The 58,782-nt window shown below is 42.5% G+C and overlaps 2 protein-coding genes across 2 annotated transcripts; both read left to right on the top strand.

Annotated features, from left to right (window-relative positions):
* The first annotated feature begins 37,180 nt into the window (after positions 1–37,180).
* Positions 37,181–38,158, top strand: LOC133246933 (olfactory receptor 10AC1-like). Its single transcript, XM_061415477.1, has one exon. It carries the CDS (start codon positions 37,181–37,183, stop codon positions 38,156–38,158), a length of 978 nt encoding a protein of 325 aa, XP_061271461.1.
* Positions 38,159–57,318: 19,160 nt separating this feature from the next.
* Positions 57,319–58,555, top strand: LOC133246858 (olfactory receptor 2F1-like). The gene has a single exon (XM_061415434.1). The coding sequence runs from the start codon at positions 57,512–57,514 to the stop codon at positions 58,451–58,453; it is 942 nt and encodes a 313-aa protein (XP_061271418.1). The 5' UTR covers positions 57,319–57,511; the 3' UTR covers positions 58,454–58,555.
* Positions 58,556–58,782: the final 227 nt, after the last annotated feature.

Raw genomic sequence — 58,782 nt, 5'->3', positions numbered from 1 at the left:
AGGAAAGAAATTAGATAGAACATCATTCATAGGTCAGTCAGAGTGATTTTCTTTTTTTATTTTCAACTAAATATGGAGATCCAACCAATCCATCCTAAAGGAAATCAGTCCTGAATATTCATTGGAAGGACTGATGCTGAAGCTGAAGCTCCAATACCTTGGCCATCTGATGTGAAGAACTGACTCATTTGAAAAGACCCTGATGCTGGGAAAGATTGAAGGCAGGAGGAGAAGGGGACAACAGAGGATGAGATGGTTGGATGGCATCACTGACTCAATGGACATGAGTTTGAGTAAGCTCTGGGAGTTGGTGATGGACAGGGAGGCCTGGGGTGCTGCAGTCCATGGGGTTGCAAAAAGTCGGACGTGACTGAGCGACTGAACTGAACTGAACTGAAATTTTTATTGAGACGATCATAGATTCACCTGCAATTTGAATAAAACATATATAGAGACAATGCTATGTATACATTACCCACTTTCCTCCAATGATCAACATTTTGCAAAACTGTATATTATCTTAAGATACTGAACAGTTTTGTCACTGCAAGGGTCTCTTCTATACCCACGATCACCTCCCTCTCACCTGTAACCCTATTTCTAAAACCCTAGCAACCACTCATCTTCTCCCCATTTCTAAAATGTTGTCATTTCATATGTACACTACCACGTGTAAAACAGCTAGCTAGTGGGCAGCTGCTGCATCGCACAGGGAGCTCAGCTCGGCGCTGTCTGATGACCTGGCGGGGTGGGATAGGGGATGAAGGGAGGGAGACTCAAGGGGGAGGGGATATATGCATAGATATAGCTGATTTGCACTGTTGAACAGCAGAAACTAACACCGCATTGTAAAGCAATTACACTTCAATTAAAATATAAATTCAAAAAGTTTTTCCATTACAAAATGTCATGTAAAAGGAATCCTAGACTATGAAACTGTTAGGATTGGCTTTTTTCACTCAGCATAATTCCCTGCAGATTTATTAGGTTGATATGTGCCAATAGTTGACTCCTGTCCAATGCTGAGTAGTCTTCCAGGCTATGAATGTAGCACAGATTGTTTAACCAGTCACCTAGTCGGGGTACTGTGGGTGGAGCTGCTATAAACATTCATGTACAGGTATTCATGTGAACAGAAAGTCTTCGTTTCTCTGGGATAAATACCCAAGAACACACTTGCTGGATGGTATGGTAATTGCATGTTTAGTTTAAAAGGCACTGCCAGATTGATTTCCTTTTTAGGTAAAAAAAAAAAAAAAAAAAATTTCATTTATTCTTGTTTATTTATTTTTCACAAGCCCTTGTTGGTTATTATATTTTAAATATGGCTGTGTGTACATGTCCACCCCAAACTCCTATTAATACAGTTGGATTTCAAATTTATTATATGCTTGATATTTAAGAGACTAATGTGTAAAAAGGTGTTTTTCTTTTAAACATGTCTAATTAGCTCAGGGATTATTTTCATAATAGTAAAATATCTGGGAGTACTCCTAATAATACCACCTTATTTCACAATATAGCTTTGGGTATGGAAGATAAACCAATATTAACAAAAGACTTATTAGCTCATACCTAAAAACCTTTTATGGATGAAAAAATGGATATCTGACTAAGTTTATCCAGATTGTCTTTGGACAATCTTTATCCAGATTGTTTTTCTTCAGTCTCTTAGTCATGTCTGACTCCTTGAGACCCCACAGACTACAGCCAGGCTTCCCTGTGCTTCACTATCTCCCAAAGTTTGTTCAAATTCATGTCTGTTGAGTCAGTGATGCCATCCAACCCTCTCATCCTCTGTTGCTCCCTTCTTTTCCTGCTCTCAATCTTTCCCAGCATCAAGGTCTTTTCCAATGAATTGGCTCTTTGCATCAGGTGGCCTAAGTACTGGAGTTTCAGCTTCAGCATCAGTCCTTCCAATGAATATTCAGGATTGATTGCCTTTAGGATTGACTGGTGTGATCTCTTTACTGTCCAAGGGTCTCTCAAGAGTCTTCTCCAACACCACCATTCAGAAGCATCAATTCTTCAGCCCTCAGTCTTCATTATGATCTAACTCTTACATCCATACATGACCACTGGAAAAACCATGGCTTTGACTATACAGACCTTTGCTGCCAAAGTGATGTCTCTGCTTTTTAATACATTGTCTAAGTTTTTCTTACCAGGAGCAAATATTTTAAATCTCATGACTGCAGTCACCATCCGCAGTGACTGTCCAGATTGTCTATTTGCTCTCAACTCAATTATATTGACTTTTAAACAGGCATGGGGGGTTTTCTAGTGTTTTCCCCCCTTTTCTAGCTGCTTAGCTTTTGGATCCTCATTCTACTTGGGGTCTTTATCAAGTAGTCCAGTCTCCATGGAAGACAAGGTCCTTCCTCACAGCACATGAGCTAAAAGGCCAAGTCTGTATATTTTCCCCTCAACCCTGTAGCTAGAGTAGTCAGTTGTGTCCGCTGGGACACTGAATAGCAAGCAGATGACACCAGGGGAGGGTGAAGTATGCAATTAACTCTGTTGCTGGCATCCAGTGACCAGTGTCTGCAGCTGCTCCCAACCAAATTCTTTTTGTGGCATAATTTTTGCCACACTTCCGAACATCTAGATGCTGGTTCCTAGTGTATTCAGGCCCAGTTCTCCATACATGCCATCAGTTAAAAGAATTACCCAAATTACTTCCAGTAAATTCCTTTCTTGCAGAAGGTAGTCAAGGCTTTTTTTTTTTCTTTCCTGTTCTTTTCCAGCCAAGATCCCTGAGTGCTACACTAGATATACCCACAACTAGGTATATCTTGTCCTTCCTCATAGCACATGAGCTAAAAGGGTCAAACGCATATATTTTCCCCTCAACCCTGTAGCTAGTCAGTTATGTCCACTGGGACACTGACCAACCTCACAGCCTCTTCCTCCAAGAATTCCACCCAACCTTAGAATCTTTGGAAGCCTAGATAGTTATCTACACTTTCTCTTTTGCATCGGGTCCTATTTGGCTCCTGATGATCTAAATCGTGGGCGCCTGAATTTGGTATTAGAGGCAGGCAGAGGGAAGAGAGAGAGAATGAGTGTGAGAGCATGTACATCCAGAGAATACATCTCTAGAAAATAGAATAAATTCCCATTTTATCTTTCCCCAATGCTAAACAGTTCATTGCACCTAAGTTTTCAGTAAATATTTGTTGAATAAGTAAATACATTTAAAAAAATAAAAGAGTACAGAATCATGAAGTGAAGGCTGAAAGAAGGGTCAGAAAACAAAACATTCTCTTCATTCCTCTACTTTCTTGAGATAGTCACTGGACATCAGCTTCCTTATTTATAAAATGAAGAGGCAAAATAGCTCAGATTACCTTTCATCTCAGAAATTCTTTAATTTGGGAATAAATATACTGAAGATCGAATACTGAGACTCAGAACTCTGTTGTGCAGAGGTTTTTTTTTGTTTGTTTTGTTTTTTACTTTTTTTTAGAGTTTTTTTTTAAAGGATTCTTTCTTCAGTGAGAAAAAGTGGACATGAGAAAATAAATACATTTTGTTTCTTTCCCCCAGCACTCAGCAATCAGAATAAATGTAGGCTTCATTAATTAGTAAAAGTGTACCTGCCAGGGTGTCATGTCTGAGCATACAAGCTTGAGTTCCCACAGAGAGACCCCAAGTTCCGGCCATGAGTGGTTACTGCAAGGTTTATGGGCTTATGGGAAGTGTTACCTCGGAGAGGCCAAGCAAGCCCATATTCCCATAGCATTTCCAAAGACTACCTTCTCCTTCTCAGGGTTAAAGTCACTCGTGCAAATTGCCCAGCTGGGTTTTAATTAAAGATCGGCCCCCACTTTCCCTCGGGTTTTCCCTTCATGTGCATTTCTCCTTCCTCCCTTAGTTACTTCTCTCCTTCCCCCAAGTCCCTCTGCACAGGCCCGTGGCAAAGACAGCTGACAATAATGAGGCTCCAAGAACTGGTTCAAAGCCTGCTGCAAAACTTTTAAAATTAAACCCTCGAGATTTTAAGAGTGGTAATTAGAATGCATGATTTGAAGTGAACTAACGTCACCCTGCCATCTAGCTGGCATGGTCCTCTGCCTACATGTCCATGGCCTGGGCAGAGACAGCTATTTCCTGCCATCCACTGTCTTGTCCTGCAAGTGGGGAAGTCTTCCTGGAATCTTTGGGAAGTGCCCCAAATTTTCCTCTTGTTGAACAATTAGAATGTGATTGATTTTTCACTATTAGAATCAGTAATATCTATAGGGATGAGTATGAGTATCTGATGAGTATCTATAGGGATAAGCTTTTATATTGTGAAGGTTTCCTCAAAATCGATTCCTAGATGTGAAATTAGAAAGTGAAAAAGCAAAAAACGTATTAAAGACTAAATACTGGTGTCAAATTTCCTTTCTTTCATTTATTCATACAAGCAAATATGTAATGAGCGTCTTTAACAATAGGCACTCAGATGGCTCAAGTGGCAAAGAATCTGCCTGCCAAGGCAGGAGACTCAGGTTTTATCCCTGGATCAGAAAGAGCCCCTGGAGGAGGAAATGGCAACCCACTCCAGTATTCTTGCCTGGGAAATCTCACAGAGATAGGAGCTTGGGGGGCTACAGTCTGCGGGGCCACAAAAGAGTCAGACGCAACCTAGCACCACAATGAACAATAAGCCCTGCTCGCCACAACTAGAGAAGCCGGTGCAAAACAACGAAGACCCAGTGCAGCCAAAAAATAAAATAAGTAAATAAAAGCATTTAAAAAAAATATTTTTAAAATATATAGTGTAATTATAAATGGTAACTAAAGTTATAAATACACCTAAGATGGAACGATAGGGAGTAAAGGTTGGCTTCTTCCTTTCTTTTGGACACCCATACAATTTTTATCAGCAGATGTGAAGAGCATTACCTGCAGAATAGAAGTAGAATTCCTCAGCACCTGGAATCCCATCACTCCTCACCACCTTCATTGCTGTTGTCCTAATCCAAGTCACCACCACCAGGTGCCTGGACCTTTGTAGTGCCTTCCTTTGCCCCATCTTACCTCCCTGTTCTACTCTCCCCACAGCTGTCTGAGTCTTTCAGTGTGTAACTCTATAAAATCATCCCTGGTGTCTCAGATGGTAAAGGATAAACCTGCCAATGACCCGGGTTCAATCCCTGGGTCTAGAAGATCTCCTGGAGAAGGAAATAGCAACTCACTACAGTATTCTTGCTTGGAGAATTCCATGGACAAGCATGGTGGGTTACAGTCCATAGGGATGCAAGGAATCAAACACAACCAAACAACTAATACTGTACTATAGAGCTATAACACCATATAGCTCATCTACAAAAGCACTTCAATAGTGTCCCCTTTCTCAGAAAAATCCAGTCATTGCCAAGGCCTATAAGCAACCCATGGCCTGGGCTCTACGACCTCTCTGGCTCCCATCTCTACCACTCTCTTCCCTAGTGTTCTCCTCTCCAGTTGTAAACACGATCCTACCCCAGGGCCTTTTCACGTGCTCTTTTCTCTGCTTGGAATACTCATTTTTCTAGATACCTCTCATTTCTTCATTTCTCTTTTAAGAGAAACAATCACTGACCAAGCCAAATAAAATAGCATGGCACCCATGTCTCTCTCCTTTATCCTATTTTACTTTCCATCACAGCACTTGTTATGACTTGACATATATATACACTCTGTTTATTAACTACTTTACCCACTAAGATAGAAATGTTATCGATAAAGGACTGCTTTATTCACTGCTGTATCCACATTACCTAAATTGATACCTGGGTTCAGTGTTTGTTGAATGAACAGGTCAACCATCGCAGGCAAAGTATATTCATTAATGGCTCTGTTTCAACCTGGCAGTAGATTTCTAGGGCTATGCTGTAGCACTAAATAGTATGCCTTATCTTATCTATCAATGACACGGATTGATAACCAGTTCCACCAAGTGTTGTATATATGACCTATTATCAGAATTATTTTCAGCAAAGTTTCTCAAATTTATATCACTATCAGCGGTCAGTGAGTACGGTTAGCATGCTGTGAAATTTATATCACTATCAGCGGTCAGTGAGTATGGTTAGCATGCTGTGAACAGGTTTTTCTTAATAAAAGAGAATATAACTAGACTAGAACAGAATGGAATTAAATTAGAGGAAAAAGAAATTTATCACATGGGATACAAGAAGACATGTTTTAATTATATGTGTGTAGGCGATGGCACCCCACTCCAGTACTCTTGCCTGGAAAATCCCATGGACGGAGGAGCCTGGGAGGCTGCAGTCCATGGGGTCGCGAAGAGTCGGACACGACTGAGTGACTTCCCTTCACTTTTCACTCTCATGCATTGGAGAAGGAAATGGCAACCCACTGCAGTGTTCTTGCCTGGAGGATCCCAGGGACGGGGGAGCCTGGTGGGCTGCCATCTGTGGGGTCGCACAGAGTCGGACACGACTGAAGCCACTTAGCAGCAGCAGCAGGCTGTTTATACACATATCAAAATAAAATGTAAAGACTATTTCTTATGTCACAAATTTTTTTTAAGTTTTAAATACAACCTAGAGTATTGATTCCTGGAAATTTATCCAGAATTCCAAGGAAATGATACAAATAGCGGCCAAAAAAAAGGAAAAACACTAAGAGACTAAGAGAGACCAAGAGAAAGAATGAATCAATGAATCAGAGAGCTGGTCCTTTGGGGAAAAAAATTAAAAATTATTAAATGTCTAGCTGTATTGACCAAGGTTTTTAAAAAGAGAAAAGATATAAATTACCAATTAGAGGAACAAACAAGGGATTGCAGATCCTACAGACATTTATAACCATAAAGATGAAACAATAGTAAGAAGAAATATATAGATTCAATATCCTAACATATATTTAAAATTTTGAATATGTGGTTAAAAATCTTCCAAGAGGAGCTCTTCAGGTCAGATGGCTGTACCATCAAGTTTTTGCAAACATTTCAAAAAATAACAATAATCTACCCAAATTTTTTTTCTAGGAAATAAAAAAGAGGGAATGCTACCCAACTCATTTTATGAGGCTGGCATTACTTGATATTAAAAACATATTACTAGAAAACTACAGACCAAATACCCCTCATGAACATAGATCCAACAAAATGCTAGCAATTGCAAACCAACAATATGTTTAAAAAAAGACATCATGGTGAAGTGAGGTTTTTCTCACTTGCAAGGACAGTTGAATATTTCAAAGTTAACTGAATTAATTAACCACATCAATATACAAAAGAAGAAAAAAACCATATGCTCATCACAAGAGATGCAGAAAATCATGACAGAATTCAGCATCTATTCATTAAAAAAAAATCTTTTCAAGTAATTAATCATAGACGGGAAATTCTTAAAATTAAGTAAGAGCATCTACAAAATGGCCTGCTAACATCATAGTTAATGGTGAAACAACAAACGTTTTATCCCTAAGATCAGGAACAAAGCTAGGGAAGTCCACTTTCACCACTCTTATTTGACAGAATACTGGAAGTTCTATTCATTTCAATCAGAGATGAAATAGAAATAAAAGACATGGAGACAGATTGGAAGGGAAGACATAAACATGTTTCTCTTCATAGTCGATGCAGTTATATACTGAGAAAATCTCAAAGAACTTACAAGGAAGCTAATGACCCATGGAAAGCAAAAACTGCAAACAGTAGCCTTATAATAGGGCTTCCCAGGTGGCTCAGTGGTGAAGAATCCACCTGCCAATGCAGGAGATGGAGGAGATGAGGATTTGATCCCTGGGTTGAGAAGATCCCCTGGAGGAGGAAATGGCAACCCACTCCAGTATTCTTGCTTGGGAAATCCCATGGACAGAGGAGCATGGTGGGCTACAGTCAAGAGCTGAAACAATTTTGAAAAGGACAAACTCGGAGGACTGCCTCATATCAAGGATTGCTATAAAACAACATTAATCAAGACAGTGCAATGTTGATGAAAGTATACACACATAAATCAGTGTAAAATAATAGATGATTAATTTATATTTCATACAGTGTAAAAAAAAAGGGAATTCAATGAAGAATACATAATTTTGTCATATATCACTGAGATTTGTGGTTGGTTGTTACATGGCAATAGCTGACTGAAACAAACTGAAACACAGATGTGGGGTATTGCCATAACAAAAACTTGGAATATACATCATTAGCTTTAGGCTATTGGGAGGCTACTGGTGGATGCTGAAAAAATGTCGCTGTGTTTTATACGGAAGTAAGACATTTGGTATAAACCATGACTGTGATAACTTGTAAGACAAACGGTCACTAAGAAAACTATAGCATTAGGCAACGATGTTTTGTAGAAGAATGTTGAAAGATGAGCTGACTGATACTAGCTACATTAAGCTGCTATCTGAAAGAGCTGAACTAAGGAAAGAACTTCTCAGTTTGCAAGAACTCAAGAAAAATTTAGTGAGTTGAGAATGTGTAGCGTTGGGGAATGAAGCCGCTTCTTACCAAATCAAAGGTATGGTAATTATCACACAGCCTCAGAGTAAAGACAAAATCAAGGGTCAAACTATTAAAGTGCTATCAGAAGCTAGTTAAACTGACAGGAAGCCCATAGAACCAAATTTGAAATCAGTAGGAATAAAGGTCATTTCTGAAATCTAGAAAGCAAGAAAATAAGAACTTGTCTAATAGAAGAAGAAATCTAGTTAGGATGCCATGGATGGGATGGGTGGATGGCAAATGTCTTCAGACTTTTCTTACATCTTCTGATGATTGAAATCTCAAGAGGAAGAATCACTCTGGCTCAGCAGGAGCCAAATGCCCAGTCCCCTGAGTAGGAGAGAGCAGGACCAGTGGTCATGTGACTATGAAGGAGTTAAATCCTAAGATGATCTGGCTACTGTCAGAAAGGAAAATAAATGAAAAGGTGGCGGTGGTGGAGGGGGGGACCTATCTTCTACACTTGGTAACCACACATGACGATGGAGGGATTACAAAAGGTGCAAATCTTTAAGGATCAAGAAGACAGGAGTGAAAACACAAGCAACACGACATTAGTCTTGGCAAAACAGATGGTAACCAGCGTAGGAGACCAAGGGAAACTGAAGCTGAAAATATAGTAGCTCTAAAAGCTAGATTTATACTGCAGATTACTAGAAAGTCTCTGGAATTGGGAGAGAGTTGGGATTTGAAAGCTAAAGAACACAGTGAAAGTGAAGGTCGCTCAGTCGTGTCCGACTCTTTGCGACCCCATGGACTATACAGTCCATGGAATTCTCCAGGCCAGAATACCAGAATGGGTAGCCTATCCCTTCTCTAGGGGATCTTCCCAACCCAGGGATCAAACCTAGGTCTTCCTAGGTTTGATTCTTTACCAGCTGAGCCACAAGGGAAGGCCATAAGGTCTGGTTTAAAAGTCTGCAGTCAGATCCAAACAGTCAATGAACTGCTCCTACCCACATGGACTATGTAGTCCATGGAATTCTCCAGGCTGGAATACTGGAGTGGGTAGTCATTCCCTTCTCCAGGGGATTTTCCCAACCCAGGAATGGAACTGGGGTCTCCTGCCTTGCAGACGGATTCTTTACCAGCTGAACTACCAGGAAAGAACAGAGTTAGTCTGCTGAAAACAGGGACATTGAGTGAGGCTTTTTCCCCATCTCACCCTCAAATCCTTTTCACCAAGATGCTAGCAGCAAGACTGATACTATACCGACAAGAGATTAGTGAATTTCTTTCTGAGTATACCGACAAGTCAGTAGAAGAAATTTACAGAGCCTAATATTTATAGGTCCCCTGCTGGAGTAGCTGAGGCACAACTCAATTGTTGAAGCCCACCCATCAGCGAGATTTGTACATACCGTGCTTCTAAACAGTTTTATTGACTCATAAATATGACAAAAAGCTAGGAAGCACTAGTCATTTTAAAAACCTCTAATGTTAGAGAAGATATACACACAAAAGAATCTCAGGAGAAAGAAAAATATTACAAAATGTATATAATGCATCTCCCCAAAGAAATTACAATGATACTGCATCTACCAAATGAAACCAAATGGAACATCACACAAGAAAAAGAAGCATCCGAGAATAAATTGTTCTTTAATATCAGAGCTTTGACAGTAGAAATGAAAATTTCAATAAATGTGTAGGAAGATAGTCAAGAAAATCTCTCTTATGTAGTAAAGAAAAAGGCATAGAGGAAAAACTAGAGAAAAATCATACTTCTAAAAAAATGAAAGAGGAGTGGTCCAGAAGGTTCAATACCTGAGTAGAAGTTTCAAAAAAGAAAAAAGAAAGTGAAGGGAAGAATGTTGTCTAAAACATAAGAAATGAGTATTCCTGGAAATGAAAGCTTTATTGCAAGGTTGAGTGAACCCACCAAAGAGCTCATGATTCAATTTTAAAATGACTCACAATGGCACAGTGCCATGATTTGTCAGATTATTCTGAGTAAAGAGAAGATACCAAATGTTTTCAGAGAGAAAAAGGGAAATAGGTTATATGAAAAGGGTTGAGAATCAGAATAGGAATGGACGTCTCAAGAGCAACACTGGAAGCTAGCAACAATAGAATGATCCTTCGCAATTCTGAGAAATAATGATTTCAGCCCAGGATGTTCTATTTACCCGAAGTATGAATACACTTTGTGGACCAGTAGACATTATCAAGACATTAAGACATCAAGACATCAACAACTTTATTTTCTCATATTCCTTAAGGAAGTCCTAGCGGAATATTCTCCAACAAAAAAGGGAATAAAGGAGACAGAGAAAAACTGGGCGTCAAGGAAACAGGGACCCACAGGAAGTGAAGGTAATCTCTAGGACGTGGATGAAGGGTGGTCAGTGTTAGGAAATAGATGAGCAAAGACCAACTGGCCATGCTGCGGCAAGAGTTTGGGGCTCCAGTGGGGCCACGTCTCCACAACAGTGATGAAACTGACATATTGCTGGTATGTTTAAGTGTGCTCAGAGATTTACACTTTTGGCTCAGTTCTCTGGGGGTGAAGTAGTGATAGCTATGTAGAAAGCTAAGCAAACAGACAAAAATGAGGTAATCATTAACTCTAGGCTGAATGAAAGCTTTACAAGAAAAGAGATGTAATAATTGGTACTAACAGTATAATCCATGGCTCATCCTTGAATACTCTTAAGGTAATTACAATAATGTACAAAGTGAATATTGTTCTATACCAAGATAATGACATAATTATTCTATGGGGAAGGAAGTAAATGTGTTTGTCTTGTGTGTGTTTGTGTTGGGGAAGAATGTAAGAAAGTCAGATTCACATCTTCCACAAAAGAAAGCTGAGAAATATGTAAAACTAAAAAAAAAAAATAACCAATAATAGATTAAGATTGCTTTTTAAGTACACTGCCTGAAGAAGTAATAAAGAGTTGGGATTGAGGAGCAGAAATCAGAGATAGGCAGGGACAAAGTAGGGGACATATTTTTTTCAGTCTCACATATTTATTTTTTAACTTTGATTTTAAAACAAAGTAAGACTTCAGGTGAAAAAAAAAGTGCATTTCCAACCAGGAGCTTGAGGATGAGGTAGGGTATGTGGTAAGATTGATGCAGCAGGCTGTCAAGGGGCTGCAGACTGACTTGCCAGACACCACTGGGGAAGCCACAGAGCTGTGCCCCGTGGGGCTTTTCTAGAGGACCAAGGACCCTGCCTTATTGAAAAACAGAGACATTACTTGGCCGACAAAGGTCTGTATAGTCAAAACTATGGTTTTTCCAGTGGTCATGTATGGATGTAAGACTTGGACCATAAAGAAAGCTGAGTGCCCAGCAACTGGTGCTTTTGAACTGTGGTGTAGGAGAAGACTCTTGAGAGTCCCTTGGACTGCAAGGAGATCTAACCAGTCCATTCTAAAGGAAATCAACCCTGAATATTCATTGGAAGGACTGATGCTGATGCTGAGACTCCAATACTTTGGCCACCTGATGCAAAGAATTGACTCACTGGAAAAGACCCTGATGCTGGGAAAGATTGAAAGCAGGAGGAGAAGGGGACAACAGAGGATGAGATGGTTGGATGGCATCACTGACTCAGTGGACATGAGTTTGAGTAAGCTCCGGGAGTTGGTAATGGACAGGGAGGCCTGGCGTGCTGCAGTCCATCGAGTTGCAAAGAATCAGACAGGACTAAGTGATTTAACTGAACTGAAGACCCTGCTGAGAAGCCTTCAGAGAGCTACAAAGGGCTGACAGCTCTCCTAGGAAGATCACAGGAAGGAGCTGGAAGATGCTGCCCTAAAGTCAACAGTCGAAGACAAGAGTTTTTCTCAGTATTTTGGAATCAATGTGACGAGACTGAATTTTTTGATGAGACTCAATGGACATGAATCTGAGCAAACTCTGAGAGATTGTGGAGGAGAGAGGAACTTGGCATGCTGCAGTCCATGGGGTCACAAAGAGTAAGACACGGCTGAACAACAGGAAGTAGGGCTGTCTGAGAACCAAGTGATTCAGTCACTATGAAGGGAGAGCTTATAATAGTGCCTGGTGCACAGTAAGTGCTAGAGTGTTAATTATTATTGTTCTATTTTTACTGCTGAAGGACCCCCTTAAGTGTGCTCTGCTCCTGACTATCAGAGGAATTCTGGCCACTGCCAGCCTTACTCTTGCTACTGCCCTTGGCATTCCAAGGGAGTGAGGGTCCTTGTCTTCTACCCCAGGTGGACTGTTCAGATTCCTTCTTCATGTAGGGCACCCAGGGACCAGCCCCCTCTGGCCCCCAGATTCCTGATGAGTAGATCTCCAATAATTGTTATCAGAATTCCTTCTTACAAACTATTTGCCCATTTTTACCCTACTGTACCTCCCCCAGACCAGTTCAGTTTCTCAGATCCTGGCACGTGTATAGACATGAACTGTAATGGTCTCTACCCACTTACTCTGGCACTGATCTCTGAATCTAGAGTTTTAAGTCTCTGGACCCATCACTCATAGTAATAACTAATATTGGTACAGCTCTTTACAGTTTACACTGCACAAATACGACCTAATTCAACCCTCACAACAGTCCTTTGGAATAGGCATTGTTATTATCTATATATCATCTATCTGAGAGGTTCAGATAAGATAAATAATCTGTCCAAAGTTGTAAAGAATTATTGACAGAGATAGAACTAGAAACCAGACTTCCTGACTCCAGACATTGTATTCTTTCCAGTATACCACACTTCCTGTAAAGTCTGCCTAGACTCTTAATATCAGCCTTCCACCACTCAAAACCCAGTCACAAAAATTTCCAAGCCTCCTTGTCCTGCCCTGCCCTTCCTCTCCTGAACTTTACACCCACGACAGCAGCTGTTGTGCCTCATCACCTGAATGGCCACGTGCAGCTCAGTGAGCCCAGTTCTGACCACAGCAACCTTTCCAGCCCACTAGCTCTCTCTCTCTTTCTCTCTCTCTCTGTACACCTCCATTTCTGTCAATGGTTGCAAATTTTGCCTGCCCTGGAAAACAGAATAGCTCTTGACTTAACCCTCAACCTCACCAGTCTCATTTGGGTATCTATTGAAAATGAAGGTTCATTCTTTGTGTTATCTTCTATAGGTGAACTTTCTCTTTCTGTTCGTACACCACTGCTCAAATCCAGGCCCTCAGGACTTCACCTTGCAACTATTACTATAGTAATAGTATAGTATTCTCTTTGTTTCCATTTTATTCCTTTTCACTCTATCTTAAAACCACACCAGAGTAATCCTGGTAACATGTCACTTTGTCTCCTAAAAAAACTTTTTGTAACTCTCCATTCCTTAACTTGGTGCTTCCCAAACCATGTGTTGAGAAATACATGCTCTTTGGATGTTAATAGTATATGCTTTATTTTTTAAAAGTAAAGAAAGAAATCTGCCTGTTCTATCATCTCTTCTCCATTTACATGCATATTACCTAAAAACCTGAATATGTGATCAAGACTGGAAACTATTTTTTAATCAGCATTTTAAAATACACTTTTGAAAAGAACACTTTTTTCGATGGAAACTTAGGAACATCTGCTTGGCACTAATGTTTCACAAAACACAGTTTATGACATCCACCACCTTACCTCCAGGTCCTTTTCTGAACTTACTTTCCATTAGTATACTATACGAATCCCTCCTGGCCTTTAAATTGGCTCCTGACCAAGCAAGATCAAGTCCCACCTTTGAGTTCGACACTACCTCTCTTTAACTTTCTTAAGCCTGTTGAGTGCTCAGCTCTCTTGTCCCAGATTGTCTACATGACCCTGGGTTTATACAATTTATTCTCCTTAATAAAGATGATTCAAATATAGCATGCAATGTGATTTTTTGGAGGGATTCCTATTGTAAGTAAATTCATGCATTAGAAAAATATCATCTATTAAATGACATACATTGATGTAATGATTTATACAGTTGGCTCGTTATAACTACTGAGCACTCTTATGCTTTGTACTGCTTATTGGAGGCACTGTATGCAGTACTATATTTTTAGTTATGTCTTGTATTCTTTCGTGCTCCTGCTAGTTTGGCTCATTTATCTCCAACACTTATTTATCTCCCGGAGTTAGTTGCTTTATAACTTAGGCTGATTATAAATGATTCTAAGGTTGCCTACAAGACTAGCTCAGAGACTTTTAAATAACAAGTTTTTTTTTTTTCCCAAAATACAAATTTCAAGACCAAGCTGATTGCTTAAGAAATAAATTGTTGATATTCAGTTGCTCAATTGTGTCCGACTCTTTGTGACTCCATGGCCTGCAGCATGGCAGGCTTCCCTGTCCTTCACTATCTCTCAGACTTTGCTCAAACTCATGTCCGTTGAGTTGGAACTTGCTTTAATTTAAGGAGTAAGTTCTAGTTTTTAGTGGGGCCTCATAAGCCACAACATTTAAAGGAGACAGAAGACTCTAATGCATGAGACATGGGTTTGATCCCTGGGGCACAAAAAATGTCCTGGAGAAGGATATGGCAACCCACTCCAGTATTCTTGCCAGGGAGATCCCAAGGAGAGAGGAGCCTCGAGGTCTACAGTCCACGGTGTCACAAACAGTCAGACCTGACTTAGCAACTAAACCACCACTGGGCTTTTAGGCTACACTCACTTTTAGGCTCACCTGGTACTCAAATATTATAACTGAGAAACTACATGAGCAGCTACAGAAGCAGAAAATGCACCAGTGTGTGCAGGTGCTTCAGTTCAGGTCAGTCGCTCAGTCTTGTCCGATTCTTTGCGACCCCATGAATCGCAGCACGCCAGGCCTCCCTGTCCATCACCAACTCCTGGAGTTCACTCAAACTCACAACCATCGAGTTGGTGATGCCATCCAGCCATCTCATCCTCTGTCGTCCCCTTCTCCTCCTGCCCCCAATCCCTCCCAGCATCAGAGTTTTTCCAATGAGTCAACTCTTCCCATGAGGTAGCCAAAGTACTGGAGTTTCAGCTTTAGCATCATTTGTTTCAAAGAAATCCCAGGGCTGATCTCCTTCAGAATGGACTGGCTGGATCTCCTTGCAGTCCAAGGGACTCTCAAGAGACTTCTCCAACACCACAGTTCAAAAGCATCAATTCTTCGGCACTCAGCTTTCTTCACAGTCCAACTTTCACATCCATACATGACCACTGGAAAGCCTTAGACACAAAATAAATCAGTGCACTAAATTACTTATGGGTGAAATAATAAGATGTTCTGGATTTGCTTTAAAACAAATATTCAAAGATTGTGGGGCAAAGACAGATTAAACTTAATTGGCAAAATGTTGATAACTACTGAACTGGATAATGAATACATGAAGGATCTATTAGAAGGATCTAATAGAGTAGAATACTACTCTATTTTTACTACAGAGGAAAGATGGTGATGGCCCACGTACCTTGCTTACTGTATGTCTGCCAGGTTCCACTCTTTCCACTGCCAATAATCAGACCAGCCCAGGTCTTCACCTTGCTCTCACACTCACTCAGCCTGCTGCTTCATGCTATCCTTACCCCCAGGTCTCTGAGCAAAGCCAATTCAGGATAAATTTTGCCCAGAGGAGGTAAGTAAGAGGTGCCAAGGCTCTTTTTCTTTCTTCTTTTTTTCCTGCTCTCCATCTGTTCTTCTCCCCATCAACCAATCTACTTCCCTGTCACCTACCCAACTACGACATGCATCTTTCTGCCCTTCCTTGCTCCAGCTCCATCGGTTTTCATAAACCCTTTGACCAGTCATGCCCAAACATTCATAATACTTCACCTACAACTTCAGCTATCTCAGCTATCAATTGATGCTAGGAACATGAACCTTCTGGCTTTCTCGGCCTCCTTGTGTCCTCTTGGCTTCGCTCTGACAATGTGAATAATGACTCTCCTGCTGCCCAGCCCTAACCTTCTGTGCATGCTTCGTTTCCAGCACACCTCAAATGATGCCCTCTCATGATGCTCACCATCTGGCCTTAAAGAGGCAGGGAAAGGTCAGGCAGGTGCATAGAAATGTATGCGAGCATCAAAAATCTGTCCTGTCATTCAAACCAAAGAAGCTTTTCAAGGATATAATGGTCAAAAGGGCAAAATTGCTGGAAAAAATCAATGCGAATGAGAAGTTAGAAGAGGGTTTTGGTGTTTGGAAATCAACTGTGATGAGTTCAGAAATGACAGAGGTGGGTTCCAGGAACATAGAATTCAGGCAAGAAGTGCAGATAGACTGAAAACTTACCTAAGGATGTGTACAATGATGAGGAGAAAAATATGATAGAATCTTATACAGAAATCAATTCAGACTTGGGGATTTCAGGACAAGTTAGGCAGACCTGAGCACATTTGAAGGCTGAGAAACGAGCCAGGGGGAAAGGGAGAGGATGAAGAATCTAGAGTCAGAAAACAAGAAAACATGGCCTTGGGAGTGAAGACAAGGATTGGACATGAAATGCATACTGAAGTGTTGGCTTTGGAGAGGAAGACCACAGCTCTTTTCTGAGATAGAATAAGTGAAGGGCTCAAGTTTTAAGGAGATCAGTTTTGAAACACCTAAAGATTTTACTTGAATGGTTTCAATATTCTCAGTAAAAATGTATTAAGTGAGATAATGTATGTAGAATACTTGGCACCAGGTTTAGCATATAATTGTTTGACATATGGTGGTCCTTCAGTTCAGTTCAGCTCAGTCGCTCAATCATGTCTGACTCTTTGCGACCCCATGAATCACAGCACGCCAGGCCTCCCTGTCCATCACCAACTCCCTGAGTTCACTCAAACTCACATCCATTGAGTTGGTGATGCCATCCAGCCATTTCATCCTCTGTCGTCCCCTTCTCCTCCTGCCCCCAATCCCTCCCAGCACCAGAGTCTTTTCCAATGATTCAACTCTTTGCATGAGGTGGCCAAAGTACTGGAGTTTCAGCTTTAGCATCAGTCTTTCCAATGAACACCCAGGACTTATCTCCTTTAGAATGGACCGGTTGGATCTCCTTGCAGTCCAAGGGACTCTCAAGAGTCTTCTCCAGCACCACAGTTCAAAAGCATCAATTCTTCGGTGCTCAGCTTTCTTCACAGTCCCACTGTTTTTCCAGTGGTCATGTATGGTGGTCCTAGGAGACTGAATATCATGGTAGGAGTGGTGATAGTAAGAACAGCAGTTGGTAGGAGCAGTGATAGCAAGAACAGAAGCAAACATTTACTGAGTGTTTACTATATTCCAGGAACTTTTCTAAGCTATTGTTTTAGCAGTGGTGGTGGAGTTAGAAGGAGCAGCAATGGCAGTAATCAGTAAGAAATATCAGTGTAAGAATAAGGTGAGCAGGAGTAAGCTTAAGATAAACAGAAGAAGGTTGGTTGACAGGGAAGCTGTGGCAATTTCATCATTGAATAAGCAGACTATTATTAAGCAACTGTAGGAACTCACTTGAAGGTTAGCCAGGCACTGGTATTGGGAAAGTTTGGTAGGTGTCTGATCAGAAAGTAGGCTAAACAAACAAACCAAAAAAAAAAAAAAAATTAGTAGAAGGAAATAAATCATAAAGATCTGAGCAGAAATAAATGAAAAAGAAATGAAAGAAATGATAGTAAAGATTAATAAAACTAAAAGCTGGTTCTTGGAGAAGATAAACAAAATTGACAAACCTTTAGCCAGACTCATTCAGAATAAAAAAGAGAAGACTCCAATCAACAAAATTACAAATTAAAAAGGAGAGGTTACAACAGACAATGCAAAAATACAAAGAATTATAAGAGACTATTATGAACAACTATATGGCAATAAAATGGATAACTTGGAAGAAATGGACAGTTTCTTAGAAAATTTCAACCTTCCAAGAGTGAACCAAGAAGAAATAGAAATTATGAACAACCCAATTACAAGCACTGAAATTGAAGCTGTGATAAAAAAAATCTCCCAAAAAACAAAATCCCAGGGCCAGATGGCTTCACAGGAGAATTCTATCAAACATTTAGAGAAGAACTAATGCCTGTCCTTCTAAAACTCTTTCAAAAAATTGCAGAGGAAGGAACTCTTCCAAACTCATTCTAAGGGGCCACCATCACCCTGATACCAAAACCAGACAAAGACAACACACAAAAAAAGAAAACTACAGCCTGATATCACCGATGAACATAGATGCAAAAATCCTCAACAAAATTTTAGCAAAGAGAATTTAGCAACACATCAAAAAAGCTCATATACCATGATCAAGTTGGGTTTATTTCAGGAATGCGAGGATTCTTCAATATATGCAAATCAATCAATGTGATATACCATATTAACAAATTGAAAGATAAAAATAATATGATAATCTCAATAGATGCAGAAAAAGCCTTTGACAAAATTCAGCACCCACTTATGATTAAAACTCTTCAAAAAATGGGCATATAAGGAACCCACCTCAACATAGTAAAGCCCATATACAATAAGCCTACAACAAACATTATTCTCAATGGTGAAAAGCTGAAAGCATTCTCCCTAAGATCAGGAACAAGTCAAAGGTGTCCACTTTCACCACTATTATTTAACATAGTTTTGGAAGTCCAAGCTACAGCAGTCAGAGAAGAAAAAGAAATAAAAGAAATCCAAATCAGAAAAGAAGCAAAGCTCTCACTGTTTGCAGATGACATGATACTGTACATAGAAAACCCTAAAGATAGTATCAGAAAATTACTAGAGCTAATTCACTAGAGTGAATTTAGCAAAGTTGCAAGATACAAAATCAATACACAAAAGTCACTTGCATTTTTATATAATAACAATGAAAAATCAGAAAGAGAAATTAAGGAATCAATCCCATTCACCATTGCAACAAAAAGAATTAAATATCTAGGAATAAACCTACCTAAGGAGAAAAAAGAACTGTACACAGAAAGTTATAAGACACTAATGAAATAAATCAAAGATGACATAAACAGGTGGAGAGATATTCCATCTCCCTGAGTAGGAATAATCAATATTGTGAAAATGATATACTGCCAAACACTATCTACAGATTCAATGTGATCCCTATCAAATTACCAATGACATTTTTCACAGAACTAGAACAGAAAATTTCACAATTCATATGGAAGCACAAAAGACCCCAAATAGCCAAAACAGTCTTGAGAAAGAAGAATGGAGCTGGAGGAATCAACCTTCCTGACTTCAGGTTATATTACAAAGCTACAGTCATCAAGACAATATGGTATTGACACAAAAACAGAAATATAGAGCAATGGAACAAGATAGAAAACCCAGAAATAAACTCATGCACCTATGGGTACCTTATTTTTGACAAAGGAGGCAAGAATATACAATGGGGCAAAGACAGCCTCTTCAATAAATGATGCTGGGAAAACTGGACAGCTACATGTAAAAGAATGAAATTAGAACACTTCCTAACACCATACACAAAGATAAACTCAAAATGGACTAAAGACCTAAATGCAAGGCCATAAACTATAAAACTCTTAGAGGAAAACATAGGCAGAACACTCGATGACATAAATCAAAGCAAGATCCTCTAGGACCCACCTCCTAGAGTAATGAAAATAAAAACAAAAGTGAACAAGTGGGACCTGATTAAACTTAAAAGCTTTTGCACAGCAAAGGAAACTGTAAGCAAGGTGAAAAGACAACCCTCAGAATGGGAGAAAATAATAACAAATGAAACAACAGACAAAGGTTTAACTTCCAAAATATACAAGCAGCTCATACAACTCAATGCCAGAAAAACAAACCACCCAATCAAAAAGTGGGGAAAAGACCTAACCAGACATTTCTCCCCAAAAGACATACAGATGGCTAACAAACACATGAAAAGATGCCCAACATCACTCACTATTTAAAAAAATGCAAATAAAAACTACAATCAGATATCACTTCACACCTGTCAGAATGGTCATCATCAAAAAGTCTACAAACAATAAATGCTGGAGAGGGTGTGGGGAAATGCTCTTGCACTGTTGGTGGGAATGTAAATTGATACAGCCACTATGGAAGATGGTATGAAGATTCCTTAAAAAAAACTAGGAATAAAACCACCATATAACCCAGCAATCCCACTCCTAGTCATAATACCCTGAGGAAACCAGGATTGAAAAAGACACACGTATCCCCTCATGCGAAGAGTTGACTCATTGGAAAAGACTCTGATGCTGGGAGGGATTGGGGGCAGGAGGAGAAGGGGACGACAGAGGATGAGATGGCTGGATGGCATCACTGACTCGATGGACATGAGTCTGAGTGAACTCCGGGAGTTGGTGATGGACAGGGAGGCCTGGTGTGCTGCAGTTCATGGGGTCGCAAAGAGTCAGACACGACTGAGCGACTAAACTGAACTGAACTGATCCCATTGTTCACTGAAGCACTATTTACAGTAGCTAGAACATGGAAGCAACCTATATGTCCATCAACAGATGAATGGATAAAGTTGTGGTACATATACACGATGGAATATTACTCAGCCATAAAAAGGAACACATTTGAGTCAGTTCTGATGAGGTGGATGAGCCTAGAACCTATTATACAGAGTGAAGTGAGTCAGAAAGAGAAAGATAAATATCATGTTCTAAAACAAATATTTGGAATCTAGAAGAATGGTACTGAAGAATTTATTTACAGGGCAGCAATGGAGAAACAGACATAGAGAATAGACTTATGGACATGGGGAGAGGGCAGGAGAGGGTGAGATGTATGGAGAGAGTAACATGGAAACTTACATTACCATGTAAAATAGATAGCCAACGGGGATATGCTCTATGGCTCAGGAAACTCACACAGGGGCTCTGAATCAACCTAGAGGGGTGGGATGGGGAGGGAGATGGGAGGGAGGTTCAAGAGGGAGGGGATATACGAATACCTATGGCTGATGGGGTCTCAAAGAGTCGGACACAGCTGAGCGACTGAACTGAACTGATGGCTAATCCATATTGAGGTTTAACAGAAAACAACAAAATTCTGTAAAGCAATTATCCTTCAATAAAAAAATAAATAAATAAAAAAGAAAGTAGGCTAGTGGACTGGGTGAAATTGGGAAAAGTAGGCAGTCACACTGAGGAGCGCATGGCAACCCACTCCAGTATTCTTGCCTGGAGAATCCCCATGGACAGCGGTGCCTGGCGGGCTACAATCCACGGGTCACAAAGCGTCGGACATGACTGAGAGAATAAGCACAGCACAGCACAGGCAGTCATACTACACAAACAAGGGTACAACTACAGTAGTTAAAAAGTTTAGTAGATGTTATCTTACAGGAGTGTTGGTGATATTCATGAAGCAAGCATCTCTTTGCTACTAGTTAAGCAAATGGGTGGAAATAATCAACAATGGGAAGTATGGTTAGTACAACTTAAGGGCTGAAGTCACTGAAAATTCAGCAGAAGATGAGTGGACAGGAAAATGAGGGATGAGTTTTGATGCTATTGCTTCATTTAAAAAATGAATTATGTGACTGCAAGGAGGCTGAAAATATTGCCCTCATCTCCACACTACATTCATGAGAAATCATCATAGATGGTAAAAGGAATCTTAGAAATTTAACAATATTGACACTAATTTCTGATATGAATTGGTGATACCAAAGAGCTCAAATGAGAAGACTGGTTAACAAGGGAAGGATCAATCACTATTTGATATTCATTAGCTGTAACAAGTATCTTTCCCATTCCCACTCATTTCAGAGGATCAAGGGAAAAACTACTTCTCAGGGAGTGAGACAAAAAACTAACTTGACCATAATCACCTCGTGGCACAATAGCATTATCCATCACACAAGGTTCTTCTTTAAGATTCTTATTCTATTCGGGTACTCACTTGCGTGCTTAATTAAGATACCTAGCATTCATTTTTCTTGCTATTTTTGACTCATTACATTTTGAGATTTACTAATGTAGACATATTTCATTCTAGTTCGTTACTTCTAACCCCCTGCATGTGTATGCTTCTGTGCTCACTCACTCAGTCGTGTCTGATTCCTTGCGATCCCATGGACTGTAGCCCACTAGGTTCCTCTGTCCATGGGATTTGCCAGGCAAGAATACCGAAGTGGGTTGCCATTTCCTTCTCCAGGGGATCTTCCTGACACAGGGGTCAAACCCGAGTCTCTTGCGTTTCCTGCATTGGCAGGTGGATTCTTTACCACTGAGTCACCAGGAACGCTCAGTCCCCTGAACGGTATTCCATTATTTGCATATAGCACTATTTCCTCTCTCTCTCTCTACTAGTGGGCACTCATGTACCAGCTCTTTGTTGGTTCCAATTATGTGACAGTAAACATCTGAGAACTTATCTTTCCTCTCTTTATAGAAGGGTATGTGTGGGGTAAATTCTCAGGAGTGAAAACGCAAAGACATAGACTATCAACATGAGGCAGCTTCACAAATATCATTAAGCTGTTCTCCATAAAAATTGCACGAATTATACCTCCACTCTCACCACAGGAGGGCTCCTATTTCTCCACAACTTTACCAGTACTTTATATTATCTGGCATTTTAGTTTTTGCCAATCTGATGGCTATAAATGGGTTTCTCATTTATTCTTGCTTGTTTCATTTAATAGTTTGTTTAGCATCTTATAAGTGGCAGGTACGATGTTCAATGTATTAAGCCATCTGGCTGAGGTTGGGGTGTAGCTTCAAACTCATATTTGGTATATTGATTATTTCACAAACTGTGGGAAAATTATTTTAAACTTTTTAAATAGTTCAAAAAGTATCTCATATGTTTACATTTCAAAAAACAGGGGAAAAAAAAACTTCAGTGGGTTACATTTTCCACCAAATGGTAACTAGTTACCATGAAAGGTCCTTGGCTTGGAGTCTCCTAGTTAAGAACGTGGAATCAATGGAGATAAATAAGTGAGATGCTGTCTTCATGTCAACCCAGCTTCCTCACTCTTCATGTCTTACCTCAGCTTTGTACCTGCTCTGATTAGTAATTTTTATACGAATCCCTTGAGAAATAGGACAATTCTGCTTTTGTTTCTTAACAAAAGACAACTGGATCCTAAGAGGCTGATGTGAAGACAAAATGAAGGCAAAGTGTTGGAGTCATCCAGGGACAATGGAGAAAGATGAGAGGAACAGCATGACTATTTAAATGTTAATTGTGGGTGATTTAGTCACTAAGTCGTGTCTGACTCTCATGACCCTATGGACTCTCGCCCACCAGGGTGCTCTGTCCCTGGGATTCTCCAGGCAAGAATCCTGGAGTAGGTTGCCATTTTTCCTTTCCAGGTGATCTTCCGGATCCAGGGATCGAACCCAGGCCTCCTGTACTGCAGGCAGATTCTTTACCAAGGAAGCTACAAGGGAAGTCCCTGAAATGTTATTACGTCTGGCTAAAGACAATGCTGACAATCTCTTCAGTGATTCCTTATTCATTCAAATTTCTCTTCTTGAATAGCTTAATCACATCCCTTCTTCATTTTTCTTGTCTTTTAGAAAATTAATTAGTGATATTTCCTTATATAACTCAAGATATTTTTTATTATCAACGTACAAGTATCACTACCCGAACTATCATTTCTACTTATATTGGCTGTCCTTTGTTAACCAAAATATTTTTTTCAAAATATTTATTTTTAATACAGTCAAATCCACTAATTTTTTTTTACCAAGTTCATGTGAATTTTTCTGAGCTGTCAATCCTTCACCAAATGCCTATTTTTTCTTATACAAATGTATATCAATGTGTTTTACTAATTGTTGCTTTGCAGTGTGTCTTAATATCTGAAGGGGTACTCATTCTCTTTCATCTTTTCCTTAGTCCAAAATCTTACATTTTTCTTAGTTATGTTATCTTTCTATATATATTTACACCAATGTACTAATTTGCCACATGATTCCTATCATAACTTTTATCGGAAATGCATTTGATAATATTAAATTTGGAAAAGGTGGCATTTTTACCCATTCATGAATTTGGTAATTGTCTACCTTTATTTAGATTTCTTTTTTTGTCCTTTATTAAAGTCTTATAGTTTTTATTTATAAATCTCTTGTGTGTTTCATTAAATTAATTCCTACATATTTTATGACTTGTGTTGCTACTGTATTGGTATCTTATTTTTATTATATTTTCTAATTGATTATTTCTGGTTTAGATTAACTTTATTTTTATAAGTTAAACTTATATTAGGAAATCTTGCTGAACTTTCTTACTGATGTGACTCATTTGCCCATTAATTTTCTTGGACCTTAAATGTAACTGATCACATTATCAGCAAATAATTATAATATATCCTCCTCTTTATCAATTACTATTTTCTTTCCTTTTGTGTTGGCTAGAATTCCAAGTACTCTGTTGCTAAGTTTTATTCCTGACTTTACAAGAAGTGCCTTAGATTCCATTAAATACATTCATTGTAAAACTTTTATATGTAGTTTTTATTAGGTTATAAAGTTCCTCCCTAGTTCTAGCTTCCTAAGAATTCTCATTATTTTTTTCAAGTGTATTGAGATAACTGTTTTTCTTTACTCAGCCAACGTGAGAGTGAACTTATAGATTTTTCTAAAGTTGAATCATTTGTATATCCCTGGGAAAATTGCCCCTTGGTAAAAAAATGTTTAAAAAAAATGTTAAATTTCCCTGGATAATATTTAACTATGCTTTAATCTATAAAATTAGTGTATATGTTTTATATAATATACTAATGAGAATTATTTTAATCTAGTTTATACAACTATCATAAAATGAGTTGGGCAATTTTTCTTTTTTCATTTTCTGGAAAAACATATAACATATGTAGATTATATGTGTTCGTGCTCAGCTGTGTCCAACTTTTGCAGCCCTATGAACTGTAGCCCTCCAGGCTCCTCTGTCTATGGAATTTTCCAGGCAAGAATACTGGAGTGGGTTGCCATTTCCTTCTCCAGGGATCTTCCCGACCCAGGGATTGAACTCAAATCTCCTGCAGCTCCTGCATTGTAGGCAGATTCTTTACTGCTGAGCCACTGGGGAAGCCTAATGTGGATTATATACTTTATAGTATATTTTATTTGCATTTATTATTATATTTATATCCCCTTGAAACTCTGGTAAAATCCACCAGTAAAAGAATTTTCCATGGGAGTAGTGAGAAAGGCAGAGGGCTTATGTTTTCAGTAGCAATTCAATGTTACTAATGATTATAATTGTATATGAATTTATTATTTCTTCTTGGGCCAGTTAGGCTTTTATTTTTAGATGTGTGTCAACTACAACCATAAATACTTTTTAATAATATTATCTTATTTTTAATCTCTACTACACCTATTCTAACTTCTACCTTTTTGTTTTTTAATTCATTTGTATCCTTTGTCACTTTTCCTAGGTGAAAATTATAGAAATGTATGTCTTTTTATAACCTTCAATCAATGTGAGCTTTTGTTTATGATCTGCTCTGGTTTATTTCTGTGCCTTTGATTTTTTAATTTAGCATTACAATTTCATTTATTTTTGATACTTGAAGTTTATTACTCTTTTCCTTTCACTTATATTTCTATAAATCTACCCCCAAATTTTGCGAAGCCCCAAGGAAATTAACTTTTCCTTCCCAGGGCCATAGATATTCACCAAACTCAATAACCTAACTTGATCTCTTCTCTGCTGAAGCCAGAAAGAAGCAGTGTCGTTTCTCCCTAGAAACAGGCATCCCTCCAGTCAATTTGCAATCTGGTGACAAATGGCTGTGGAATGTGGAGATGATGTAAGTATTTCCAGTCTCTGTTCAAACATAGATCCCACATGATTCCAAGTCTGAGAAAACTCACCCCAGCCCCCCGAGCAGAGACAGAGGCACCACCACTCAGAGGAATCCCTGGGCCCAAGCAGACAATCCCTGTGTTGACACAACCCTTCAAATAAAGCCAGAGTCCAGCCAAAGAAAATGTTGTGTATAAAACTCCAAACCCCTGTCACTGGTAAATTTTGCTTCAGGTCAGGGCTTATCCATCCTGAAAATTATGTCCAAGAGCCTCTTGGCGCTGTTTCCAAAATTCTGAACCATGACTACACTGCTGCTTATGAATAATACCACCACATCCATGAGTCCTGATCACTCAGGAGGCCTGCCCAGACTGAGTCCCTTCCCAGCTGCTTCCCTCCTTGCAGGGAAAGTATGTGCATCAAAAGAATGACAAGGGGAGGGCACTCTACACTCTGAAGCTCAGTGCCAGGGAAAGGCCGGCTCGCGTTCTCTACTGGAAAATACCTTGACCTCGGCTCTTCAACATCGTAATAATTATGTGACATTTATGGAGTAGTTTAGGAATTATAAAATGTTTTCATAAGTAAGATTTCATCTCCAAACAGCATTTTACATGTCAATTATACCTCAATAAAGTGAAATTTTTTTTTTCAAAAAAGTGTTATTTTTTAAAAGAAAGAATAAGAGGAGAGAAAATACAGACAACGAGGACACACAACTTTCCTGAGGATTTTCTCCAAGTACGAAAATATCAGGGCTGGATGGAAAAATGGGATCAAGAAAGATTTTCTTTAAGATGGGAGAAATATCAGTTTGTTTAATTACACATGTAGGAGGAATCTAAAGTAGTCTAATTCTTAAAAGAAGGAAATACTATAGTGGTTGCCAGGGGCAGGGGGATGGAGGAAATGGGGAGTTGTCATTCAAAGGGTAAAAATTCCAGCTTTGTTTGGTGAACAACTTCTAGAGATCTGTTGTACAACATCGGGCCTATAGATAACAGCGTTGTCTTAATGCACTTCAAATCCTGTTAAGACAGTAGGTCTCGTGCTAAGTGTTCTTGCCATTTAAAAAAAAAAAAAAAAGAAGAGAAAGAGAGACCCAAAGAAACTCTGGGAGTTGTTAAGCATGTCTGTTCCCTTAATTATGGTGATGGTGTCACAGGTATGTGCACATGTCCAAATACATCAAATTGAACAAATTAAAGTGTACACGTTTTTGTATTTCAATTATACCTCAACAAAACTATTTAAAATAAAATGTCCAAACAAACTCTGCTAATTAGACACAGATATTATCATTCTTACATTTAAGTCATGTGAGCTAAGGCTCAGAAAAGGTAAATTACTTCTTCAGTATACTGAGCTAAACAAACCAAACAAACAAAACCAAATTTGGGGAAGAAATCTAGAATTTTGGAGCCCAGAGTTTTGGTTTCCAATTCTTTCCTTCTCCACAGGGTTTGGGTTCTGCCCTCACTTCCAGCCTCTGGAGTAGCTCCTTATACTTTATGAAGATGGGGAAATGGGAAGGGAAAGATGCCCTGCTCCCTGTAAGGCCATCATTCAACCCTCCACATTACCTTTAATGGAAGAATTATGTAGAGAGTGAAAGAATTGCTTGTTATCAATGGGGGAAGATATCTTACTATCAGGGAATCATTTTCCATGTAAATATTCCATGGCGGAAATGTGCAAATTTGTAAAGAGCAGACACAAGCATTTGATTTACCTTGCTGAAAAATGGAGACTATAGCCTCGGCACCATGTTCTCCCTTTCTGGTCTCTTTTCATCTTCCTAAACCTTTAACTCTGGAGCACTCCCTTAATCAGTCTGGGGACCTTTCCTTTTCTCTCTCTAAACTATGCTCATTCCCATAGTGATCTCGAGTTTCATGACTTAAAGTACCACCTATCATTGATGATGTCACATTTACACCTCTAACTTGAACCTGTCCTGTGAAATGCAGATCACACGTCCAGCTGTTGATTAGACAGATCCACTTGGACATCTAACAGACATTTCAACCTTAACACGCCCCTCACTGAATTTCTGGCCACTCTTTCTCCCCAGAGTCACTCCACCTGAGGCCTTCCTCATCTCAGGTAATGATGCCTCTATTCTTCCTGTTTCTCAGGTGAAATATCATTCTGACCCCTCTCTTCCTTTCCCATCTCATATTCAATCCATCAGGAAATTCTTCTGCCTCTACATTTAAAATGTATTATAAAAATATTAATAAATCAAGTGTATTCAAAACCCAACCTTGTCTCACCACTTCTATTGTTTTTCTCATCTAAATCATATATATTTTTTTTCATCTGGATTATTGTATTGCTGATTTCTGCTTCCAACCTGGCCCTCTAAAGTTTATTCTCAGCACAGCAGCCAGACTGGTTTGTTTTTTAATTTTTGTCTTTTTTTTAATTACAGTTATTTTGGCCAGTTTCTCACAGTTCCCTGCAAGGCGCCTCCTACTGGCCATCCACAGCTTTTCTGACCTCATCTCCCACTCTTCTGTCCTCGCTCCACCCCAGCCACCCTGGGCTCCTCTCTGTAGCTCAGACCCACCAGACCTGCTCCCCCATTCAGTATCTCTCACTGGCTAATTCTTCTGCCTGGATGCTGTTACTGCAGACATCCAGATGATTCACTGTTGTATCTCCTTCAAGTTTTGCGTCAAATGTCTCCTTCCCATTAAAGCCTTCCTTGAGCATCCTGTTTAAAATTGCATGTCATCCCCTCACATATCCTAGCCTCCTTTATTTTTCTCTTGGACTTACTTTCAAATACACTACATTTATCTAATTTGGCTACTGTCTCTCTCATCTCCCTGAAATGTAAGCTTCGTGAAGACAGAAATTTTTGTCCATTTTGCCCCTTGATCTACAGTACTTATTACTTGATCCCATCCAAGTACTAAGTACTTAGTACTTGATCCCAGTACTTAGATCAAAGCCTGGCACATAGTAGGTACTCAATAAGCATGTGCTGAATTGTTAAAGTACAAGTGAATGAGTGAATGGGCTGGAACAGATGACCTCTGAGCCATATGTTGCTGGTGCACATAGGCATGTGGATAGGAGGGATAATAATCGAAAAATCAAGAGCAAGTCTTCAGCTCCCAAACTTAGAGAGATCTGCCAGTGTTGTCAAATTCATGCTCCATACTCAGAGTCAAGGTCAAGTTCATACTCCAGAGTCAGGAGTATCCTTTGGTGGAAACGGCCCAGTGCAGTTTCCTGGGGTCCTTGCACACATGTGAGAGTTAAAAACAATCCATTCATGCATCTCAACAGCCAGCTCCCTGCTCTAGACACTGGACAGGCTAACACATCTTAGACCTGTGGAGCACCTGATCCTTCTAGCAGGTTCTAGAACTTCCCCCTGGTCCAGCATGCACAGATGGGAATGGGAATTGCTGTGATGACAGAGGAGCATGGAACACTCCAGGGAGTGAGTGGGCACCAGTGGGACAGAGGGTATTCTGGGCAGGTGGTCAAGATGAAACAGGAAGCTGTTTCTCTCTGGACAGCTGCGGAGTCACCGTGTGTGCGCCAAGCCCTCCTAGGTGTCCAACCTTGAGGAGGGATTCTATAACGAAAGAATTCATCACAGGAACCTTTTGCTCTTGCCCTCCCTCTGGAAGGGACTAGTATATCCCTCTCCTCCCCATCTCCCCAGCTCTCCAGGGATATAAAGCGAGCTATGGTTAAAGGACCGACCAGACACAGCTAATCAGAAGCCGCTGTGGAAATCCCCTCCGGGTGCTCACCCTTCTGCAGCCTCTCCATCCTCACTCGTCTCCTTTCCAGCCCTCCTCCTCCTCCGCACCTGCCCGCTGCAGTTCTGGAGTCTGCTGTTTTCACTTCACCTGTGATCTCTCTAACCTCCAGTCACCATGATCTGAATCTCCTGTCCACCCCTGTCTCTGAGCCCAGGTAAGGAGAAGCCTGTGGGGTAGGAGAGCAGAGGATGAGAAACACCAAGAGCAGAGCATGGAAACTAGGGACTCACAATGCTTCCCAAGTAGGTTTGCCCTGGAGAGATCACTTCTCGTGAGGGAAAGACCCCCCTCCTTAGATCAGATCTGCTGCCCCCACAGCAGTAAACCCTGGAGCACTCGGTGTTCAAGGTGCCGTCTCCTGTGGAGCCCTTCAGCCCCGGGTGCCCTGAGGTGGGGAGAGGGCTTGAGAAACGTGAGGTGGCCACAGATGCCAGCACTGTTAGATTCCACTTCTATTTTTATTGAATGGCCTTTGCCCAAATGCCTCTCTTCTGCCTCAGCTTTCTCATCTAAAAAGGGGAGAATTCTGTCTTATCAAACAAACAGAGGTTTTCACTGTGAGGGACATCCAATGATATTTCGGTTCTCTAGAATAACATGTAAGAATAGAATGGAAGAAAATACGATTTCTTCAACTCTCAGAGGCAGAAAAGAAAGTACTCAAGAACATTTTACCTGTGATTATCATTTTACTTCATGGAACACAAAAACTTGACCTCTGACAATGCCATGACAGGGAAGCTTCCACAGACGCCTCCCATACTGGACAAAGAATAAAATCCCTGGGCCCTAGACACATCAACCACAGGGCCTCCCCTTGAAGAAGATCCAGGCCCCCGTCAGAGCCCACCTTTGGGCTGGCTGAATCTTGTGCATTCTATCTTATTTCCTCTAGGAATTTGTTGCTCCTTCTCAGCAACCACGGGAGTTTTCTAAAGCAGGAGGATGGTGGGGGGATGTCCCATTGGAAAAAAGGTCCTGAAGCCAAAAGTACGCACACAATTCTTGCAGATAATGGTTTTCCTGAGATGCCTGTGACTTTCTGAGGAAATATTCCAAAGAAATCAGCAGCTCTGTCTTCTGATAGGTGGCTGGCTCAGGAAATCAACATTTTTCCTTAACCATGGTGGGGTTTTTTCCATTTTAATGAATCATGAAAATATCCTGACAGAAGAGAGGTAGCTTCAATTTCTTCACGCATTTCTTAGTCCCAGCTCTCTCAGTCTGTGACCAACAAGAAACAGTCTTCTGGGTTTTGGGGGGAACTCTCTATTGTGTAGCACCAGATGAAGTTGGAAATTAAAAATATTTTCCAACCTACTAAAACCAACTTCATGGAAAATGATAGTTGATTTTCAAAAAATTTTTGAGAACAAATTAGATTTTTTATAGAGTGAAAATGAAAATATTTACTCAAGTAGACAGAGTAACTGACCCTAAGGCCTAGAATACTTTTTAAAAATGTAACATTGTAAAGTAATTAGCCTCCAGTTAAAACAAATAAATTTATATTAAAAAAAAATGTAACAGCACAATGATCATACATTTATGTGTGATATGCTGACCTTCGTGGTCCCAGAACTGGGACAGTCTCCTTGCCAGACAATTTTGATGTTGAAGATTAAAATGCTCATTTTTGAAGCATATCCCTCTTCCTCTGGTGGAAGGGATATTAATTTAAATGGGTGCTGCTTCGTTCAAACAGGGAGTTTTTTTAAAAGCATTAAAGGCAGAGCCGGCTCTAAAATCAGCAGGACGCCTAGGTTTGTATGGTTCAAAGCTCCTCTCCAGATGAAAGTGGAGAGACCGGCAAGCCTGAAATGACACTTCACTCAAAGTTCTAATCCCACTATTGATTTTTGGAGAAAAGAGAACTAACAGTAGCAACTATTCAACTAACAGCGGAACTCAACACAAGTGCACACATTGTCACGATTCTGAATTGTCAGGCAACTGAGGACAATACGTTGACCAAAATGCAAAACCCAAGGTAACATATTGACCCAGAGCTGAAGAACCAAAACGTCCAGAATTGTAACCATCATTTAAGAAGGGGTCCAGAGCAGACACAGGAAATACCAAGAGCGTCTCATTTTTATAACATGTAGAAGGGGAAAAGCAAGAGTGTTTGTATAAGGAAAACATTCCCCATTAAATCTACTTAAATGCTTTCAGGGGATAAAGATGCCAAAAAGAAACTAGCAAGGACTTCTTTTATTTAGACTTTCAAAAGCCTTTGACAAGCTATCTTACCAAATTTAGTCATGGGGACTCAGTAGACTGCTTTATCATGTAAGAGAAACTGGTTCACAAGACAGAAACATCATGCCAGAAAGGAGGCTCATATCCCAGGGGTCGACGCTGAGATCATAAATGGTTGGAGGAGGGAGCACAGTGAAATCTCTACAACTAAAGATGATATTTAGCTCCTTTGAGTAAAGAAATTACTAGACTGATGCAAAAATAAACACACACACACACACTAAAAGATGTAATTTTGCATGACAAAGCATGAAAAAGGTAAATGAGGTATTTTTTGTAAACAAGTTTTTAAATTTAGAACACAAATCTGAATTTGAAATATATAATAATGCAAATATATGTTAATTAATGAGGTTCACATTACCTGTCATAAACCAAGGAAAAGGCCGATGACGTAGGAAAAAGAGTTATTATAGTAATTACAGCTGTCAGTTGCTCTGCAGGTGGCACCCATAGGCTGACATGATGCTGTAGAAGTTGTGTGATAGCATGGTGTGATTAACAACCATCTCTTCATGACTGCTTTGTGCCCAGCCCTGTGCTGTGAGCTTCCTCTGTAGGATGCCTAGCAATTAGACACTGTTACCTCTGTTGAGATGTACAGAGATGGAGAATCAGGGAAACTGAGTACGTCAACCGCAGGTAATGTGGCCAGTAAATGACTGAGTCAGGATTTGAATTCACAGATGTCTTCTTCCAAAATCTGTACAGGCTTAGAAAGATGATGGGAAACCAAAGGGAAAAAAAAGTGGACAGATAGGGAGGTGGGGGAAAGAAAAAGGACAATGAAGATAGACAGATAGAGACTTATCTATTATGTCTATCTTTGCTTTTCTCCCCGTGAGAAAAGCATTCTTCCTTAAATCCAGAATACTATGACACCTTTGTTTCACAGATCCCAGACAATCAAGGGGTGAGGAGATTTTCGTGATGGAAAGATGAATGTTCAGAGGAAATGTGATCTAATCTCATCGAGGCATGAAGGACAGAGATGAGAATGCTTTCAGTCTTGTTGTGGGTTTTGTGCTCGCTTTTACATGTTATCTCACAGAATCCTCACGTGTCCCTCCTTTGCTGCCCCCATTCAACATAAGGAAGCAAGGTTTCAGAACGTTAATTAACTTGTCCATAACCTGAATTGAGCATCAAATACCAAAGCAAAAATTTAGACTGTAGGGAGTCTTTCTACTTCACTGAGGATTAAGGAAAAGAAAAAAAAAAATCTTTCCTGCCAGGCTTCTCTGTGCATGGAATTTCCCAGGCAAGAATACTGGAATGGGTTGCCATTTCCTCTTCCAGGGGATCTTCCCGACCAGGGATGGAACCCGCCTCTCTGTGTCTCCTGCACTGCAGGCAGATGCTTAATCACTAGCACCGCCTGGGAAGCCCTTTAATGCACAGTGTGTATTTTTCGTAAGAAGATGCACTGGACGAAAACAGATTTCAGAACAATTTGTGTAGATTCATAGGCCAGATGCTCATGACAGGTTATTAAGTCAAATAATGGAAATTCGGGCATATTGGCAATTCTTTCTTATGGGACAATGATCTGATATTTCTGTGACCTCTCCCCTGGTGTTTTTGTAAACAATAATACTAGATCCATGGACTCAGGTCTACTCTGGAAGACAATTCTGGCAGCAAACAGAACCATCAAACAGGAGTTCTGGGTCCAGCTCTGCTGCCAACAGATAGTGGCGAGGTCCCAGGCTGGTTCTATGACCTCTCTGCAGCATCCCTCGCTGTAACATGAAGATCTGGACCATTTGACTTTCAAGTTAGTTCACTATCATATTTTATGGAATCTTCAAGAGGGGCCTGACCTGCCTGCCTTTCAAGTCTCCCCACAACCTCTCCTTCGAAATGCTTCAACTGGCTTTTAAAATAACCAGCTAAAAACATCATTATTACAGATAATTGTATTTATTCTACATAGTGAAGAATCAAATCCCAGATCTATGTCCCCAGCCCAACCACATCCAGATGTCCTGAGCCACCAGGCAGCCATTAATCTGCGAGTGCTCCACAGAGCCTTATACAATCAGGAAAGCAGGTCGGCCAGGACAGTAACAATAGGAATGAAGAATGTCAAGGCGAAGTGGAAATTCTTTTTAAAACTGCTGTCTTAGATCATCTGTATGCCTGCTTACATCCACATGTCCTCAAGGGAAATGTCAGCAAAGGGAAATGTGAGGACGGAAATGTCTTGGAGGGTGCAGGTAATTCCTGGGCAAGGGGAGGTGGGAGATGTGGGTAGAGGATCAGAGTGTGTCTTATGTGAGAAGAATTTTTAGGAGACTGATAAAGAGGGAAGACAGTTATAGTGGATAAAACCATGGACTAGCAGGGACTAGAATTGCTTGAGTAGAAACCTGGCTTTACTGCTAACTAGCTTCATGACATTTAATTCCTTTAGTCCTCAATTTACCTGTTAGATAAGTACAGTAAGAGTGCACCTCCTTCGTTAGATTGTTGCTAGGATTAAGTGAGTTAAATGTACGGAGTCTGTACACGCATTTGCCTGACACTCTCTCAGCTGAGGATATGGCCCTTCTGGCCCTGAAGGAGGAAGGTGAGGCTTTCTTTCCCTCTGTAGCTTCTCCCACTAGGCTAGAGCCTGGTTTTGAACAAACCACTGCAGTTGTGAAAGTGTCTGTTCTCCTTCTCCCTCCCAGGGAAAAGACTCTTCTAACACACATTCCTAGAGATTGTGAGAAATCCTTCTAAAAACTCTAGACAAAGTAGAAACACTCCTCAGTCTCCTTAGATTGAACTGAGCTGTCTGGCTTGCTTTCCATGTTTGTAAACATGATGCGCCTCGAGCTTAGGGTTACTGGAGCCACTACCCAGCCTTTCGCAACATCTCCATTTCTGTGAAGTGTGAACGTGAGGGGGAAAGAAATGTATTGTTTGTGTCTCTCTGCCCTCCACTCTCTGCTTCCCTAAGGAGATGAAAAGGAAGAAGTAAAAGACGGAGGGGGTCAGCAGAGGCAGAGTGAAGAGAGCTGGTCCCTGCAACAGCTTCGTCCTGCCTGAACCTCCAGGACACTAGGCTTCTGTCTCTTGGTCACACCTGGCGGCGACGAGGCTGCCGACTCGACACAGGTTTGTCAAATTTGTTCAAATGACTGAACACAGCGGGGCGAGGAAGGGAATGATAGGAAGTGATTCCACATCCCCCAGACCCACCCCCACCCCCACCCTATTCCTCCCCCATCAATGCAACAGCGCAAACATCTGTTTCAAGGCATTCCCCTCAGATGACAAAAAAGAGCACGGGCTGACACTGACAGATGCAAATCCCCAGAGCTCTCTTCAACAAGGAGCATCAATAGCAAAGAGCAAGCTCTTGGCATTCCTTCCCGTTCCTGTATTCAGTTTACCTGTTGCCAGCGCCCCAGTTTTACTGCTGTTGCACTCTGTAGTATAACAACAAATTCCACCTCCAACACCGATTAGAAACAGTGACTCAAGGGCACTAAGAGGAAATAATAGTTGAGCTTATAATTTAAATTAATTTAAAAAGAGATATCATTAATAACTAGTGGAAAAATCAGACATCCTCCTCTAGTTGGCACGGCTCTGAATTTCTTACCACTTGATGGTCCCTGACTCCGGAGGGTTATAACAATTGCAGCCAACCTACACGCTATCAATGCTCTCCACTGTTGCCTGTAATGAGTCACCGGATAATACTCAGAGGCTCTGTTCTGACAGCAGATCTGGAATGTACTGCTACCTCCAAAGGGCAAGTTAGAACAGATGTACATGGCTTTTTGTCCTGCTGACGCAGTACTAATAAGACTGTTAGGATGCATTGTTCCAGATGGGCCCAGCCAGGCCTTTCCGCTAACCATTGGCTGCTGTCTGTGTCCGCCTTAACGCCAGGCACAGACTCGGGTCTCTATTTAAAGCTGAATCAGTATGGATTGACTAACTAATGCCAGGGACCTTTCACATCCTCATATAGGATCATGGGAAGTTCTGGATTCAGTCTCAGGAATGCAGATTCTGATTCTAATTATCTGTCAACAGTTAAGCCCTTTATCCTGTCCCTCCCCAGCTTTTTTCTTTTTTTTCATCTTTAAAATTATGAGGTTGAATGAGATGGTGACTAAGGTCTTCACCTGCATTAAAGTGAAGTCGCTCAGTCGTGTCCAACTCTGTGACCCCACGGACTGCAGCCTGCCAGGCTCCTCTTTCCATGGAATTTTCCAGGCAAGAATACTGGAGTGGGTTGCCATTCCCTTCTCCAGGGGATGTTCCCGACCCAGGGATCAAACCCAGGGCTCCTGCATTGCAGGCAGATTCTTTACCTTCCGAGCCACTAGGGAAGCCTTATGTTTTTGTAATTCTGCGGTACAAGGAAAGCAACTCAGAAATAGCAGCACAGGGCAAGAAGGAGGAAATAGAAGCAGAACCTATAGACACAGTGCCTGCCTCCGGGCAGCCAGCTAAGGCTGAGGTCGACTAATACTGGTGGCTGTACAAGACCCACAAAGCAAGTGGAGTCTGAAGAAAGGGCATTCTTCCTAGGTGGAGGTCAAGAGAGATGCAAAGTAAAGAAAGGGTCTCAAATCAAGGTTTCTTTACAAAGAGCATGTTGAGAAAGGAGTTGTAAGAATTCTAGTCCAGGAGGCAGGAAAAACGACCAATTTTCAGAAGAAGACAATAAGATGTTCCTGGTGGCTCAGAGGGTAAAGAATCCGCCCGCAATGCAGGCGACCTGGGTTCAATCCCTTGGTTGGGAAGATCCTCTGGAAGAAGGCATGGCAACCCACTCCTGTATTCTTGCCTGGAGAATCCCCAAGGACAGAGAAGCCTGGTGGGCTACAAGCCCATGGAGTCACAAAGAGTCGAACAGGACTGAGCCAATAACCAAAAAGCGGGGTGGAGTTGGAAATAAGCACATCACCCAGCCCCCCTCTCTGCAGCTCTACTGGCTCCTACCCTCTTAATTCCATCCAGCCCTTTCTTCACCAGCAGGGCCAGAGGAGCGGAGCCCACAAACTCCCCCTTCCCCTGCTTCTTTCCCACAGGTGCCTCTGGACCTGGACAGGTGGGTGCATGGCCAGCCCCAGCAATGCCACCCTGCACCGGGGCTTTCTCCTGCAGGGCTTTGCGGAGTTCCCGCATCTGAGGCCGGCGCTCTTCCTGCTGCTGCTGGCCCTGCACCTGGCCACCCTGAGCGGGAACCTGCTCATCCTGCTGGCCGTGGCCTCGGCGACCACCCGGCCGCCCATGCACCTCTTCCTGTGCCAGCTGTCAGCCATCGAGCTCGGTTACACGCTGGTGGTGGTGCCCCGCACCCTGGCTGACCTGGCCTCGCCGAGCCTGGGCCGAGGCAGTCCCATCTCCTTCCTGGGCTGCGCCGTGCAGATGCAGATGTTCGTGGCCCTGGGCGGGGCGGAGTGCTTCCTGCTGGCCACCATGGCTTATGACCGCTACGTGGCCATCTGCCACCCGCTCCGCTACACGGCTGTGGTGACCCCCGGGCTGTGCGCGCGGCTGGCCCTGGCCTGCTGCCTCGGGGGCCTGGCGGTGTCCGTGGGGCTCACGGTGGCCGTCTTCCACCTGCCCTTCTGCGGCTCCCGCCTGCTGGTGCACTTCTTCTGCGACATCACAGCGCTGCTGCACCTGGCCTGCACGCGGAGCTACGCCGAGGAGCTGCCTCTGCTGGGCGCCTGCCTGCTGCTGCTGCTGCTGCCCTCGCTGCTCATCCTGGCCTCCTACGGCGCCATTGCCGGCGCCCTGCGCCGCCTGCGCTCTCCGCGGGGCCGCCGCAAGGCCGTCTCCACCTGCGCCTCGCACCTGACCGTCACCTTCCTGCACTACGGCTGCGCCACCTTCATGTACGCGCGGCCCAAGGCCAGCTACTCCCCGCACCGGGACCGCGCGCTGGCGCTGGTCTACACCCACGTGACGCCGCTGCTCTACCCGCTCATCTACAGCCTGCGCAACCACGAAATCGCCGCGGCCATCCGCCAGGTGCTGGGGCGCTGGCGACCCCGCCAGGCGTCGGGTCAGGAGGGTCTGTCTGTGTGAGCCCTGATCGCAGGCAGGGACCAGGCCAGAGTAGGCAGCTCTGCTCGCTCAAGTTTCCCCCGTCAGCACGTGTCTGCATTGTGGAGTGCCCGCGGGGAACTCAAGAACCAGATTCAAGAAGAGAGAATCTGGAAGCGTGTCCGCCTAAGAAGACCCTCCCAGCAGTGGCTCCATCCTCCTCCCCTCCCATGTGGAAGAGAACCCTAGACCCACACTTAGCAGCTCCAGGAACTAGACAGGTGACCTGGGTTCAGTCCCTGGGTTGGGAAGATCCCCCGGAGGAGGGCATGGCAACCCACTCCTGTATTCTTGCCTGGAGAATCTGTGTAGTTCTTCCCACATGGCAGGCCGGGGCAAAATCGTGGGCTTGGGGTGACAAAGAAGCCACAACGCATGCCCCAGAGAGCTCACAGGGAGAGGGGAGGATGTGAGGAGTAAACAGGAGATGGATGAAGTGGGCTCGTGCCAGAACTTTCATGGGGAGAGGGGAGTCAGGCGAAGCTTCTTGGAGGACAAAGATGACTCAGTGGAGAACTGGACGATGGGAAGAGGTCAGCCTGATGAAGAGGAGAGTGAAGACTGCTCCAGATAGAAATGGTTAAACAGGGGTGGGGGCATTTGGGGGAAGGACCTTGCAAAAAACTGAAGGGTTTGAGTTCATGAGAAAATGTGATAGCTTGCGTCTCCTTGTGTGGTCACTCTGGCCGCAGCATGGAGACTGGATTGGAGACATGGAGACCCATGGAAGCTGCTACCATATTCCAGGAGAGAGGTGATGGAGTCTGGACCAGAGTCGTGACACTGGTGACTAAAGGACAAGGAAAGACCCAAACGATATGCAAGTAGAGACAACTACAGCATCTTGGTTAGATGTGAGGGTGAGGAAGAAAGAGGCGCTAAGGATCGTTTCTAACCTAGGTCACAAGGTGGACGGTGGGACAATTTGCTGAAAAGGACACAGGAGCAGGTGCAAGGGAGAAGTGGGGGATGATGGGGATTTCCACTTAGAACATGTGGAGTCAAAGGGCGGCCAGGACAAGCCAGTGAAGACAGTAACTAAGGAGGCAAAGGCACTAATCTAGAGTTCAGGGGAGAGAGCCAAGAGGAGGGATGGATTTGAAATTGCAGAGAGCTACCGAGATCAGGAAGTGATCATTGCTCTCTAGGTGATGAGACTATAGGTGATTTATATTTTCTTGATTATATATTTTCCAAATCTCTCATAATAATTTTCAGTGGGTGTTATTCTTACATATAAAAATTATTATTTAGGGCAAATAATATTGGAGTCCCTCAGTGAATCAGAGGGGCTCCTCTGATCTGTCGATCCCTAGGATAAATGCCTGAAAGCTGTCTCCTGAAAGGTATGGAGTGAAGCAGCAGGGAATTCTACCCGTGTGGTTCCACAGAAGGAGGGCATGGAGGTGGTTTCATCCAGTAGCTTGGTGGAAATATTACTGTCAAAGATAAAGTGAGAGGAGGTTCAGAGGAAGAATTACTAATCCACATTGCCTTGTAACATTGACTACAGTAAATGCATTCCCTTGAGGTAACTATTTCTATACAATGTTACTACATCGGTATATCCTAGTATAGTAAAGGGAACACATTGGCACAAAACTTAGGCTACATTAGGAAAACTCAAGAATTTATTCCTCCATCCATATGTGCAGCAAATAAATGTTTTTTGAATGATGGTTCCATGCCAAGGACTAGAGCGTTAAGGATTCAACTCTGATCAAAATGCCACTATATACCTGGCACTGCAATCCAAATCATTAAAGGAATGAAGGTGAAGCTCATGTGGAGTTGGAAGTCTGCTAGGGGATTCAGGCAAATAAATAGGCATTGTATTACCATGCAACGAGTACTATGGTATGACAAGATCCTGTTGGAGTGTTTTGCCTGGACTTGGGGTGGTGGGAGTTTTCAGGAGAAGGTTCAGTTCAGTTCAGTCGCTCAGTGTGTCCGACTCTTTGTGACCCCATGAACTGCAGCACGCCAGGCCTCCCTGTCCATCACCAACTCCTGGAGTTTACCCAAACTCATGTCCATTAAGTCAGTGATGCCATCCAATCATCTTATCCTCTGTTGTTCCCTTCTCCTCCTGCCCTCAATCTTTCCCAGCATCAGGATCTTTTCAAATGAGTCAGCTCTTTGCATCAGGTGGCCAAAGTATTGGAGTTTCAGCTTCAACATCAGACCTTCCAATGAACACCCAGGACTGATCTCCTTTAGAACGGACTGGTTTGATCTCCTTGCAGTCCAAGTGACTCTCAAGAGTCTTCTCCAACACCACAGTTCAAAAGCATCAATTCTTGGGCACTCAGCTTTCTTTATAGTCCAACTCTCACATCCATACATGACTATGGGAAAAACCATAGCCTTGACTAGATGGACCTTTGTTGACAAAGTAATGTCTCTGCTTCTTAATATGCTGTCTAGGTTGGTCATAACTTTCCTTCCAAGGAGTAAGTGTCTTTTAATTTCATGGCTGCAGTCACCATCTGCCATGATTTTGGAGCCGCCAAAAATAAAGTCTGACACTGTTTCCCCATCTATTTGCCATGAAGTAATGGAACCAGGTGCCATGATTTTAGTTTTCTGAATGTTGAGCGTTAAGCCAACTTTTTCACTCTCCTCTTTAACCTTCATCAAGAGGCTCTTTAGTTCCTCTTCACTTAGTAATGTGTGAGATCTAAGGGCAAGTGAGATAGCTAGAGCCAGACAAAGATAGCTGAGGAAGGAGAGTCCAGGCAAAGGAAACAATAGGAGCAAATATTCCCAAAGTAAAAGACCATGATTCATTCCAGGGACTTGTCAAGAAGACTGATTCTTATTGATGGTGATGGGGAGTGGAGTGCTCTGTGTTGTTTGTATTAAGAGATTATGCTAAAGGTACAAATGTGGGCCAGATCATGTAAGCTCTGTGTGCCATATTAAAGAGTTTGGATTTTACCCTAAAAAAAAGGAGAAAAAGGAGGAAGGAAAGGAGAGAAAAGTAGGGAGAAGAGGAGAAGAAGAAAAAAAGAGAAGGAATTGAAAATATTTAAGCAGGGTAGTGACATGATCCAGTGTGAGCACTCTGACTACTATGTAAAGAATAAACTGGAGAAGGACATGACAGAAAGTTTATTTATTAGGCAGCTAGTGTAGAAACCGGAGAAAGCAATGGCACCCCACTCCAGTACTCTTGCCTGGAAAATCCCATGGACGGAGGACCCTGGTGGGCCGCAGTCCATGGGGTCACTAAGAGTCGGACACGACTGAGCAACTTCACTTTCACTTTTCGCTTTCATGCATTGGAGAAGGAAATGGCAACCCACTCCAGTGTTCTTGCCTGGAGAATCCCAGGGACGGGGGAGCCTGGTGGGCTGCCGTCTATGGGGTCACACAGAGTCGGACATGACTGAAGTGACTTAGCAGCAGCAGCAGCAGTGTAGAAACACAGGTTAGAGATGATGTTGACTCACTTTAGGTAAGTGGTAATGGAAATGGAGAGAAATGGACAGATTGAAGAACTGTTTAGAAGGTAAATATAATAGAACTTTGCAGATTGAATGCTTAGGGATAAAATAGAAAAGGGATTCATTGATAATATAGACTCTGATCTGGAAAAAATGAAAAATTGGGTTTGCTGAGACGGCGTGCATAGAAAGAGTAATCAGTATGAATGCAGGACGAAGCCAAAACAATGAGTTTGGTATTGACTAGGCTGACTTAGGCTGTGGAGATGTATAGTTGGCAGTGAGTATGTGTCAGGAGAAACATGTCTAGAAATCATTAACACGCCAGTGGCAATTGGCATGGCTGAGATGGTCCACGGAGAGTGAGCAGAGGAACAACAGAGCAGTTCCAAGATAGGACTCAGGAAGACCAGCAATGAAGGATGGATGACTGAATGAAACAAAATGCGTAATTTATTAACTCCATTAATAAAGCGAAAACTTTACTCCTGGGACACTGTCCTAAAACAAATGAAAAGAAGACAAACTGGGAAGATCATATCTAATGTAGGAAAGAGGTTCATAAGGAATTTTTGCCAATTGAGAAAAAGACTTAATACATCTGCTAAGTCACTTCAGTCGTTTCCGACTCTGTGTGACCCCATGGACTGCAGCCTACCAGGCTCCCCCATCCCTGGGATTCTCCAGGCAAGAGCACTGGAGTGGGTTGCCATTTCCTTCTCCAGTGCATGAAAGTGAAAAATGAAAGTGAAGTCGCTCAGTTGTGTCCGACTCTTAGCGACCCCATGGACTGCAGCCCACCAGGCTCCTCCGTCCATGGGATTCTCCTGGCAAGAGTACTGGAGTGGGGTGCCATTGCCTTCTCCGATAATCCCAAAGAAAAATGGGCAAAGAGTATGAAAAGACAGTTCACAGAACAGGAAAGGCAAATGTCTTTTAAACATAGGAAAAGAGTTTCAACCCCACTCAAGAGAAATGCAACATGAAATTAGAAAATGTTATTTAGAGCATTTCCTCCTCAAAAATGTGAACACAGAGTTTGGAGGGTACAACAGTCTCCCCCATATATTGTTGGTGAACATAGAATATAGAATATATTTCTATGTTCAATTTCTATGGAGGCCAATTGGGTATATTAATTAAAATAACTTAGAATTAAAAGATATATCATTTGTTCCAATAACTCTACTTCAAGAATTTGACCTTGCTAATGTATTTGCCTTGTGGGCAAATATGTACATACAAAAATATTCATCTCAGCATTACTTGCATCAGCAAGATTAAAGATTATTTAAATAGCAGTATGTGACTGATTAAATAAATTGTGGTTTAGCCCTATAAGGGAGTCCTGTGCAACTGCTAAAGAGAATGAAGCAGTTTTATCTGTGAGAGATCTGGAGCCATCTCTCATAAATGCTATTAAGTGAAAAAGCAAGGTGCATGGCAGTATGTACTAAGGAGTCATCCTTAATTCTGGCGCATCTTTGATTCTGGCCTTTTCCATGTTATTTTCACTCCTGAAATCCTATTCTTCATCATTCAGATGCTATCTTGGCTCAAATATTAGCTCCTTCTAGAGGCCCTCCCTGGTCACACTATCTAATGTTATCTTTCTACCCTCTCTCAAATGAACATGCTCTAAATTCTAATCATGTGTCATTACTGAAAATTATCTGACTTTCTCTTAAATTGCCTGCTCCTCCCAACAGAATTAAAAACTCTATTAAAATTTTCTGCTTTACTCACATGGTCTTCCCTGTGCCTAAACAGTGTCTGGCATGTAGTAGTTGCTCATTAGTAAACAGCAGTAAGTTGTTAAAGAAATAAATAAGTATTGTGGAATGATAGTATATACATATAAAAGCACTCATGATATTCACAAGAGAATATCATGTATGTATGAACATATGTGTTGCTTCTATATGTCCTATAGTTTTACACACACACACATACAAATTATAATCAAATTAAGAGTCTGAGCAACTGAGCAGCAGAAGTGGAGTAGACTTTTACTTTTTTTGAATACTTTCCTTAAACACATATATACACTATTTACTCAATAAATACTTTCAAAATAAAGGCTAGGCAAAGGAAAAGGAATGCACAGAGGAGTTTTTTTTTTAAAGAGCAGTCAAAAAAGTAGACAAAAATCCAAGAGAGTATGATGTCATGGAAATCAAGGAAAGGGAATTTCAAGGATAGAGGGATCAACAGTGCTAAATGATGCTCCCATTTCTAGAATAATATGATACCGGAGCCAGAGATAACTTAAGAGATGTCTAATCCGGCCCAAAGGGCACTAAACTCACCTGCACAAACCTCAGCAAAACATGTGCAAAGGCCTGGCAGCCAAACTACACAGGCCACTTTCAGAAATGCTATATAGCCAGAGATCATGCAGGGACTGCCTGGCTCCAGTCAGTCCCGAAGAAACCAACTCAAATCGTGTTTAATCACTTGCTGGAGGAGGAAGCAACATTGGCTTTCATTTTTAACGCTGAAATCGTTGGCACCCTTTTAAGATCTGTCCCTGGGATTTGTTTTACTCCAGTATGGCAAGGTGACAGATACAGAGACAACTGCCTTTGAAAGAAGAGTTTATTAGCAAGGGAAGGGGGTGGGCCCCACCATGCAGGCAGCCACGGGAAAGTGCTAGTCAGCTAGGAAGCAGAAGGAGAGGGAGTTAGGACCAGTCCTAACTGGTCATTAGGAAGTAGGAGAGGGAGAGAGCATGACCCTCAGCCACTAGTGTGGTTTCTGAGGAATGGATGGATAAGGCGGTGTAGGAAAGCTGGAGGAAATTTAGGCTTGGATAATTTGAGTAATTCTGGCAGCTCTGGGTCATAGGATGGGTCTCCAGCTGTCCAATCTAGTTGACCTGGCTCTGAGATGATAGAGCATGGTGGCTTGGTGTCTGAGAGTTAAATAAAGATGACTGGGTGTGGGCCCTGGATTGGCTGGTTTGCATATGAAAAGCACACGAAAGGACGGTGCTTTGCAATGTCTGGGAATTAACCAGCTCTTGAGAGGGGCAGCCTACCCCACCAGCAAGGCCCCCAAGATATCAAAACATCATAAAGCATGAAAAATTTAAGACATGATTAATACAAACACAAACTCTACAAACTATAACTGAGACTGTATGTGTGGAATAATTATAATCCTTCTGCCTGGGTTCCAGATTCCATATCTACTTCCTCAGAGAGCTCATACATTACTTACTGCTGCGTCTCCCATGCCTTGAACTCGAGCGTATAAACATCTTTATGATGGGAAAATTTCCGATTACTTTGATTGCAAGGTGCTTTTCTTGAAGTGGCAAATTCCAACCAGGGTGGTAGTTAGACGAATGACTACTCCCCGACCTGGGGTAGGTAAAGGGACAACCTGGTTAGAAGAGGGTAGAGGGAGGGATCTAGAATGCAGTCATCCAGAGAAGAAAAAGAAAGGTGAAGTGAGCATGGAAGATGTTCATTAAGTCTTTAATGAAACTTCCCTATGTATGAGGCAGTTGCCCACATCTAAACTAAGGCTCGGTTAACAGGTGCATGAAAATAGACCTTGAAAGTCATTCCACTGATGTTAATGCTATAAAAACTAGTAGAGGAGGATTTTAAATATATGTCTGATATGGTGATAAGAATCACCATGGTTACAGTACTTCTCCCACTAGAACTCTTAAAAGAACCCACCTAATACAACCCTTGGAGTAAGACTTAGGAAATTCTTGATAATGGGCACTCTTGGTGTAGCCTAAACAGCCTCAGTTTTCTCCTTCCTCAGATGAGATTGTGTCTGTGACACTGCTTGAAAGTAATTAAGCATGATATAAATGTAAGTTCTTTTTTTCTCTTTTCAGGATAAGGAGAAGACAACGCCCTTCTAGCCGAATCGCAGCTGGAGAGTTGTCTTTCTTCCGGGAGCCCAAGGAATTTCTTTCAACTTTTTTTCCACTGGGCTTGGAGAAAGGAGGGAAGAAGTGTATAAGGCAGTTTCTCAGGACAGCACTCCGCACCTGCTCACCCTTTCTTCAGGACATTGGCAGTAAGTTCTCCATCAGCCTGAACAGAGGCAGGATGGGAAGGGCTGGTCGCCTCCATGAATAGCTTCTGCACCCATATCTACTCTTGAATAATCCTTCTCGGCCCCTGCACTCACTTTCCTCTTGAACTCCCTTCAGGCTTCAGTATCCCCGTGCCCACACCACTTGGTCAGAAGAAGGCTTCTTGGGCTGGAATCTGTCCTCTCCTTTGGCTCAGTCCCAACTGCCCTCTCCAGCTCCGCAGAACAGGAGCTTGGAAGTTCTCTACATATACCAAAGCATGAGCATCAGTTCCAACCAGTGACGTTTCTAAAAAGGTACTTCCAAAACATCTCTCACAAAATCCCAAAGTGGCATGAAACATTCTGTATCTGATGCAGAAAACCGTGGGAACAGCTTGTATCTTGCAAAAGAGAAAACAAGAAAATTTTGAGTTTACAGGGCTCAACGGGATAGAAGTAAATGTGTGAAGGCGAAGAAGTAGTTTTCTATTTGTAGCGCTGGTTTGGCTAGCATCTTTTTTCTAAAGTGTTGAAAGTATTTTAAACATAAAAATACCTAACATTGGTTGAGGATTCACCATAGAATAAGACCCTATGTTGAGGGCTTTACATGTGTTCTCCATTTAATCCTCAAAAGAGCCACACGAGACAGATATTGTCATTCTCAACACTTTACATTTGAAGAAACTGAGTCAAAAGAGGCTTTAACGTGCCCAGTGTCATCAATACACCAGGCGGAGAGTCAAGATTCTGATGCTGGCATTCAGGTTTAGGCACTTACACTCTTAGCCACCAGGCTTTGCTGCCTCCAGCCATGGTCATGATCTGCTAAGTAGATAAAACCACCTCTGCTACATTGAGTCCATTTGAGACTTTTAAAAGGTTTGAAAGTCTTAGGCAAAGATCACAGCCAGGATGGAACTCCCGGGCTCTAGACCACCAGATCTCAAGGGAACTAAGAGGAACTGGCTCATCAAACACCCTGAATTCTCAAGGTATAAGCAAAAAATAACTTTATTCCTTCTCACCTCCATACCCTCACATCTGCATTGTGGGGTACCCTTGAGCTAAATCCACAGCATGGAGCATAATGTCCTGGTTCCCATAGAAAATATAAAGTTTTATAGCCACTTTAATTTCCCTAAACATCCCCATTTCGGTATATCAAAAATAGCCAACTTTGTTAGGGCAAAATTGAGGCAAATGTTGAGGCCTGGAGGTGAGAAGACTCTAGAGAAAAAGGCATTTCAGCTTCCTCATCTAGCAGCCCGGCAGCCAGTTGTATCTAAGAGTAGCAGGAAACATCCGGCCAGAACTTTTCTCTGCTCCTTTTGAGTGAGAGGCTTGGTTTCCTTAACTGGGGCATGGAAAAGATCCCAACGCAGGAAGATACTGCTTCCCCTTCTGCTGACCTCTATGAAGTGAAGTTCAGAACATCAGGGCATGAAGAGACTTCTCTATTCTTCCACTTGCAACCCCTTCGTTTCAGAAGGAAAAGAACGGTGGAGGTAGCATGCCCTAGCGAAAAGAGACTAAGATTTGATGTCAGACGTATGATAATTTTCATCTTAGCTGCATTTTACAAATAGCCTAGCTCTGGCGGAGTCTGTATCACAGTTGTTCTGAATTTGACAGAACACTGTTATCCTCTCCTCACTCCCTGCGACATGGCAGATACCATGTTCAGTATCTGGTATGGCAGATACCATACCAGTCCCCCTTTAGGGTCAAGCCCATACTAAGCTAGGGGAACTCAGAAAGTGAAAGTGAAGTCGTGTTCAACTCTTTGAGACCCCATGGACTGTAGCCCATCAGGCTCCTCAGTCCATGGAATTTTCCAGGCAAGAGTACTAGAGTGTGTTGCCATTTCCTTCTCCAGGGGATCTTTCCAACCCAGGGATCGAACCCCGTTCTCCTGTACAGCAGGTGGATTTACCATCTGAGCCACCAGGGAAGCCCTAGGGGAACTCAGAAGGGACTCTCAAAAAGAACCAAGCAGGCTCTTTAAGCAAAGCGTTTCACACGTCTTATGCTTGAAAGTGAAAGTGAAAGTTGCTCAGTCATGTCCGACTCTTTGTGACCTCATGGACTATACAGTCCATGGAATTCTCCAGGCCAGAATACTGGAGTGGGTAGCCCTTCCCTTCTCCAAGGAATCTTCCCAACCCAGGGATCGAACCCAGGTCTCCCGCATTGCAGGCAGATTCTTTACCAGCTGAGCCACAAGGAAAGCCCAAGAATACTGGAGTGGGTAGCCTATCCCTCCTCCAGCAGATCTTCCTAACCCAGGAATCGAACTGGGGTCTCCTGCATTGCAGGTGGATTCTTTACCAACGGAGCTATGAGGGAAGCCCATCTTATGCTTAGTGATCACAATCTGATTGTCATGTAGCTGCTTGGTCCTGTGGTCAGAATTGTCCTGATATATTCCTTCAATCTTTCCTCTTCCTAGATGGTTCCACAGTCCTAGTCAATAGCATCCATGGAAGCATGGAATGGAACAGAATGACTGGAAATTCAGGAAAAGGCCAAGAAGGAGAAGCTGCATGCTAGATGAGGGCTGGGACACATATGGAACACAGAGATTAAAGGATGGAGAAGTAATAGAGGGAGGGGAGGGTCAAAGGTAGAAATGTGTTCTTGATCCCCATTTGGAAACCTCGAAGGAGATAGTTGTTCAGGGAGGCCACAGTACAGCAGGGGAAGAGGGCACCAAATAGGTCTGGGGCATGTTCCTGGCTCCTAGAACATGGGCTGGATGCCCCAGTTCCTGCACATTTCAAATGAGAGGTACAGAAAGCAGCTGAAAGCTCTACCAGAGGACCTGCCAGGGTAGGATCAGGTACAGAAAAAGGCCTCCAGGTGGACTTTCTAAGCTATGGCCCCAAGAGAAATCACAGTCAGTTCTTGGAGGTGATGTGTGTTCTTGAAGGCAGGGGGAAATCACATCAGAAAAGTCTAAAACGGAGCCATCTCAACAAAAGGACTGCCACTGAACCCTGACAAAGCCAAGACAACAAACTGCCCTTTGGACCCTTGGCCACAGACTTCAATAGCGGCTGCCATGGGCTAGATCCAGATTGATCACATCACAACAGAAACCAGCCATGTGTGTATGCACAGATAAGAGTGATCACCCAACTGCAAAGACCAGTGCCAGCACCAGCCTGAAACACGGTGACTCTATACCCTCATCCCACATTCCACGTTGCCCCATAGCGATTTTCTCTTACACCCAGAAGCTGCCTTGAGAAAAGAAAGAAACCATTCTGAGCAAAGGCTGAACTTTTAATTAATTATATACCTGGAAAGATTATTTTTAGTCAAAAGATAATGTTTGTACTGTAGGAAAACAACATCCTTCAGTTCAGTTCAGTCGCTCAGTCGTGTTCAATTCTTTGCAACCCCATGAACTGTAGCATGCCAGGCTTCCCTGTCCATCACCAACTCCTAGAACTTGCTCAAATTCATGTCCATCGACTCAGTGATGCTATCCAATCATCTCATCCTCTGTCGTCCCCTTCTCCTCCTGCTTTCAATCTTTCCAAGCATCAAGGACTTTTCCAGTGAGTCAGTTCTTCGTCAGGTGGCCAAAGTATTGGAGCTTCAGCTTTAGCATCAGTCCTTCCAATGAATATTCAAGACTGATCTCCTTTAGGATTCACTGGTTTGATCTCCCTGAAGTGCAACGGACTCTCAAGAGTCTTCTCTAACACCACAGCTCAAAAGCATCAATTCTTCGGCACTCAGCTTTCTTTATGGTCCAACTCTCACATCCACACATGACTCCTGGAACGATATCCTTAATAGGCCATATTATATTGTTTGCTTTTTTTGGCTTATCCCATACTAAGCATCAGAACATAGACTTAGGATGATAAGATCACTGTAGGAAACAAAGCTACACTTTCATTTAACATCCATGAAGAGTGTATTTAAGGTTGTTTTGCCATCTTGAAGTACAGGCTGCCCCGTGCTCCATGTGTGTGCTAGTAATCTACTACGGAAAGCCTTCTTTTCTAGAAATGGGCTGTACTGTTCCTGCCCAATGTTAATACATAATAAGGAAATTGCATACAGTTTCAAGGAGATGACTCATATAGCATTGAGTGCTCATCACATATTAGTTGTCAAGTGTTTCTTTCTCATCCCGGCCACTACCACTTACGTGGTTTCCCTCAAGTCGCACAGTTGGTTATGCACAGAGAGGAGACCAAAGCACAGAAGCATCATTTTACATTGCTTAGCGCATGAGAGGTAAGAATCAGGGTATTCAGACTCTCTCATGACGGAGATAATTAGTGACGAATTGTAGCCAAAGCTATTTAAGCTACTGTCAAATGTAGAGGTCATCAACCCAGGTGACCTGCTTCCTCTAAGTTGCCTATTGACATTTCATGGGAGAAAGCTTGTCCTGGTTAAGAAAAAACAGAGTGGGAACTTCCCTATTGGTCCAGTAGTTAAGAGTCCACCTTCCAAAGCAGGAGACATGGATTCCATCCCTGGTCCAGGAAGAGTCCACACGCCTCGGGGCAACGAAGCCAGTGTGCCACAACTACGGAGCCCACGCGCCTACAGCCCACGCTCTGCAACAAGGGAAGTCACTGCAATGAGAAGCCACGCCCTACAATGAAGAGTAGCCCTGCTTGCCACAACTAGAGAAAGCCTGTGCACAGCAACGAAGACCCAGTGCAGCCCAATAAAAACATAAATAAATAGATCAATAAGTTTTAAAGAGAGAGACCTCTTCTTTAAGGAAAAAAAAAAGAAGAGTGGAAAGAACTAAAAGGGGGTGCTTAACTGAGAACTAGATAACTGGGAATAAAGTAAACTATTCCTAGTGACAGGAAAGTCCTGTGTCAAGGAGATAGCCTGGGAGAGAAATAAGGGTGGGGAAGCAGCAGTGATGCGGCAATTTCATCAGACAGAAGGGAGAGACCAGGGAAGCAGCAGGCCTGGGGCTGCACAGATAATTCACTGCAGGAAGTGAACTATCTCCAAGGGCTGGGGATTCAAAGAGTGCATAAAATATCAGTTCTTCCAATGAAACTCCTCATGGGAATCAGGCTGGAAGGAGGTAATTACTCCTGTGGACCACAGTGTGGATCCCATGATGGCTGACTCCAGTCTCAGACATCAGTAGCCAGGAGAATGCGTCAATGTCCACCCTGGAAGACACAGACTTCCAGAGCTGCAGGGCCCCTAGAGTCTCACTGAATCTGTTTCACAGTGTAAAACAAGGAAAGCAAAGGACGTGCCCAAAGTCATAGAGCTATTTTCACTGGAACCAAACACCAACTATCCTATCCCCAGTCCAGAGTGTTTGTTATAGAATATTTACAGATTTACCTTTCATGGTATAAATGATTTAAAGCCTGTAGTCATCTCTATGTTGCTAAGGCAGAATTTTAATCACTCCTTCTCTCCACCCCTTAACACTCACCCATTTTGTCCAAGGGCCAGTCAGTAGTGTGGGACATTAAGCCAGCAAGCTAACTTCCCAGCATCCCTGTCTCAATGTGATATATCAATAATAATTTCAAATTTTAATTTGGATTCATATTGGAACAATTATGTTTATTATAGACATTTTTTAAACTACAGATGAGCAAAAAGAAGAAAATAAAAATACCTCTAAACCTATTTCAGAGAAAATCCGTTGACATTTTATGATCATCCTTCAAATTCTTTCTCTGTGTTTGTCCTTATGCACATCTAACTGTATGTGTATTATTCTTTTTAACTTACAATCTTACTAAACCTACTGTCTTTAACCTTTTCATTTCATCCAGTTACTGGTCATCTGTAACCTTGATACTTGGGAAAGTATGAAAGATGATTTTTTGCTTTAGCAGCAAGGAAATATTTGTATTAGATGATCAGGCACTATGTCACCTGGAAGACGGTGCCCAGCAGTCCTTTTACCCTTGAGTCACCTCTACTGGTTTAGAACTCAGTCCGTCTTTGGTGTGCACCAAGAGTCCCACCTGTCAGTTGTCAGTCTCTCTTTCTCTTCTCCCTCATGGCACCCTCAGACTTCTTTTTTACCTCCTTGCTCCCTTCAACTTTTGGCTCAAACTTTCAGTTCAAAGGCCCCATCAGTTTTCGCCACTGGAGGCTGGGAGAGCTTCAGGTCCTTTGAGTCCTGGGTTTATCTGAACGGGGGAAGGAGCGGAGGTGAGCCTGAGGCGGGACAGGTCCTGCATAAAGGGAAGGGCAGGGAGTGAAACTACCTTTCCTTAGCCCATCTTCATGAGCATGACAAACCTTCAAGATAGTTAAAAGTTTACCTTCCTGATACTGGGCAACTATTACAGAAAAAACTCTAATGGATTACTCGATAACACTGTCTCTCTTTTTTCTTCTCATCTTACTAAAGAATCATGTTCTACTGTTCAGTTCAGTTCAGTTCAGTCGCTCAGTCGTGTCCGACTCTTCGCGACCCCATGAATCGCAGCACGCCAGGCCTCCCTGTCCATCACCAACTCCCAGAGTTCACTCAGACTCACGTCCATCGAGTCAGTGATGCCATCCAGCCATCTCATCCTCTGTCATCCCCTTCTCCTCTTGCCCCCAATCCCTCCCAGCATCAGAGTCTTTTCCAATGAGTCAACTCTTCACATGAGGTGGCCAAAGTACTGGAGTTTCAGCTTTAGCATCATTCCTTCCAAAGAAATTCCAGGGCTGATCTTCAGAATGGACTGGTTGGATCTCCTTGCAGTCCAAGGGACTCTCAAGAGTCTTCTCCAACACCACAGTTCAAAAGCATCAATTCTTCGGCGCTCAGCTTTCTTCACAGTCCAACTCTCACATCCATACATGACCACTGGATGGAAATGGATAAGTAAATAGGGAAAAATTCCCACACTGACCTACTGTTTTCTCTGCTCCTTGGAGTGATTCTGGTGAAGAGACTGAATCTTTCATGGAAGATGATTAAGAACTGGGAAGTCAAGTTTAGTGAAAAATGGACAAGTGTTTGATAGCATGAGAATACACAACTCAACAGTAATGTGAGATGGGAGACCACCAAGGAGACTGTGGGAGGATTTCAATGACTGTGAACTTGCGACTTCTCAAAGGCTTCCAGGGCATGGACGTGACAGTTCTCCTTGACAATTTTTACTTTACTCACTACTCCCTGGTCACTAAAACTATATATGTGGAAGGAAGGGAGAAGATGCATTCATCTTTTTGGAGTTTAGTTCTACTTCTTCCCAGTTAACTTCAATCCTTCCCCCTCAAGTCAGAGGTGTAAACAGTCTTGTCTCCTGACTCCTGCCAAAAGTCCTCAGCAAGTCATAGCCTTGAAAAGCAGTGAAAGACCCAAAAAAGTCAGGGAAGAGCTCATCAGTCTGGAAACTAGAAGGACAATTAAAAGTTGGGATAAAACATTTTCAGAATGTCTATCCCATTGGGAACTTAGAAGAGTGGGGAGCTGTGGTTGCTGAGACGAAGCTGGAGTGGGAGGAGGGGAAGAATGAGTGAAAAAACGCAGCAAGAGCAAGTAATTGCCCTCTGGGGATTCTTAGGTTGTGAAAAGTTATCGCTAAGACTGAGAAAGTAAAGCTTCATTTCCAAGAAGAGGATGGACAGCTGCCTCAAGGACTTCCTGAAAGACGGTTCCCCCTCACCTAAAGTGAGTTCCATGCGTAAGGTAAGCACTCAGCCTTGGTGAGTCCTCCACCGAGAAGAATAGGAGGAAGGTGAGAATATAGAACCCAAACCCCCGGGAGCAGCCAGGACTGTCCTGGGATCCTCCACTGGGTTTTTCTCACTGATTGCAGTTGGAGGCACTTTGATTCTTCCCACCCAACAAAATCCTTGGCCTGGTCAGTCATCCAATCCCCCCTATAAACTGAAGTGCTCAGTATATACAGACATACATTCAACGAGCTGAAGAGTGGAGATCAAAAGACTTAAGATTCTTTTCTTAGTCTTATGACATTTGTATTATATTGAAAAGGAACAGAGAAAGCGGGATTGGTATAAGAACCAAACATAGGCATGGACTCCTTGTTTTCTCAGGTTTGGACCGGGATCTGGTGTTAGGAATTACCTGGCTATATGAAATATCTGGGATGAACTTTGAAAAGAAACTCGTGTTAAAGCCTACAAGTCTTTCTCCTGTTTCTATTTGTTTTGTCCCTTCCCTATTCCCTTAGCCTCTGGTTTTCAAGCCAACCTGGTCTCATTCATTGGCACCTCACCAAACAGGTATGTGTGATATTAATGCTTTGAACTTTAAACTCAGTAACCCATATCTTATTTCCTACAGTCTCACCAGCTACCCATATTTAGGATGATCAAAAGCAAAGATTTTTATCTTACATGCAGCTTACATAAATTCATTTATTGCAGAGCTTTAGAACTGGTAGAAATGTTAGCCTAATTCACTCATTTTACAGATGAAGAAATTACAGTTCAAAAACATAGTTACTTACAACAATACCTAGATGGTTTATCGATACAAATTGAAAACCAGGTCTCCTTACTACCAATCTACATATGCCATAAACCATATCTACTTTTTCAAGAAGCAAATGCACTGTTTGTTTCTTTGCTTCTACATTAGTATTTCTACATACCTCCCTGGCTATTTACATAGTCCAACTCTATTAACTCCAAGGAGATCAAATCAGTCAATCCTAAAGGAAATCAATCCTGAATATTCATTGGAAGGACTGATGCTGAAGCTGAAGCTCCAATACTTTGGCCACCTGATTCGAAGAACTGACTCACTGGAAAAGACCCTGATGCTGGGAAAGATTGAAGGAAGGAGGAGAAGGGGACAACAGAAGATGAGATGGTTGGATGGCATCACGACTCAATGGACATGATTTTAAGTAAACTCATGGAGTTGGTGATGGACAGGGAGGCCTGGCGTGCTGTAGTCCATCTACGGGGTCACAAAGAGCTGGACACAATTGAGCGACTGAGCTGAAGTGAACTGATGTCTCCAGTTACCACTTGATACTCAAATGTTCTCTGATAAGATCATGGTAATTTATCCTCTCTATCCACCTGCCAGGCTGAGTTTCTGGAGATGGAGACCAGGCTGTTTTGATCCTTCTCACCCCCGCACCTGCCACTGGTCCAGGCTCTACTCAGTGCTCAGTAAATGTTCACTAAGTCAAGCAAAGTGGAAAGAAATTCTCTAATTATCCTCAAAAGCTGAGAACAAAGCCATCTATTAATACAATCAATGTTTTATCATCATCTAAAAACATCAAATTTTTGTTGGAAAAAAAGATATTATGCTTATACTGTATGTGGAGTATGGTATACTCACTGGGTATAGACAGACTCTACCTTAATTCATTTTATTTAAACAGATCTTTTTAATTAGGTGACTTAGGTAAGAAGATTTATTGCAAAGGGGCTTTATGGCCCACATTCTGCTAACTCTCTGGCCATTATAGCACAAATTCATATTGTTTCTTATCCCCTTATCATCAGGCAAATTGACCTCACCTGTTAAGTATAATAAAATAGCCCTTTGTGTTTACTTAGTACTTTACAAAGCACATTCATATTCATATCTTTATCTGTTCTTACTCAAAATACAGTGAGACAGGCATTATTATTATTACCACATTTCAAATGGAGAAACTGAGGTTCAGTGAGGTCAACTAACTTGCCCAGGGCACACAGCAGGCTAACTAGAACTTGGATCCCTTGATTTCTCATTCAAAGATTTTCCCATTCATCACTCAGCATTTCTCTGCATGGCAGGATAGCTGTCCTGGATTTCCAATCTAAGATTCTTCAAGTGCCTCCCTTCCTAGACCACATCCTTCTAGAACCCCTTCCCAGCCCTCACTAACAGGCTCAGTGAGACCTGAGGCTGTGCAGCACAGCGTGAAGCCTGGTTCTAGGTTTGCTCCCGGGTAGATCTGACACCAGTGTCAGTCACCTCACCCCTGTTCCTTGGTTTCCATCTGTAGAATGAAATGGATGCAACACCTGATCTCTGTGGTTTCTTTCCTTTCTAACATTTTTAACTTTCTCATACAGTAACAGGATCCTTCTGGAGGGAATGTGAATCCATGACAGCAACTCTGAAGGTGAGGATTCTGGATGGTGCACCATCTCCAGAGATCAGAGCTGAATTGCTTTCTCTACTGACTCAAGGACTAGGCTCTGCGGGTAGCCATGGACTCCTTGGGGCAGTGCCCAGAATCCCAGCTACCAACTCCTGCACTCCGGACACAGAACTGAGTTCCAATCCTGAGACCCTAAAGCCAGTTTTTATTCTTTGCAGTTTCTACAGTGACACCTGCTGGCCACTGCAGGCCCAGGGCTGAACAGAAGGCAAGAGCTGCCTGCTTCATCCAGCTCTTGGCTCTTGCCTCCACCAGAGTCTAGGCCCTGCTCCCAGCCAGAAAGACTCTGAATTAGATTACCCTTCTCAATTCTGTTGTACTTGATTATGTGGCTCCACTCTGGTTTTCTTAACACTGATATATTGCCTTTGTCCTTTGTTACACTGTCTCATTTGATTCTCATCGACTTTCCCAAGATCCAATTTTTTTAATTTTTTATTTGATTCTTTGGCACTGCTGATTTTCTAAAACAAACTCCTAACATAGAAAGGCAGGATTTCCCAGAAGTTGGTTTAAAGCATAGTGCCTCATATACTTAATAAACATTTTGAATTGAATTAATTAATTTACTAATTATTTTAAGAGCAAGAAATACACCTTAAGATTCTGTTTCTATTAAGAAAAAACTGATGACATTTATTTATGTTTATAGAAGACTGGTCGATGTGCTGGAAGGAAAATAACCCAGTGCAATCTTAGCTGAGAAAGAATTCACTTCCCCTAAAAAAATCAGCGGATGTCTGTCACTTCATACTCAGTACAAACATGTAAGTATCAGTGGTTTATGAATGCTCTCATTACATTGTTTACCATTTATTTAAACACCTAAATAAATGCCCACAACTTACTATATAAATTGCATATTATTGAGAAATAAGGCACAACTGCAGTCATAATTTAATTACAGCGGCAAATTTAATTAACTAATAAACTTGTTCTCCTTCCTAGCACTTACCACAATTATACTTAATTAATTTTTGTAATTATTAATTTAGTCTGTGTCTCTGATTAAATTATAAGAACCAAAGGAAGAGAACTTGTGCTTCTGTATTTCTGTTTCACAGACAGGTGTCTGATGTCTCGCACAGTCCGTGACACACAGCAGGGGCTTAGAGATACTGATTTAAACTTTATCCAGACTGCTGGGCACAAGAACTATGTGAGAAGACTAGGCAGAGACCCAGACCTGAACCCCAGAGAAAACATAAGGAGCAAATGAGTTCAGACCTTTAGGCATCGACCCCTAGGCGCTCCTCTTAGTCTCAAGAGGCTTCTTTGGCCACCCACACTGGAGACTCTTTCCTTTCTTCCCTGCCTTCCACTTTCCTTCCCTCCTTTTTTGCTTTCCCACCTCCCTTCCCTAGTTTTTCTTTCTCTTTTACTTCCTTTTTTCTTTCCTATCACCCTTCCTCCCTTCTCTCCACCACCTTTTCCTCTATCTTTCCTTTTACACTGATCGCTTATATCCTATGTAATTTTAACTGTGTTGGATCCTAGATGTCTAAGGACGACCAGAACAGGGACTTCATCCTTGAGTCCACCGTGAGAACTTAAATCTCTTCCCTCCCGCCTCATGGCATTGTCCCCTCAGCACCTAGGTTAAGGAACCTGAGGGGAGGTGCCCCACTTCCAGCTCCAGTCCTGGCCCATGGCTTAATTCCAGACTCCTAAGGAGAGACCTTTACTTGCCCTTCCCTGCCTCTGCTCCTCCCTTGGCAGCCTGGCCCGCCTGCTCCATGGGGAGGGACAACCTGACCTGGGTGAGTGAGTTTGTCCTACTGGGCCTCTCCGGGGACCGGCAGACCCAGGCTGGGCTGTTTGTCCTGTTTGGGGCCACCTATCTTCTGACCTTGCTGGGCAACGGGCTCATCCTCGTGCTGGTCTGGCTGGACCCCCGCCTCCAGCTGCCCATGTACTTCTTCCTCGGCAACCTCTCCGTAGTGGACATCTGCTACACCTCCAGCGGGGTTCCCCAGATGCTGGCGCACTTCCTCCTGGAGAAGAAGACCATCTCCTCCACCCGATGTGGTACCCAGCACTTCTTCTCGCTGGCCCTGGGGGGCACCGAGTTCCTGCTGCTGGCCGCCATGGCCTATGATCGCTACGTGGCCGTCTGCCACCCCCTGCGCTACGCGGCCGTCATGGGGCCGCGGCTCTGCGCAGGCCTGGCAGGCGTCTCCTGGCTCGTGGGCCTGGCGAACGCGGCGGTGGAGACCGCGGTCACCGTGCGTCTGCCCACCTGTGGGCGCCACGTGCTGAACCACGTGGCCTGTGAGACGCTGGCGCTCGTCAGCTTGGCCTGCGTGGACGTCACCCTCAACCAGGCAGTCATACTGGCATCCAGCGTGGTGGTGCTTTTGGTGCCCTGCTGCCTGGTCGCGCTGTCCTATGCCCGCATCGTGGCCGCCGTCTTGCGGATCCGCTCCAGCGGGGGGCGCCGCAAAGCCTTCGGGACCTGCACCTCGCACCTCACCGTGGTCTCCATGTCTTACGGCATGGCCCTGGTTACCTACATGCAGCCCCGCTCCACCGCCTCCGCCGAGCAGGACAAGGTGGTGGTGCTCTTCTACGCGGTGGTGACCCCTATGTTGAATCCGCTCATCTACAGTCTGAGGAACAAGGAGATAAAGGCCGCTCTGACTCGGGTTCTGACGAGGAGCTCTGAATCAAAACGGTAGCCTGGGACCTTGTCATTCAAGAGCTTCGCTCGGAGGACGGTGGGCAGGGCAGCGCGCCTGCCGCCTACTGTGCGTGCATGTACGTGTGTGGGCATGTGCGTGCGTGTGTGTGTGTGTGTGAGAGAGAGAGAGCCAATGGGAGGGGCCACAATCCCGCACCATCGTTTGAAGTCACAGAGAAATGGAATTTTATCTCTGGGCTCTGTTTTTGGTCCCTGACTTAGTCTTTTAAAGATGTGAATTACAACCACTTAGAAATGCATACAGTCCACAGAAAATTATATGGAGGGAAAAAAAAAGATATACTGATATATATGAATTAGACAGGA

This window comes from Bos javanicus, chromosome 4 (assembly GCF_032452875.1).
Source record: "Bos javanicus breed banteng chromosome 4, ARS-OSU_banteng_1.0, whole genome shotgun sequence".
Classification (NCBI taxonomy): domain Eukaryota; kingdom Metazoa; phylum Chordata; class Mammalia; order Artiodactyla; family Bovidae; genus Bos; species Bos javanicus.
The sequence above is the reverse complement of the archived record's forward strand: the minus strand, read 5'-3'. Positions and strand labels throughout refer to the sequence as shown.

What these genes read in the sequence shown, in the direction of transcription:
- LOC133246933 (XM_061415477.1), top strand. Translation starts at nt 37,181, where the DNA reads ATGGCCAGCCCCAGCAATGCCACCCTGCACCGGGGCTTTCTCCTGCAG.
- LOC133246858 (XM_061415434.1), top strand. Translation starts at nt 57,512, where the DNA reads ATGGGGAGGGACAACCTGACCTGGGTGAGTGAGTTTGTCCTACTGGGC.